This window comes from Lathyrus oleraceus, chromosome 2 (assembly GCF_024323335.1).
Source record: "Lathyrus oleraceus cultivar Zhongwan6 chromosome 2, CAAS_Psat_ZW6_1.0, whole genome shotgun sequence".
NCBI lineage: Eukaryota > Viridiplantae > Streptophyta > Magnoliopsida > Fabales > Fabaceae > Lathyrus > Lathyrus oleraceus.
This window is the reverse complement of record NC_066580.1, coordinates 35,334,201-35,406,289: the sequence shown is the minus strand read 5'-3', so window position 1 is coordinate 35,406,289 and position 72,089 is coordinate 35,334,201. Positions and strand designations below refer to the sequence as shown.

The window sequence follows — 72,089 nt, the reverse complement described above, 5'->3', positions numbered from 1 at the left end:
TGACAGTGGAACGGGTTCGATATAGTTTTAAACCCAAATAAAATCCTTAAATAATATATGTTTTACATCTTAGACTCCAACAAAAATAGATAATTAAAATTCAAACTCATCGCAAATAATTCAGATTGAGTTTGATATTCCCAATCATTCATTATCTATTTAATGAAATTAATTAATTTTAATAAAAATATTTATTTTTTCTAAAATTAAATTATATAGTAAATTTAAACAATTTTAAAATTATATATTTCAAATATTTTAAATAATAAATATAAATATTAAAATATTAATCACATATAATCTAAATTATCAAAACTAAATAATAAAATATATGATAAAATAAATTGACGAACTCATAAATGAATTCGGGGTAAGTACTAGTGTTTTTATTACTCGATTTAGAGGTGTTTAAAACCGAACTAACCAAATAAAATCGCAAATCAAAAATTGTAAAAAATCGCATTAGTTCAAATGTGTGAGTCATTTTTTAATAAAATCGCATGGTTCAGTTTGATTTGTTGTATTTTGCAAACCGAATTAAACAAAAGCAAACTGCATTATGTTACAACCTCAATTTTACTTATCCCACAAACAACCTAAAACGCAAGTCTATTATACCTTTAAAATTACAATTACGAACAATTTTATCTTACTCACATTTAAATTTCATTTTCAACCTAAAACGCAAGTGGTCATGCCTATTAAAAAGGGCCAAATCCCAAAGAAAACTATTTTTTTTTTTTTTTTGTGAAATTTATAATTATATATTGTTGTATGCATGATATTTCAAATTTTGACACTGTAAAATTTCATTCTATATTAAATTAATAGCATATAACTAAAAGAGAACAACATCATTCTATATCATAATAGAATACATTCTATGATAATTGTATAATTATTTACTATTTAAACAAAATGCACATAATATTATGAGATTCTACTTGTTTTGTTTTTATTGTGTTTTGGTCCATTTTAAATTAAATGCATATTTTGTACCATCATTCATATTTAGTGATTCATGAGAAACCCCAGAAACAATCATGTAGTGAACATGTAAAAGCACAAATTGCAAACAATTGTTCCATGTTCATGAATAATAATCCAAAAAAAAAGATAAAAATAGAAGTACAGATGCATGGTAAAACACAACTAATTCAAACTACTTAAACAAAGGGACAAACCAAACAAGTAGAATACTAATAATGACAAGTGGCAATAATTAAAGCAAACAAACCAACCAACAAAAAACTAATAACCCAAACAAAACATGTCCTAATGAAAAATAGAATAGTAATAATAATCCTCATCAAAACTCATTAGCTTTGTCCCTTTTCTGTTCATATGCTTTTTCAAATTTTGGTTATCGTTTTGTTTGATCCTTTCACTTAGCCATCATGACTTTGACAAACTCCTCGTAGTTGATCTGACCATCACCATCAACATCAGCTTCGCGGATCATCTCGTCGACCTCTTCATCAGTCAGCTTCTCACCGAGATTTGTCATAACATGACGAAGCTCAGCTGCAGAGATGAAACCATTCTGATCCTTGTCGAACACACGGAAAGCTTCCTTAAGCTCTTCCTCGGAATCAGTATCCTTCATCTTACGGGCCATCAGGTTGAGGAATTCAGGGAAATCAATGGTACCGTTTCCATCAGCATCAACCTCGTTTATCATGTCCTGCAACTCGGCCTCAGTTGGGTTCTGGCCAAGTGATCGCATAACAGTCCCGAGCTCCTTGGTAGTGATGCAACCTGTAGCATTTTAAACAAATAGTTAAAACACAAACAAGTGATCCAACTCCACGAATAAATAGCATGAACCAGTTTAGAAATCATGGAAGAATCTCTATCTAATATAAACAAATTATAACCAAATAGGTAATCAATAAGATCAGTTTAACACAGCCATTAATGGAATACTAAAAAGGTAAAAGCAAAAACGCCATTACAAACATGTAGTTGTTGAGTCATTTTCAAATCAGATCATTCACAAAAAAGCACAACACAAAGACAAAGGAAGTAAATCCAATATTAAGCTATTCAAAAATTCACAAATTCACAAATCTAATCATGCAATAGTAAATTCCATTTCTGCACAAACAATTCTAATCGCTAAATCAAATCAAATCTCATCTCACAATTGAAACAAACATACTCATCCCCAATACATCAAACAATCAATCCACACACAAACACATGAAGGATCAAATCAAACCTAGTTTAACAGAAGGGCAAAACGGTAAATAAAACAAAGCTTTACAAAAAATGTGAATCAAAACAAAAAATCCAAGTCAAACCAGAAAGAACCTTGAAACAGACCTAAAAACGTTCCAATTCGTATGAAAATTGAATCGATAAGTATCATAAAAATTGAAAACCCTAACAACGCTAAAAGTAAAATTCAGATCTAAGAAAAAAAAGTTAAAAAAAGAATGGATCTGAGAAACGGTACCATCGCCATCCTTGTCGAATAGACTGAAAGCTTCCTTGAACTCGGAGATCTGTTCGTCGGTGAGCTGATCGGCCATTGGAAGAAGATTTGGTTCCTGCAAAGGGGAAAGAGGAGAAGAAGATGTGGAAAATGTAAGAAGAAGAGAAAAAGAAGGAATTGGGTATTTATATATATACTCTTATTATAGTTATTGTTTTTCTATGGCTATCTCTTCCTCTCCCTTTTTCTTTTTCTACCAATTTATACCTTAATTAAATTATATAGTAATCATCTTTTTCATAATATTTTATATAAATTTAAAGATAAGAATTTTTTATAAAAATAACCCACTTTTTTAAGGAAATTCCCAAATTACCTCTGGTTTCAAAAAAAAATCTAAACTACCCCACTTTGAGGAGGAGACGTCAATTCAATTGGCGACTCCTCTTAAAAATTGAATGCAGACGCCAATTGGATTGGCTATAGCAGATGCCCTAATCAATTAGATTGGCGCCCCTGTATATAAGTTGATAGGAATTGGCGCCTCAGTGTAAAATGCAATTTTTTTGTTATAAATAGATGTGTTGTGTGAATCATTGTTCCACATCTCATTTAATCATTTGGCAATCATGTTTGGTGTTCGTCGCCGATACGGAAATGTGATTTATGCGAGAGGCAAGCCTCAGATGCTGATGCTGTTCTGGAACATCACTACGTTCGATCAACTGAAGAGGGAGCTGGTTCGTTGGTTAAATGGGAAAATACCAGAAGGGGAAAAATTAGAAGTATTGAGAGACTTGACAGTATCTTTGGTTGGGTGCGAATGAAGACCGATAAGGATGCTAGGGAAATGATGTTCGGTCGAGATGACATCAATTTGATTGTTGTAATCAGTTAGAAATATTTTTGTTTTCAGATAGCTTATTTTGTACTGATGTTTGTTGTGAACCTCGTTGTAACAAAAAGTTAATGATATATAATGATTGAAGGTTACATAAATACAATGTTACAAAAAGCTTAAGACCCAGATGATGCTCCTCGATTGGGACAGTTGTTCTTGTTGTGTCCTGGTTGACGACAGATACTACATAATCTTATCATTTTATCTGTGGAATCCATTTTTGTCCTGATACGTGCGCTGTTTGGCCTTCCTTTTTTCTTTCTACGCATCTCGTCGTTGTGCCAAACTATATCACCTTCATATGGAGGTCAGTATTCCTCCATTGGTAGTACCGAGAAGCTTTGATTATATACATTCATGACGGTGACGGCCTTGTACACATCAAATAAGTGGTTGTAAGCGTCTTGGCGAGTATAAGCGCATGCTGCAATGACATGGGAGCAAGGAATGCGGAAGGCCTAGAACTTTCCACAATTGCAGCAACTTATGTTTAGTCTAACAGCATAGGCTAAATTTGGTCTCCCCTCGTTGTGGTCCATTGTTTCCTGGACGCTGAAATTTTGCCTATGACGGTCAAAGACTGTTACAGCGTGTGTGCTAGCTTTGATGCTCTCCTCTTTCATGACCTTCATGCAACACTCACTGAATACTTGCCCGGACATTAACATCGCACTCCATCTTTCACCTCTAGTTGCGAACGTAGAAGCCAACCTATAATAGGTCGATCTTACCAAGGCGGTTATCGGCAGATTTCGAATTCCTTTGAATACCCTGTTCATGCACTCCACAAGGTTTGTTGTCATGTGGCCCCATCGACAACCTCTGTCAAATGCCATTGTCCACTGCTCTATTGGTATGTTATTTAGCCATCTCCCTGCGTATTTATTAGACAGTCTAATTTCATCAAGATAATATTGAAATGACAGTTGAGTTAGAGCATACCCAGCATTCACTACCTTCTTGCGAAGATTCTTATCTTTTATAGCACGCATGAAGTTTTGTGCAATGTGTCTGATGCAATAGACATGGGTAGAAGGAGGATCATGTCATCTGTTGTCATGGTTGTTGTAGGCACTCTCAATGGCAGCATGTCTATCAGAAATTAAACAGAGATTGGCTTATGGAGCCACATGCGTTCTGAGATGTCGAAGAAAGAAACCTCATCCACCAGCCATTTCACCTTCAACCAGAGCAAAGACAATGGGAAAGACATTGTTGTTGCCATTTTGTGCAACCGCCATAAGCAAAGTACCCTTGTATTTGTCGTATAACCAAGTGCCATCAATTTGAATAATAGGTTTGCAGAATGCGAAACCTTTGATGCATTGGTCAAACGCCCAAAAGAGACGGTGAAAGATTCTATTACCTGTAACACAGGTTCCGTCTGGCATCATCAATGGCAATGTCTCCATAATTGCCACAGTTCCTGGGACATATGTTTTTAGTGCCCATAAAAACCATGGCAATTCTTTGTATGAATCCTCCCAGTTGCCGAATACCTGTTCAACAGCCTTTGTCCTCGCAATCCAGGCTTTCTTGTAAGATGGAGTATAATTATATGTTGTTCTGATATGGGATATAATTATACTCACCTTCACAGATGGGTTTTTATTAACCAACGGAAGAATGTCTTGACATATCAATGCAGCGCTTAGTTTACAGTGATCTTGTTCAACGTTAGTTGCAATGCAACGGTGAGGTGGGTCTATTGAAGCGATCTCCCAAGAGTCATTTTTCTTTTTGTAAGACGCAACCAACCAAAACTTACAAAGGATGTTACGACATTCGATAACATACCTTCTTGAACTAGTGCGTTTCACTGTAAAATCAACAGAGTTTTTCATGTGGAATTTTTTGATAGCTCGCACACATTCTTCTTTGGTACGAAACATGTCTCTCACCTTTAATTCTCCTTCTGATCGTGGATACAGGTTATAGAAAACACTGTTGGATATATCATTGTCGTGCATATCCAAATTTGTCATATGTTGAGGTGGATTGTAGACATGACTATGAGGTATTGGTGGTGGTTGATCATCATCTTCAATGTCATTGTTCAGCATCTGATCAACCTGTATCTCGGGTCCACGAATATGTCCATATGGACCCGATGATTCAACCTTATGTTGAACTCGCCGGTTTTAACATAACCTTTTTTTTCTTTCATCTGCAATAACTTCTTGTAATTTCATCTTCACCAACCCCCTTTTATTTTAACATACCAACTTAGTTAAGTTTTTTGTTCTTTCTTTTATAGGATGTATCAAGGTTCCGGACTCAGATCCACGAATATGTCCATATGGACCCGATGATTCAACCTTATGTTGAACTCGCCGATTTTGGTCATATAAGCAAGATTTTATCTTGGTCCGTAGATAACAAATTCATTCTAGCTTTATGCGAAAGATGGCAACCAGAGACACACACATTTTGGTTCCCAACCGGTGAGTGTATCGTGACGTTAGAAGACGTCTACATGCTTTTGGGACTTCCCATTGAAGGTAAGGCTATTAATGGTAAAACCAACTATGCAAATTCAATTTGCATGGATCTCTTGGAGACTGATTTGTTAGATGATAACGCAAGAGGTCAAGGTATACTAATTTCACGCCTTAAGTCGTACTATAATAGTTTATACTTCTTCTACCTAGATTATAATCATATCTTCTTTCACATTTCAGTTCATTTGGCGTCCATACCTTAATTTGGATCATGACCATGAGGTCAACGCCGAAGACACGGCCGTATGGACTGCATGCACACCGATAATACGGTTCACAACTGTGGAGATGCACAACAGTGATCGTGTGAAGTTGCAGTTCGGTATACCCCAAAACATCCCAGATCCCCCAGCTAGCTTAGAAGAATGACATCTGCGCAAAGTTAACGACCAATGGAACTTCAATCCATGGCAAAGCTTCGCAAGATCGGAGTGTCACAAATGGAAGCACCGCCATGACCATGTGTTAACTGACGCAGTCATGCCAACTGAAGAAAAACCAAGTCGTACTTATATGGCTTGGCACAGATCGGTTGGTTTCCAGTTCATCGTTGAGGATATGTACCTGTACGACTCACACCAGATGACTTACACACCTGACACCTCAACATCAAACCCCTAACAATAGTGTCAGACCGGATACACACAACCCTCTGTCCGTCAAACGTTCTGTTCAACCAACACACAAACATACAACCAAACATGTCATACACCTAACCCAATACCAAGAGCATACCCCATACCATCACCAACAAATTTACCATCAACCTGATACCCAACATCTCTTCGCACCCACCCTATCACCATACTAAAGTTGCCTTAGCTAGAACATCCGACGATCATTCAACACCAACCGCCCCTCCTCCTACCATAGCCAAGAAATCCAAACCTCACAAAATCAAAACATCCAACAACCATATATCTACCAAACACCCCAACAACCATTCCAACCTTTCCTCGACGCATCATTCACACCCATGTTTCCCTTCAACCGTCTCGGTCGCCCATCAATGAGTCAACCACAACCCAACTTCTCTGGCATGAGTCGTGAACTCATCTACGGCGGTACACCATCGATGCATACTGAAGACTATGCCGACTTGTCTGACGACCTCAACGGGACTTCTCCTGTAGTTGGTAGTGACGCTCCTGGCCCCTCAGATGCTCAAACACCGGTACTGAATCATCAACGTGGGTTAGGGCCACGGGTTAGGGTAGCTAGAGGATGTGGGACCGGAGGTCGGTTAGGTGATCCCGGTCATCACCATTAGGCTTTTTTGTGTAAACGGAAAATTTTATTAATATCAATTGGTCCTATTTCATATTTATCTATCACGAATACCATTTACCAAAAAAAATGCATTTTACACTAAGATGCTAATCCAATTGGCGTCTCCTTTCAACTTATACACAGGGGCGCCAATCCAATTGGATAGGGCACCTGCCCTAGCCATTCCAATTGACGCATGCATTCAAGCATTTAAGAGGAGTCGCCAATTGAATTGGCGGCTCCTCCTAAAAATGGGATAGTTTGGGAATTTTTTTAGAAATCAGGGGTATTTTGAGAATTTCCATGAAAAAATAGATTATTTTTGTAAAAAAATTCTAAAGATAAGATAGTAATTATGTTTTTCCTCCCATACCCTTGGATCACTATTGAGATAAAAATATATGCATTTTCATTTGATTTTGGATAATAATTTAAACACACAATTTTTATTTTTATTTATCTGATTTAATGTAATTTATTTTGGTTCGTTTTTAATATATAAATAACAGATTAATGTAATACATCAAAGTAATTAAATATATTGAAATATATTTATGCTATTTTTTTATTTAGTTTGCTTATGAAAAATCAATTTAAATTTTGATATAGATTGGTTTTCATAAAATCATATTTAAGCCCATTTAATAATATTCAATTTTGTGTGATTTTTGTTTTTATTTTTTAATTTAGATGTATTTGAATTTGAACACCTTTAAAAGTGATACTCCTTATCACTTGAATGAGATGAGAGACATTTTTTATTTATTTAATTGAAAGTGTTGGATTTGAAATTAGCTTTTAGAATGCATAATTAAATTTTTGTTGTAAAAGAAAAAATATTCTATTTGAATTCTAAAATAGACTACCATTTGCAAAGTAATATTTTGTTAGGAGACTCGTTTGAATTTTAGTGCAATATAGAATAAATTTTGGGTCTCACTTTTGTATGATAAATATTCCTTTGAAGGTAATAGGTTATTCAATAAAAATAGTGGTTATCCATTATGAAAAGTAATTCTTAGCTATTTATATGTTTGAAAGATGATTTTATTTTTTATATAAAAGATTTAGATATTAATGTTTAGTTTCAATCATGGCTCTCAAATATCTTCTTGTTGAGAATATCCAAAATATCACTCCTCAATTTATGGGATTAAAGATCAATCACCTATGGATTGATACTAAAAATATCAATATTGACTTAAATTTTTTGATATCTTAAAAAAATTACTACTTTAATCTATAGATTGCAATCAACTTTCATTATTTTTGGTGAATGGTGTTGATTGTGGAGTGAAAATCTTAGAGGTGAATATACTACTAGAAACGGGTTTCATTGGCTATTATATATGCATCGTAAATATGTTTTTGAAAATTATTGGAATTGGATATGGAAGTTATCTCTTGTAGGAAACGTTTAATTTTTTATTTGACATATTTGTCATTACTCACTTCCAACCATGGTTGTCCTGTAACATCGATATATATCATTCATGTCCTTAATGTGTTAGAAATGTGGAAACTATTACTAATTGCTTGTTGATTTGCCCGCAAGCCGTGTTTTTTTTATGGGTGTCGCTCTCTAAATATTCATACAAGGTTTCTTGAAGTTGATAGTGTGAACTTCATAAATTCTATACAAAATATAATTATTGAGGTAGGTAACGTAATCCCTTTGATTATGTGGAACATGTGGTGCACAATAAAAAAAGAACTTGTCTTTACAAAACACAATTGTCCAATACGTCTATGATTGATTAAGTTTTTTCATAGCTTCACATATCCCACGAGCATTTAATAACTTCGATTTATCTTCTTCTCTATGACTTCCATTAGAAATATGTTTCCAACATGCTAAAAATTCTACTTGGGTTTTAAATGTTGATGGTTATGCATTTACAAACATGAGACAAGCATGTTTTAAATGTTGATGGTTGTGCATTTACAAACATGAGACAAGCATATCGTGTACTTATCTAACTCCTTCCACATTGTTCAGTTAGTGGCACAAAAAAAAACATTGAGATTTCATTAATATGTTAGTCTCTTGGAACTAAGTTGAATTTATCTACTTAAGGATTGAGATAAATCTATCCATCATATTCTTATTTAAGTAAACTCTTGTGCATATATCAGCTAATCACATGGAAACTCTTGTAATGGTGCAAGAGCTATGATGATTTGTCTCTCTTTTACATTATTAGTAGATGTTGTAAGAATATATTTTATTAGGACGTAGGCCTTTGTTCTTTTTTTCATTTTCTTTTTCTTCTTTCTCTCGTGTAATAAAAAAACTCATTAGAAGAAAGTACGAATGATGCATAATCAATGAGAAATTATGACATCGCACATGATCATGCAAGGATAATTGAGGGAAAATATTTGTTCCATATGGCACCATTTCTTCTAACCAAAAAAAGTTTCTTCTCGTGACACTAGTTATTTCAACAGAAGGACACACCCGTCTTCGTTTGGCACCTCTAGTTATATCACTTAGGTTTCTAATTAAGATTATCTCATTTCTCTAATAGAATAAAGTAACACTAGTTATATCACTTTTGTTTCTAATAAAGAATATTTTGTTCCTTTGATCATCGTTATAAAAGACAAGTGATAAAATTATTTGGTTCAAGATGCAAAGTTGACATAGTAATAATTGCTTTAAAGAACAAGTTGGTATCATATAGTGTTTTATCTCTCAAAGAGTGATTTTTGAATTGGATACTTGAAAATATTACAATGGTACAATATTACATGTTATGCACAATAAGACCAACCACATAATACAAGTTATGCACAAAATTCCTGACCTCCATTACAAGTCTTATAGTAACTCAAATCCTAAAAAATATACCCTACAACAATATAATCAGGACCCTCTATATATTCCATCCAAGACACGTTCATGTGGTTTAATTCAACGAAATTATTTTTACAATACTCAAAAGAAAGAAATTCAAACAAACAAAGTCACAAGTAAATCTTAAACCAAAACATTTTTTATTGAAATTTAATCACCTCTGTTGTTCTAATTTTACATCATCTAAAATGAGAGTTATTTTGTAAGCTCTTTGTTCCTACCCGATCTCGACTGGATCCAATTGTTTATTGGTGTTTTTAGTAAACAATAGTTCACTTAAAAGATTAACTCGAAAAATCTCAAGGGTAATTTGTGCAAAAGAAGAATGCAAAGAAAAACGTGTGTGTCATACCCCAAAATTTGCCCATTAATATTTTAAGATATTTTTCAGGGCATTCCGACTCATTTTTATGACACTGATCTTAAAGGAACAAAGGCCCAGCTCACGAATGGCCCAATCCAGAAAATGGCCCAAACTGGCCTGTTCGCTACACGTTCGCTACACGCTCGCCTAGCGAACGTTCGCTACACGCTCGCCTAGCGAAGCTGACAGACAACAGAAAATTTCGGGCTTCATTCTGAGCCCATTAGGTCATCAAAGGAGTATTATAAATACCCCAACTCCAGAACGAAAAGGGGAGAACGAAAACAGAAGAAGACGGACGGAAACCCTAGCATAGAAACCCTGGAGAGTAGCCCAGAGAAGTCGGAATGAAGAAACCCTGACGGCCGCTCATCCGCACCGAAGTTACCGCCGCCCAACTCAACCCGATACCAAAAGTGACTTGCCAATTCAGCATTACCACTCCATTGCAAACAGGTTTGTGTATCATTATTGTTTTATGCTTCCAATTTGTAAATCTCTAAATACATAATGCATCATGATTGGATTTTTGGATATGTAATTAGACTTTGCATGTGAATTCCAGTACGCCTGAATATCCTGAGTGTTTGACCATATTATTTCTGTAATTGAATGCAATAAGGCATGCAGCATGCTGAGATCATACTGTTCTGAAATTCAAAACCCGCAGCCGCTCGCTAGCACATCGCTAAGCGAGCATGTAGCGAGCATTCGCTAGGACCTCGCTAGGCAAGGCAGAGGCGAACGGGACAGCAGTTGATATTTGTTATGTCCTATGCGTAACCTGATCTATTATATGTTAATTATGCACTGTTTTGCCTGACATTCATGCTGCTGTGTTTTCTTTTGCGGTGTAATCCTCGATTGCACCCTGATTGGTATTCTAACCCGTTTGCTGAATTTTGTAAAGGTTCACATATCCCAGGAAAAGAGTGTTGTTTAGGCCTTCCACTTTATTTGTGGGATACCCTTATGAAGATCCACCCTAAATTGCTTAATTAATTTTAATGTATTAAGTTTAATGTATTAATTTTAATGTATTGATTTTAATGTGGAGATTCATCCTAATCACCTAATTGACTTTAAAATATGACCTTTAAACATGTGATTTTGGACCTCTCTTTGCTGCCCTACGGTATTACGGTATAACGGTCATGTCCCGCGAATGTAGGGATACACTTAGCAAAGACCCTTCGGTTAAATCATCATAAAATAAATCATGGTCCCTCGGATGTTGCTTCGAATATATGATTTCATCCCTCGATGACCCTTCGGTGTAGCCTACGGTTAAATGATGATCGTCCCTTCGAATGCTAAGGTATCCTTACAACTGTTGCCTTCAATGACCTATCGATGACCCTACGATGACCCTTAAACATCCAAAGGGTAAAATTACTTACTTCTCAATAGTAAGGACAGTTTTACCCTCATAAGGATAGGAAACGTTCATAACGACCTTAGGAAGGTATAACTCTCAATTGCTGGATCATAACCTAAAACATTTCCCACCCCTCACACTTTGCAAATCCTAGAAAATCACCACTTGGTATACATTCATACTAGAATCATTACCAAGTTACATTTTTCTAAACCGTTTTCAAAATCAAACGAGATAAATACTTTGTATACATTCATACGAGAATCATTACAAAGTTAAACTCTCTTTTCGAAACATTTTTTAAACAATTCACGAACACTTTTCAGACAAAAATATAAGTGATCCAGCAATTAAGAGCCCATGGATAACCATGGATACAAAGGGTGCTAACACCTTCCCTTTGTATAATGTACCTCCCGAACCCAAAATCTATTGAGGTCTTTCCTGTTCTTTTCCACCTTTCCTTATTGGATAAAAGAAAAGTCGGTGGCGACTCTTGCTATCCGCGACATTGCGATAAAAAGCAAAATACCCCAAGTCAGTTCACCGTATGACAGAACTGGCGACTCTGCTGGGGACGATTACAAGAGAGGTTACCTTAAAAAAACAAGATCACTTATTCCAAATTGTCTGATTTACTTTTAAGGGATTGCTTGGGTATTTTTGAGTGAAAGATCCTACACCCGGATCTAGTGTACCTTAGGTAAGTAGCAATAGATCATCGCGACTATTCGGCGTATACTGGAATGGTCAAAATGATGGCTACGGTTAATGTGACACTTTGGATGTCCTGATGTTCCTCATGTTTACTTGAGGAAAAATTTGGCGTCTGCGTGGTGTCATCAAAGCATTAACCAGACCTTTAGAACCCTAATTGACTCATCCTGGCCATTAGAAAGTAGTGAGATAACTGACTTCGGTTCCGACTGGGGTTGGTTGAGACTCGATACTACACTCTTTGAGATTGGACTTTAGGGAAGCTTCGGTCAACCACTTGGTGTTGCACTGAAGTGGACTTAAAGAAAGGTCGATGATCTGAGATCCTTCTAGAACTCGGTTACTATTCTAGGACAGGTTGAACCAACCAAACTTCAGTGGGGAGGGTACTTACCTATGGAACTCATGCAAGCCTCAAAACTTAGGAATGATTGTTGTGTGACTTGCTTGTGCGTGTTATTTACTTAACATCATAACATCATAACATCATAACATCATAACATCATAACATCATTTCAAGGACTTAGGGATTTAACTTTGCTCTGTGTTGTAAAGCTATGGCTCCCAGGAAGACCATCCGGATTAATCTTGTAGCAATCTCTCCTCAACTCAAGAACTTAGTGTCAGAACTTTCCGATCATGCGCAGTTCATCAAGAGACATGGTTCTCTTCTCAATTTAGTTACCACTGGGTTCAAAGAAGATATGATGAGAGTTTTATTCCAGTTCTTCGACCCTAAACATCATTGCTTCACATTCCCGGATTATCAGTTGGTACCTACACTGGAAGAATTCTCCAGACTGCTTGGGATACCTATCCTTGATCAAATACCTTTCAGTGGTTTAGAAAAGGTTCCGAAGTCTGAAGAAGTTGCCGCAGCTTTACACATGACGAAGTCCGACATTGAAGCTAATTGGGTAACAAGGAGTGGAGTTAAGGGTTTACTTGCCAAATTCCTGACAAATAAGGCCCGAGAATTCTTAAAAGTTATGAATGTCCGTGCTTTCGAAGACATCCTGGCATTGCTAATCTATGGCTTGGTGTTATTCCCTAATCCAGACCAATTCATAGACATGAATGCTATTAAGATATTTCTCACTCATAACCCTGTACCTACCTTGCTGGGAGACATTTTGCATTCCCTCCACACTCGTACCATGAAGAAGCAAGGGACTCTCATGTGCTGCATACCTTTGTTGGCTAGGTGGTTTATTTCGCACCTTCCTCAATCAGTCTTGAAGAACGAGCAGAATTTGAAATGGTCTCAAAGGATAATGTCGCTCTCCCACCCAGACATCTGTTGGTGTCCTCAGTTCAAGGAAAATGTTACCATCATTGACCGTTGTGGCGAGTTCCCTAACGTACCACTCCTAGGAATAAGAGGAGGTATTACTTATAATCCTGCTTTAGCTCTGCGACAGTTTGGTTGTGCTCGAAGAGATGGTCCACATGAAATGATCATCGAAGGCACTGTGTTTGACTATGACAACGACTCTCAAGGTCTCCGTCAAAGGTTTGTACGAGCCTGGGGCATGGTGAAGAGAGGTACGTTAGGACAGAAAAATTCTATTCCTATGGAACCTTATCTCAGATGGGTACGCGCCAGAGCTCGTGAACTTGTCATGCCATATCTTACAATCGGACCTCAGATTGTCGAACCTAAAGCTGAAGGAGGTGCTCCTCAGATCATTCCTTATCCAGATATGCCTATCAACGTTGAGGAACTAAAGAGATCCTGGATCCAGTTGAGAGAAGAAAGGGATACTTTCGAGACTCAGTTCGTCGCAGAAAGGAAGAAAGTATTAGAACTTACCAGTCAGCTTAATGAGGAACGAAGACTCAATGCGTATCTTCGCCCAAAAAGAAGCCGCCCCTGGGAGACTTGAGCTTTCATTGTATTTTTATTATTATTCCTTTTGTAATGAACATTGGTCAAAGAAATTAGCAATAAACATTTCTCTCTTGTTGGTGATTTACGCAAAGTTAAATTCCAAAAGTCCTTGAAAACATTTCATGCATTGCATAACATAACATAACACTGCATAACAGGTATTCTACAAGTTCAATGTTCTCACGGTCTTCATTACAAACAGAAAAATGGATCTCGAACAAACTGTCAAAGATCTCCAGACTCAGAATGCTCAATTCAAGGAGATGATGCTAAGCTTATCCAAGGGGCAGGAGGAACTGAAGGCTTTTTTGCTCGAAAAGAAGAAAGACAAGAAAGCTGTGAGTTTCATTAACCCGGGAAGAAGGCGTAAAGGACAGGCCGCAGGAGTCAAGTTTGGAATCCCGAATGGTCCAGAAGAGGGGGCGGAGAATGATTCAGAGGAAGAGAATGCTGATTTCTCCAACCCTGAGGATGACGATGAAGATTATGAAAATGAACAGTACTCTCCAAGAGATGATAAGTACAAGTTGCTGGAAGAACGTATGCTAGCTATGGAGGGTCAGAAGGCGCCCGGTCTGGATTTCGAAAGTTTGCGTCTGGTCTCCGATGTGACCATTCCTCGCAAATTCAAAATCCCCACTTTCACTAAGTACGATGGTGCGTCTTGTCCTCAGATGCATCTGAGAGCTTATGTGAGAAAGATTCAGCCGCATACCACTGACAGGAAGCTATGGATCCATTTCTTCCAAGAGAGCCTGTCTGGCACACAGTTGGAATGGTATTATCAGCTCGAGAGCTCTGACATCCGCACCTGGACTGATTTAGCAACAGCTTTCTATAAACAGTACCAGTATAACTCTGAACTAGCACCTACCCGGCTACAGTTGCAGAATATGACTATGGGATCTAAAGAAAGCTTTAAAGAATATGCTCAAAAGTGGAGAGATTTGGCTGGCAAAGTCAAACCCCCTATGACTGACAGAGAATTGGTGGACATGTTCATGGGCACACTGACCGGCCCATTCTACAGCCATCTACTGGGAAGTTCTTCATCAGGTTTCACTGAACTTATATTAACAGGTGAACGTGTTGAAAGCGGCATCCGAAGTGGAAAGATACAGGCGGCTGCCTCTGCCAGCACCAAAAGGTCCTATCAGGGGAGGAATGAATCAAATGTTGTGTACGGTCAAAAGGGTCGTAACAAGAAAAACCGTGACCATGACATCGGAGCAGTTACGATTGCAGCACCACCATCTCAAAACTTCCAGCCCAAACAAGACAGGCCAAGAAGGCAGTTTACCAGGATCAATATGACCTTGGCACAGGCACTGCAGGGAATGCTAAAGGCAAATTTGACCACCCTCAGAGATCCTCCTACGAATCCCAACACTACTTCTTCTCGTTATAACCCTAATGCCAGGTGTGCATATCACTCCGATAGCCCCAGGCATGATACAAACGATTGCTGGTCATTGAAGAATAAGATTCAGGATATGATCGAAGCTGGAGAAATTGAGTTTGAGCCTCCGGAGACCCCTAATGTCATCACTGCTCCTATGCCTAATCATGACAAGACGGTTAATGCCGTGGATGACGACGATCACGTTTCCAATGTGGCGGACTTAACATCTCCTCTCCCGATCATAAAGAGGAATGTATTGCAAGCTGGTTTATTTCCAGGTTGTGCTGAAGATTGCAATCTCTGTATATCCCAACCAGATGATTGTTGGGAATTGAAGAATGGTATTCAACGGCTGATGGATGATCGTACAGTTCTCTTCGAAAAGATTCCTAAGGCGGAAAACCCTATTGAAGAAATATCTGTGATTGCTAGGTCCAAAGTTCCAATGAAGATTACCGCTACTAGGGCGCCTGTGAAGATTACTGTTGAGCCCAGGGTAGCTCCCCTAATCATTACTGCACCTGGCCCGATCCCGTATTCCTCAAGCAAAGCTATTCCGTGGAATTATGGCGGTGATGTTTACATCCATGGCGTAAAGCAAATTGACAATTCTACTAATCCTAATGGCATCGTTGGGACTAGTAAAATTACCCGAAGTGGAAGGATCTTCTCTCCAGAAATCTCACCTCCTGTCCTTGAAACTCGAGGAAAGGAACCAGTCAATCCTTCTCAGTCAGAGACACCGGTCGAAGTTACTCCCGAAGATGTTGCCAAACAGGAAATGGAAGAAGTGCTGAAAATCATCCGCAAGAGTGATTTCGATGTGGTAGAACAGTTGGGGCATACCCCGTCTAAGATCTCGATGTTATCCTTGCTGTTATCTTCTGAATCTCATGCCAATGCATTGATAAAATTCTTGAAGACTGCTCATGTGCCTCAGGAAACATCTGTCGACCAGTTCGAAAATTATGTTGCTCACTTGGCTGTTGACAATGGCCTAGGCTTTTCCGATGCTGACCTGACACCAGCGGGAAAGAATCACAATAAAGCCCTGCATATCTCCATTGAGTGTAGGGGAATCACTTTGTCTCATGTGTTGATCGATAATGGCTCTTCCTTGAATGTGCTGCCAACAGCTGTGCTGGATAAGCTGGACTGTAAAAGCATCGAACTGAAACCTAGTGACATTGTGGTACGTGCTTACGATGGTGCGAAGAGTGTTGTCCATGGCGAAGTAGTCCTCCCTATCAAGATAGGACCTCAAGTCTTCAATACTACCTTCCATGTAATGAACATTCGTCCTGCCTATTCCTGCTTACTGGGACGCCCTTGGATTCATGGGTCAGGTGTTGTAGCTTCGTCTCTCCATCAAAAGCTGAGGTATCCCACAGAGGGCAAAATTGTCACCGTGTGTGGAGAAGAAGAGTACATTGTTAGTAGTGTGCATGCCTTCAGATACGTCGAGATGGATGGTGAATTCATTGAGACTCCTTGTCAGTCATTTGAAGTAGTTCCTCCGACCAATCCTGTCCTTAAGCCAACTTCCGGTGTGCCCAAGGTTATTCGGATTCCTCCTGCTATGATTTCCCTGAAGGACGCTCAAGTTGTGGTTGAAGATGGTGGCTGTACTGGCTGGGGTCAACTGATCGACGTACCGTACAAGTCTGACAAATTTGGCCTGGGGTTTAGCTCTGAGAAGGTAGCCAAGAGTCAAATTAATGCTGTAGAAGACGCTGACAGCGATTGCGACCTGGATAGCTGGATTTTCCCAACGATTGGCGACGGACTCAATAATTGGAAGGCTGAAGACACTATCCCGATTTCCTTTAGTCAGGAGTAATTGTTATTGTCTATTTTGGTGTTGCAAATTTTTGTTTTTTTTACAATTGAACTTCTCCAAGCGTTGTGTCTATGCCCGGGGCACAATAGCTAATTTGTTAAGGGTTTTGTCATTTTCATAAGCATATTCATATTCAATAAATCAATGGACTTTTTGCATTCAAATATTGCGCTCTTTATCTTTTCTGTCATCTTCCAAACGAGCTATGTTTTCTTACACACACTCACGTAACGAATTGCAGATCCATACCCACTCTGGATCCTGTTGATAATAGTTCTACTACTGTTTATTATGACTTTGAAAATCCGATCTACCAAGCCGAGGATGGAAGTGTGGAAGATTGTGAAGTACCTGGAGAACTTGCCAGACTGTTACTGCAGGAAGAGAGGACTATACAGCCGCACGAGGAGTCAGTTGAGATATTAAATCTGGGTACCGAAGTAGACAAGAAAGAAGTCAAAATAGGAGCAGGCTTGGAAAACAGTGTCAAGAGAAGGTTGATTCAGATGTTGCATGACTATGTAGAGATTTTTGCTTGGTCTTATGAAGACATGCCAGGACTGGATACCGATATAGTAGTGCATCGGCTGCCAACGAGGGAAGATTGTCGTCCTGTTAAGCAAAAGGTTCGTCGCATGCGTCCTGAAATGTCTGAGAAAATCAAAGCTGAGGTGATGAAACAATTTGATGCAGGTTTTCTGGCTGTTACTTCTTATCCTCAATGGGTTGCTAATGTGGTACCAGTGCCAAAGAAGGATGGTAAGGTGCGAATGTGTGTAGATTACCGAGACCTGAATAAAGCGAGTCCCAAGGATGACTTTCCACTCCCGCACATTGATGTTCTGGTAGATAACACCACTCAACACAAGGTGTTCTCATTCATGGATGGATTCTCAGGTTACAACCAGATTAAGATGGCGCCTGAGGACATGGAGAAAACTACGTTTGTGACGCAATGGGGCACGTTCTGTTATAAAGTAATGCCATTTGGTTTAAAGAATGCAGGGGCAACGTACCAGCGTGCTATGGTGGTTTTGTTCCATGATATGATCCATCATGAAATAGAAGTATATGTGGATGACATGATAGCCAGATCTCATACTGAGGAGGAACATCTCGATCATTTATACAAACTGTTCGAGAGGTTGAAGAAATATAAGTTGAGATTGAACCCGAACAAATGCACCTTTGGAGTAAGATCCGGTAAACTCTTGGGATTTATTGTCAGTGGCAGAGGAATCGAGGTTGACCCAGCCAAGGTGAGAGCTATTCAAGAAATGCCAGTTCCCAGTACAGATAAAGAAATCAGAGGTTTCTTGGGACGCTTGAATTACATTGCCCGATTTATCTCCCATTTGACCGCCACCTGCAAACCCCTCTTCAAGCTACTGAGGAAAAATCAAGAGATGATATGGAATGAGGAATGTCAAGAAGCTTTTGACAAAATCAAGAAGTATCTCCAGGAACCTCCGATCCTGATGCCACCGGTTGAAGGAAGACCTCTAATCATGTATTTGACCGTGTTAGAAAATTCAATGGGGTGTGTGTTGGGGCAACATGACGAGTCTGGTCGAAAAGAGCATGCCATATACTACCTTAGCAAAAAGTTTACCGACTGTGAAACAAGATACTCACTGCTCGAGAGAACTTGCGGTGCTTTGGCCTGGGCTGCTCGCCGACTAAGACAATACATGTTGAATCATACCACTTTATTGATTTCTAAGATGGATCCTATCAAATACATATTTGAGAAACCCGCTCTCTCCGGAAGAATAGCAAGATGGCAGATGATTCTAACAGAGTATGACATCCAGTATACTACCCAGAAAGCAATCAAAGGAAGCGTGCTAGCCGATCATTTGGCTCATCAAGCAGCGGATGATTACCAATCTATGAATTTTGAGTTCCCAGATGAGGATGTCATGCTTGTTACTGATTATGAAGAACATGGACCGGATGAAGGACCCGAACTAGGATCCCGATGGACTATGGTTTTCGATGGGTCTTCTAATGCATTGGGCAATGGTGTTGGTGTGGTAATCATTTCTCCCGAGGGTTACCATACGCCTTTCACTGCTAGACTATGTTTTCATTGTACCAATAATATGGCTGAGTATGAAGCATGTATTTTGGGACTCAAGGCTGCTATAGACCGGCGGGTCAAGTTTTTGAGTGTGTACGGAGACTCAGCATTAGTAATCAGTCAGATCAAAGGAGAATGGGACACTAAACATCCGAATCTCATCCCTTATCGAGAACGGGTGTTGACATTAATCCCATACTTTGAAAAGATTACATTCGAACACATTCCACGAGAAGAGAATCAGTTGGCAGACGCATTGGCTACCATGTCATCTATGTTCAGAGTCAGATGGGGCAGCGAAGCTCCCATGATCACCATTGAACGGTTAGATGAACCAGCATATTGTTATGAGCTTAATACTGAGGGAGTAGAGGAGAAACCTTGGTTCTACGAAGTAAAAAGATATTTAGAAGCTCAGGAATACCCTGAAGGGGCATCCATCAATGACAGAAAATTCCTGAGGAAGTTCTCCGCTAAATTCTTTCTGAGTAATGGAGTGTTATACAAACGTAATCATGATTCGACTCTGCTTCGCTGTGTGGATAGAAAGGAAGCAGAAAAGATCATGGAAGACATGCATGACGGTATTTTTGGGACTCATTCTAGTGGACATACAATGGCCAAGAAGATTCTGAGATCAGGGTATTATTGGTCTACCATGGAAGCTGATTGCCATCATCACTCCAGAACCTGTCACAAGTGCCAGATATATGCGGATAAAGTACATGTGCCTCCTGCTCCATTGAACGTGTTGACAGCACCTTGGCCCTTTGCAATGTGGGGCATTGATATGATTGGAGAGATTAAACCTACTGCTTCTAATGGACATCGCTTCATCCTTGTCGCTATTGATTACTTTACAAAGTGGGTAGAGGCCGCCTCATTTGCTTCTGTCACCAAGAATGTGGTAGCACGGTTCATCAAGAATAGTCTTATTTGTCGGTATGGTATCCCTGAAAGAATTATCACTGACAATGGTACGAATTTGAACAACAAGATGATCGCTGAACTCTGCACGCAGTTCAACGTAAAGCACCATAACTCTTCTCTGTACCGACCAAAGATGAATGGCGCTGTAGAAGCTGCTAATAAGAATATCAAGAAGATCATACAAAAGATGACGGTGACGTACAAAGACTAGCATGAGATGTTACCGTTTGCTCTTCATGGCTATCGCACTTCAGTACGCACTTCGACAGGAGCAACTCCTTTCTCTTTAGTCTACGGAATGGAAGCCGTTTTACCAGTGGAAGTTCAGATTCCCTCTCTAAGAATCATGAAAGAGGCGGGCTTAGATGAAGATGAATGGATTCAGACTCGACTCGATCAGATAAACTTGATTGATGAGAAGAGACTTGCGGCTGTTTGTCATGGACAGATATATCAGAAACGCATGACCCAGGCATTTAACAAAAGAGTCAGGAGACAGGTGTACCATATTGGTGATTTGGTGGTAAAGCGCATCACTCTACCACAAGGTGATCCCAGAGGCAAATGGACTCCCACATACGAAGGGTCATTTGTAGTTAAGAAGGCATTCTCTGGTGGAGCCATGATGCTTACTACAATGGACGGCGAAGACTTCCCACATCCCGTGAACGCAGACATAGTTAAAAAATACTACGCATAAAAGAGACCCGCTAGGTCGACGTACCTAGGCAAAAGTTAGGGCATCCCGGCGAACCAAAAGGGTTCGGGCAAAAATTAGGGATAAACATATAAAAATGTACACCCGGCAAGTCGAAAACCTGAAAAGGCGGCTTGGGCAAAAAAGGGTATCCTGGTGGACTGAAAACCTGAAAAGGCGGTCCAGGCAAAAATTAGGGATCAAAGCGTATGACTATGTCCCGTTCTCTGTCAGCTTCAACCAGGTCAAAGGGACTGAACAAGCCAATCACTTCTATCCGACAGCAGGAGATGAGAGGCTTGAAGACATAATGACAGTAGTGGAATTAGAATCGATAGGACTTTTTATGCATAGCTTTCTCTCTGTTTTCCTGACAATTTCCTCTTACTAGGATTTCTGTCTCCTTGTACTCAAATTGCCTATTTATAGGTCCTCTTTCAAAATCAATACAATTTTATTTCGAAAAAATGTTGTTGTCTTACTTCCTCTGCTTTGCTTGCATAAACGTCCATTGATTTAATTTGAATTGATTTATGCATTTGAATATGATCAATGTTTACAAAAATGCGTGCATAAAATAGAAATAGCGATTACTACTAGGCTTCATGATCGAGGAGAAGGTCTAATCATGCTTTCCAATGAATCCGTTGCTAATCCTATTCCCCAGCAAAGTCAGTCATTCCCAGAAGAGAGTGGCATTACTAGACAAATGGGTCATCTCTTCCACCCCCAGCCAGGCTTCTATTGAACATTTCTACCATCAGACAGAAATCAAGCATCCCCGGCTAAGAAAGGGTCATCGATACCAGTATCTCCCAACCAGAAGATTGAGATTTGTTTTCCCCAGTAGAGTCCTCAGGAAGAACTTTTCAGATGCATAATTCATTCATTACATCATTTCACAGCATACGCATGCATACATCGGTTGCAGTTATTTTCGAAAGCATAAAACATCTCATGCATCATGACATGGCATGAAGCTAACTTTATTTTTCAGGTTAATTATCTTCCTGATACAGTCAAAATAGAGAGCCATTCAGACGGACATCTTCATCGATTACGTTCAGGTTCAAATACATCTTTCAGATACACTCCATGTCAACATTCATTCTGACATCCTCCTAACAATGGCATCTATAAGCTCATCCCAGACATTTATTGCAAATACAACATATACAAATACTATCAGATATAGCCTAGCGTACGGTTCATTCTGATTCAGCTCAACATATGACTCCTTCAACTCAGATACGATCTAACGTACGATCCATTCCGACCTTCAACAACTCCAATACGGTCTAGCATACGACCCATTTGGACCTCCAAGGCCTCAAATGCTACCTAGCGTACGGTACATTCTGAAGTGTAGTCTGGCGTATGACTACCCCCTTCATCATCAGGTACAGCCTAACGGACGGCTCAGTCTACAACTCAGATACGATCTAGCATACGATCCATTCTGATCCTTCACCCCCAGTAACGATACAGCCTAACGGACGGCTCGTTCCGCAACTCAGATACGATCTAGCGTACGATCCATTCTGATCCTTTATCCCCAGCAGTGTATGACTCATTCGGATTCTTATCTCATTTTGATTCGGCACAACATATTACTCCTCCAACAATACGGTCTAGCGTACGACCCATTCGGATCTTCATTCCTCAGATACTACCTAGCGTACGGTACATCCCGAGGTGTAGTCTATCGTACGACTACTTTTCGTCAGATACAGCCTAACAGACGGCCCATTCTGCAACTCAGATACGATCTAGCGTATAATCCATTCTGATCGGTTATCCCCAGCGGCGTATGACCCATTCTAACTCCCCAGTGAAGTCGACGGCCTAATGAATGACTCACTATACGGTCTAGCGTATGACCCAGTGACACCCATGACTTCAGATATCTTCTAACATACGACGTACTCTGAAGCTCTCATCATCAAACTTCCTAGATGGCATCTTTAAACCCATCTCCATCAAGACTAACTAATTGACAAGTGCAAATTTTTGGGGCATCCTAAGTGTTCAATAATCTTCCACCTCCAGACCACGAATGGCGTACATACCATTCTGACTCTCTCGGTTCAAGAATATTGAACAGGGGCAGCTGTCATACCCCAAAATTTGCCCATTAATATTTTAAGACATTTTTCAGGGCATTCCGACTCATTTTTATGACACTGATCTTAAAGGAACAAAGACCCAGCTCACGAATGGCCCAATCCAGAAAATGGCCCAAACTGACCTGTTCGCTACACGCTCGCCTAGCGAAGCTGACAGACAACAGAAAATTTCGGGCTTCATTCTGAGCCCATTAGGTCATCAAAGGAGTATTATAAATACCCCAACTCCAGAACGAAAAGGGGAGAACGAAAACAGAAGAAGACGGACGGAAACCCTAGCATAGAAACCCTGGAGAGTAGCCCAGAGAAGTCGGAGTGAAGAAACCCTGACGGCCGCTCATCCGCACCGAAGTTACCGCCGCCCAACTCAACCCGATACCAAAAGTGACTTGCCAATTCAGCATTACCACTCCATTGCAAACAGGTTTGTGTATCATTATTGTTTTATGCTTCCAATTTGTAAATCTCTAAATACATAATGCATCATGATTGGATTTTTGGATATGTAATTAGACTTTGCATGTGAATTCCAGTACGCCTGAATATCCTGAGTGTTTGACCATATTATTTCTGTAATTGAATGCAATAAGGCATGCAGCATGCTGAGATCATATTGTTCTGAAATTCAAAACCCGCAGCCGCTCGCTAGCACATCGCTAAGCGAGCATGTAGCGAGCATTCGCTAGGACCTCGCTAGGCGAGGCAGAGGCGAACGGGACAGCCGTTGATATTTGTTATGTCCTATGCGTAACCTGATCTATTATATGTTAATTATGCACTGTTTTGCCTGACATTCATGCTGTTGTGTTTTCTTTTGCGGTGTAATCCTCGATTGCACCCTGATTGGTATTCTAACCCGTTTGCTGAATTTTGTAAAGGTTCACATATCCCAGGAAAAGAGTGATGTTTAGGCCTTCCACTTTATTTGTGGGATACCCTTATGAAGATCCACCCTAAATTGCTTAATTAATTTTAATGTATTAAGTTTAATGTATTAATTTTAATGTATTGATTTTAATGTGGAGATTCATCCTAATCACCTAATTGACTTTAAAATATGACCTTTAAACATGTGATTTTGGACCTCTCTTTGCTGCCCTACGGTATTACGGTATAACGGTCATGTCCCGCGAATGTAGGGATACACTTAGCAAAGACCCTTCGGTTAAATCATCATAAAATAAATCATGGTCCCTCGGATGTTGCTTCGAATATATGATTTCATCCCTCGATGACCCTTCAGTGTAGCCTACGGTTAAATGATGATCGTCCCTTCGAATGCTAAGGTATCCTTACAACTGTTGCCTTCAATGACCTATCGATGACCCTACGATGACCCTTAAACATCCAAAGGGTAAAATTACTTACTTCTCAATAGTAAGGACAGTTTTACCCTCATAAGGATAGGAAACGTTCATAACGACCTTAGGAAGGTATAACTCTCAATTGCTGGATCATAACCTAAAACATTTCCCACCCCTCACACTTTGCAAATCCTAGAAAATCACCACTTGGTATACATTCATACTAGAATCATTACCAAGTTACATTTTTCTAAACCGTTTTCAAAATCAAACGAGATAAATACTTTGTATACATTCATACGAGAATCATTACAAAGTTAAACTCTCTTTTCGAAACATTTTTTAAACAATTCACGAACACTTTTCAGACAAAAATATAAGTGATCCAGCAATTAAGAGCCCATGGATAACCATGGATACAAAGGGTGCTAACACCTTCCCTTTGTATAATGTACCTCCCGAACCCAAAATCTATTGAGGTCTTTCCTGTTCTTTTCCACCTTTCCTTATTGGATAAAAGAAAAGTCGGTGGCGACTCTTGCTATCCGCGACATTGCGATAAAAAGCAAAATACCCCAAGTCAGTTCACCGTATGACAGTGTGTGACTTGGATTTAAATGCTTGAATAACGATAAATTGGATGCAATCAATACGCTTTGGATAAAAGAAATAAACATTAAAGAGGATAAATTACATTAAAGTAAATGCTGCAAATACAAAATATTTACAAAAAGTTTAAAGAATGGACGCAAACTCACATTTCTTACAAATTGTTTCTCTTCGTGACTTGGATACTTTAGTTCTATAGAGAATTTGTGAAAATTTGTGACCTTTAACTGATACACTGAGACTAACTTATATATTACTATGAAAGTAACCGTTGACAACGGATAGATCTTACAGATCTGGCACGTGTCCCACTACTTAGACAACTTTGCTTTAACTTGTTTCCACGCGTCTTCGAAGATAAAACTATTGAAAACCCAACATCATGGTGATGACTACTTTTAAACACTTTAACTGCCTGTGTAGGGAGACATTAACCAATATCATAATATGGACATCTTCATATCACATAGTTTTTTGGACTCGGAAATATCATAAGTCCTTAACACATGGTAGACGTGTCGACTTCGAAACGAGTCGAAGGTCTGATTTGTAAAACCGTTTTCAAGATTCTAAACATGTTTGGAAGATAGAATGATATTAATCTTATGGATTTGTTCCTGAGACTCCTCCAAACTATCCTTCGCTTCGACTCAAATAACAGGTTAGTCGAACCATTTAATCGATATGGTTAATATGTCGAAGCCTTAGGTTGAATCTCTAGACACTTAGAATTTTAAACATAGTTATTGTCATTCTTTATTGACTTTCCTTCAGTTAAAATTTCCAGGCTAACAGATGTCTCCCAAAAATTCCACTTTCGATCATAAGTGGAAGAAAGTTGGTATTTTTATGACTGTTCGACATTGTTCCTTATAGCCTGCACACATCACATTAATTAGACCTTTTTTAGTCGTCATGACTACTTTTCACTAAACCGACATGTCACAGACGTGCGTACACACTTCCATCATAAACTTAGATTTCCTAGGAGAACCATGGACCATGAAATTAAATGACAATTCAAAAGAAACACTTTAATATTTTTTTACTCAAAAAATAAATACCACATGTCTATCTTACGATTCAAACTTGTAAAAAAATTATTTAGAGGGAAACTGAAAATTTTTCCTCTTCGTGGCAATTTATACGTCCATCCAACAATTTCTTTTCTTTTCCACCATTTTCCCTTCCTAGACCCTATAAATTTTTTTTTACAACTTCTTCTTTCAACTTTCAAACTTCTTTTCTACAAGTTATCAAAAGGTCAACAATGGCTTTTGGTCATATTATCAAGCATGCTCCAAGCTTTCCTTCTGCTGCTGACATCCCAGGCCCTATCTTCAAAGACAATCACACTTATGTCCCAGAGCCTCCTAAGGAAGACGGGAAGAGGAAAATATGGTATTCTTAGTGGAGCTAGCTGAAATATTCTCATCGAATGCATCACACACTCGAAGGTACAACAGAGTCGCCATCAAACTTTATTTATTCCAAAAGAGGGAAGGGAAAACATCAAGAAAATCTAAGGGGGGAAAGAAATACAAAGAAACGGGTAAGGGAATCAGTTATGCAAGGGGAAGGTATTAACACCCCTTCACTTCCATTGTACCGTATTGAATGCTCTTGCTTGGATGGGTGTTGCTATCTTCATGTACCTGTAAAATAGAAAAAAGGTTTTTAAAAAGAGTGCTCGAGGAGGATTGGGGCCCTCATGCCTACGTATTCTCATGGTGCAATGAGAAAGTCAGAGCCTCGTAGTTCGGATAACCAGAGAGAGGAAGGGAAAAAGAAAGAAAAGTGCTCGCGAAGGATTTGCATCCTTGTGCCTACGTATTCTCATAGTGCAATGAAAATGTCAGAGCTTCGTAGTTCAGAGGACAAAGACTGAGAAAAAGATAAGCTTATGGTGATATTTAAACCAAAAGAAAAGAATAGGGGGTACCCATAAAAGTGTGTCCCAAAAGAAAAGGAATTGCAACAGTGTTTAAACCAATATAAAGGAAACTTATCAAAGTTGAAGACTCATATGACAAGGGTCTTACCAAAGCACAGGGACTGATATGGCAAGAAAGGACAGCAGGAACTTTCCAAAGTCGTAGACTCATATGACAGGGGTCTTATCAAAGCACTGAGTCTGACATGGTAAGAAAGGAAAGCAGGAACTTGTCAAAGCTGGAGACTATGTCTTACCAAAGCACTGGGTCTGACATGGTAAGAAAGGAAAACATGAACTTGTCAAAGTCGGAGACTCACATGACAAGGGTCTTACCAAGGCATGGGGACTGATATAGTAAGGGAAAAATGTTTAAACCAAGAGAGGGGAAGAACCATAGAGGTGCCAACCCAGGGAATAACCATAAAGGTGTCAACCCTAAAAAGGAAATTGCAGTGGTGTTTAAATAAAAATGAGGGAATAACCATGAAGGTGTCAATCCAGGGAATAACCATGAAGGTGTCAACCCTAAAAATAAAATTGTAGTAGTGTTTAAACCAAAAGGAATCTGAAGAGAGGAGACACATAGGCTAGAGGAAGACTTGATAGTGAACTAACTATAATTGCAACAAAGTCTATAATAGAGGCAAATACTATGAGCAACCGGGTCATTCGTCCCGTACCCAAAGATAGTCTAGACAATTGTAGGGAAGATCCCTTATCATCATTCTCTATTGCTTAAGGCTCATGGCATGCAAACCTAGTCAATGACTGATAAGTTGTTGGAGCCGGATCCCAAAGATGCTTGTAGGGACAAGTCAGATGAATGACTACTGATGAAAGTTATAGTCCACTGAGGGCCTGAACTTGTTAAGAGGTTGATGCTTCAAAGTAGGAGAGGAAAGTCATATCAAGTGACCAAGGGACTTATGGTCACTTGACAAAGACAAAATGGAAGTGGTAACAGATGAAAGGACTTAATAGGTCCAATGGGAATTGGAACAGAACAAATCAAAGGAGTAGGATTGATGAATAAACAAGGATGCATGATTGTCATACCCCGATTTTGGTCCTGAAGTTTTTTTCCATCGATCACTCATTTTCTCTTCTCCTCATGACCATTTCACCTGGTCACGAATCTATCCACCTACACGGATTGTTTAGACATTGCCACTACTTGCCGTTCCATGATCATTAGATTTTTATCTCTCCATTTGACTTTAGATGTTTTGATACATTTTGATAGAATCAATTGGAATGTCATTCTCATGTCTAAATTCAATCCATGTTTTGTCTCTCATGGAACATCATTTTCCCTTTCAAGGAGATTTCCATCTATATACCATCTTTTATTATTATATATCATGTTCAAATTTGCATTCACAATTTTATTTTTATATTATCATGTTCAAATTGGCATTCACATTATTTCATTCACATTGGAGAGCTTCCATTCATCCATACACATATTCATTCATATTTCAATTACGACATTCATCCATTTACATGACATGTGGATAAAGTATCCCATCACATGAATACTTGGAAGTTCTAAGGAAAAGGACGACTATGTCTCGCTACAAGGACACCAATTTTCATTCATATCCAGTGTTATATTCATTACAAATCATGGGATTTTTCTAAGCTTACAAATTTACATAATGGACATTGGCTAGTGTTGCCCAATGCATTGAACAGCTGCGCCAGAGCTCGTCTTCTGTGCATGAAAAAAAAGCATTCCTTAAGGCAGTTATTGGATCTTATAGATATGAGTGAGAATGCATTTGGTGTTGTTGGATCTCATTCTCAGACAGTTCCAGTGCTTGTTTCCCTTCTCCAGTCAGGTTCGTTGAATGTGAAGATCCAGGCAGCAACTCTTTTGGGCTCACTTTGTAAAGAAAATGAATTAAATGTGAAAGTTTTGCTTGAAGGATACATTCCTCCTTTGCTCAATCTACTAAAGTCCAGTTCTGAAGAAGGTCAAGTAGCTACTGCAAAGACAATTTTTGCTGTCTCCCAAGGAGGTACTTCCATAACAAGTTGAAGCCATCCAAGCTTATCTGGACTGCCATGTACCGGAAGCAACATAAGAGAGACATTGCCCAAGCTGCTGCAAACCAAAAAAAAAAACATGCTGTTACGCGAACAATAGCAGTGAATGACAATGTAAAATTGAAAGGTAAAAATGCAGCACAGGAAACACAGTAGCTACAACAACGACAATACACCAACAACAAGCCGCACGCAGCTGCCGAAACCGCTACCGAAACAGTAGAACAAAATGCAGCAAGCCAAACTAGAAGCAAGCTGAATCAAACTTTCAAAATCGCATTCCGTTCATTTCATTCAATTCTTCGCACCATTGCTGCTGGTTTTTCTCACATTCATTCACTCCCCTAATAGCGCTTTCATTGCTTTGAGAACAATTCTCAAACAACGCAATTCAAAACCTTTTGGTTAGACTCACTCATGGACAGTAAAGATGAACCACTTGCATCACTTCCATGGCACTGGATAATTGAATCCTTTGCAGGTTTCAAAGAAATTCCCTTATCCACTCTGCAAGGTTTGGTTGATGCTGCACCTGTTAGGCATGATGATTTTGTGAAAATACAAAGGAATTGTTTGCTTTGAGGTGTTTGGAGGAACTTTATGCTCCATTTTCTTCTTCAACATTGGATTCTTCCGTTGAACTTGATTCTTCACGACCATGTAGAGATGTTCTTCGAGAAATATTGCACGAGGTGCCTTTATCAAATCTGAGGATTGCTGGAGGAAAGCTATTGAAATGGGATGTTAACCTATTAATCATACACAAAAGAGCTGGCAATGTGAAATGTCACTTAGAGACTCAAAGTGAGTTTTGACAGAAGACTTCAAAGCGAATTAAGGGTGTCGTTGTCGTGTGCGGTAAGCTAACTGTGCAGCCAATTGCCTCTCAGCAAGGTCTCGTGGTAACCTCAAGAACTTATGATGTGCAGTTTCCTCCAAGCTAGTTTGAAGGACACGGACTTTAACTCGTCTGTACTGTAATAGAACTGGAAGGTTTCCATCTCTATTTTTGCTTGCCGGAACAATATCACCGATGTCCGCAAACCTGGAGGTTTTGGAATGCCTAGCCTTTGACAAAATTCATCACATGAGTGGTAGCAGCATTTAGAGAGGAGGTCATCATACTTCCCAGACCACTAAGTTCTATTGAGAGATTTTCCTGTGGAGATTGAAGGTTTCAACTTGGAGGTTTATTGTGGATTGCAAAAAAAACTCTCCTCTGCATAGTCCCGGGTGCTTTTCTATTGATACAGTGCAGCAGGTAATGGCATTATTGAGAACCAATATTCCTTGCTCCTTGACACACCTGCCAATGTTTCAGTTGCCGTCACCCAAAATTCAGGATGAAGTACTTGTAGTTACGGTATCACCTGAAACCAATAAAGAAGGACAAGTTTAAATTTCAAAACTCACAAAAAAAGCAAGTTTGCAGCATATAACATAACCATTGTTCGCATACCATTGTCGACTTAAAAATGCCGTCTTGCAACAGTACCTTGTAAAACTCTTCACAAGTTTATGACCGACATTAAGTGTCAAACAAAATCCAAAACTTGTTCTTGGAGTTGGTGCTGCAGAGATGACCGTGTCAGCTCTTTTCTACATTGGGACAACTAGATCTCATCCACCAATACCTGAACAACTGTCTACTGAGGCAAAGGACTTTTTTGCTGAAATACCTTCACAAGGAACCGGATTTAACACCTTCTGCATCAGACTTGTTACTGCATCCATTCATCACATGCGAGTATCAGGAATCTCATTCAATATCACGCAGTTCAGTCAGGGACTCTTGCAATCGGATGACAAGGCATTCGAACTGAACAAGCTCCAAACACCTTTTTATGAAGAATTCTTTGGCAAATCAATTGCAGCCATTCCTCCTGTACCTGTTGAAGTTGCACATAGTAAAGTTAATTCAGATGTCTCAAATGTAAAATCAAAAAGCGGGTCTCCTAGTCGAGATAGACGGAGATTCCCGATGGCTGGCATTGCCAATGTAACAAGCCCAGAGAGTCATAGAAAATATCTTACAAAACCTGTGACTGCCCATTGTAGACCTTTGCAGGAAATTCAACCTTCTGAGCTCTATGGTTCAAAGGAGACTCTTCGTGATGCTGAGCAAGGATCAAGTGTCAGCCCAAGCTTCTCCGAGAGACAAAGGAAAAGGAAGGAAGAACATAGCATCTTGGTTTTTGGCGGGCTCAAATAGAACTTCCTTCACAAGAATAAGTGCCTGATTAAACAAGAGCTGAGTGTTGACAGGATACTTCCCTTGCTAAGAGCTTGCAGAACTGCTACAATAACAACACAAAATCACAGCATTAACGCAAAAGACCTGCACTCGTCGTAAAGCAACACCGAACCTCAATGCATTGCAAAGACACCTCTCCATTCATTTACTCGCGTTTCACTGCAGTAAAAAGACAAGTTAACTCAGCAAGGCGGTAAAAATTCCACCAGTAATCCAAAAAAGGAATTGAGACAAATTCAAAGCAAGAAAGCATAGGATCGTATTACCTCTTCAGATTGAGTACCAAATTGAGGCAAACAAACTGAGCACCTTAAAGCACTCCCAAGAGCATACCCTTTTGATTACCGTAAGCCAATCTGAAACCCTAGTAAGATGGGTATAAAAGAGGGGATACTGTTCAGAAAATAAAAAAGGGGAGGAGCGGCTAGAATTCAAAATAAACCCTAGAGGAATCGAATACGATGAAAAAACCCTAAACGAATTCTAATCGAAACCCTATTGATTTCCAGCCGCCACTACTGAACACGAAGGGAATTCGACCGCTACTGTTCAATAACGAAGAAGGAAAGATTTACAGTTGGACTCGAAGAAATTAGAAGCGTAGGAGATCATATACTTGTTCATTTGTCTCCAAAGTATCCCGATCCGGTAGCTTTCTCGCCCCTTCTTCGTTTTCATTTTTCAATTCTGAATGTATGTGTAATGTTTTTCCATGCTTGATTCACTTCTCTGTAAGTGATTGTTCCTTCTTGTTCTTCGGTATTCAAGGTCGACCCCTGTTTGTTTAGTTTTCTTTTATTTTGGTGATGTTTGTTTGCCTTTGCGTGCCTGTCGTGCTGAGTTTGGTTTGTGTTAGGAGTAATGGTTTAGGTTTTTCCCTGTGAGTTTGCTATTTGTTTTGAGTGAGGGAGGAGACGAATGTCTCAAGCAGAGAGAGAGTGAGTTTAAGGTGGAGGTGAGTGCTTTCGCTGTCTGTTGGTTTTATGTGGATCTCATCAAGGCTTTAAGGTCATTGATGATGACTCTTATCCCACTGCCCAAGGAGGACTACCGTTTTGTTTCTCCTTCTGCATTAATGGCCATTTTCTCGGTCACCCCATGTGACCGTTGGAATTGGAGGGGTTTATTCCCCACGTGTCCTCATCATCAAACTCTATTATTTCTTTTATTTCTTTTCCTTTTCTTTCAAAAATAAAAAAAAAACAAATTCTATTTAATTTAAATAAAGTTTTATTTAACAATTAAATCTTTACTATTATTATTATTAATAACTCATATTTAATTATACAGTCTTCTTATTTAATCAATTAACATGTTTCTCTTATCATTTATTTTATTTATTCTTTTTTTTTAATATTATTTAGGCAATTATTTATTTATTTTGGGATTTACGAGAATTATTATATTTGTTCTTGTCCATTCATTTGTACGAATTATTGATTTTATGTGTGAGGTATGTTACAATCATGGTAAATCATCTCATTTTCCTTGATGAAAAGAAAAACCATTCAAAAAAATAATAAAAGTAAATCACCTAATTCTTGATTCAACGTCGAGCCCATTTCCATACCCTTGTAAGTCGATTGCTTTTAAGCATCGCCATCAACCTCACATGGCTTACTCTTGGGCCTTCTTACAATAAGCTCTTAAGCAACATCAACTTAACTTTCAATAATTTCAAACCTCTATACTTTGATTATTTTAATTTATTATTCAAGACATTTTCTAAATAAAACGTGAAGAAAAAGATTATCCTGGAGGGAATATCCAGTCATAATCCCGAATATTAGGCTCAAGTTGTAAGAGCTTGCAAGCCATAAATATTCGTCTTCTCTCCAAAATAGCCGTAAATATCTCAAATCACCTTCTTAATAAAACGTGAAGAAAAAGATTACCTGGATGGAATGTCCAGTCGTAATCCCGAATATTAGGCGCCAAGCTGTAAGAGCTTGTAAGTCATAAATATTCGTCTTCTCTCCAAAATAGTTATGAATATCTAAACCATTTTCTTAATAAAGTTGGAAGAAAAAGATTACCTGGATGGAATGTCCAGTCGTAATCCCGAATATTAGGCTCAAGCTGTAAGAGCTTGCAAGCCGTTAATATTTGTCTTCTCTTTAAACACTCAAATATTCAAATCATTTTCCAAATAAAACGTGAAGAAAAAGATTATCCTGGAGGGAATATCCAGTCATAATCCCGAATATTAGGCTCAAGCTGTAAGGGTTTGCAAGCCGTTAATATTCGTCTTCTCTTTAACACTCCAATATTCAAAACCTCTTCTTAATAAAGTTGGAAGAAAAAGATTACCTGGAGGGAATATCCAATCGTAATCCCGAATATTAGGCTCAAGCTGTAAGAGCTTGCAAGCCATAAATATTCGTCTTCCCTCCAAAACTTTCGTAAATATTCGAATCATTGTCTTAGCAATATTGGAAAGAAACAGACTGCCTAGGTGGAATGTCCAGACGTAGTCCCGAGTACTAGACCCAAGCTGTAAGAGCTTGCAAGTCACAAGTACTCGTCTTTCAAACTTCAAAATACCTAATTCCTACCTTAATACTTTTTCAATAAAGATGGAAATGGAACATGGTGTATACCGTGCACTCCTGAGACTAGGATTCGAGATGTATATCTCGCTCATCCAAGTCCTCGCCATCATTCAAAATACATCCAACCAATCAAACTCTTTTCTCGCCGCCGTGCGACTAATCAGAAAACCTTTTTCATAAACAAAAGATATATTGTCTTAAGTGATACAAAACAATGTTTCGGCCATGATTGTTGAGTAGAGATAGATGACGCTTTGCCGAATGTAGATTTATAAATTCGTTCGATGTGTGGTAGGCGTCCACTCCTCATCTGTTTTGGGTAAAACAATGTTTTCGTCGATTAATACATTATAGCTTTCGCTAAAATCGACCATCAAACAAACATTTTCTACTCAGAACTACGTAAGCCTTGATTTCTCTTTTGAGATACGTAGGAGCAGGATTTATAAATCTTGTCAGGCCCACTAATAAAAAACTTAGGTTTAGTCCTTCGTCAAAAATCCAAAAAACATTTCTTCTCTCTTCTATTCTTTCTTTCCCACCTAATAAATCGAAAAGCCTAATATTTCAACTAACACTAATGCACACAACTAACCTAATGGTTCCCGTTGAGTACAACGGACGTGAGGGGTGCTAATACCTTCCCCTTGCGTAATCGACTCCCGAACCCTGATATTGGTTGTGATGACCATATCTTATCCTTTCTTTTAGGGGTTTTATCGATATTTTCCCTTTCCCCATTTTTGGGAATAAATAAAGTTCGGTGGCGACTCTGTTCAGTCCATCATTGCGAGCGTGCGATCGCGCTTCGCATAGGTCGTGTCTCCCATCATTTTTCGAGGTGCGACAGATGGCGACTCTGCTGGGGACACCCCATCCCTAAGTGAGTCAAGCCTAGTTAGGTCGTTTGTGTGCCTTTGTTTGTTTACCTATGTGGCTTTTCTTTATTGTTTTTACTATCTCTATTGTCATATTGATATGAATCTGTTGTATTGGTTCGATTATGGTTTGGTACTTGGACACTCTGATTGCAAACCTTGTGGGAAAGACTTTTTATCCGAGTCTCGAGTAAAAACATAAGATAGGACGAGGTTGAGTAGTACGGGTCCGCGAGATGTATTTCTCGTTGGGTCGGTACGAGAACCTTACTTAGAGTAGATTCTTGAGAGGATGTTGTCGCTCGGCAAGTAAGTTGTCGTAAGCTTCGATGTTTTCTTTAGGATCCATGACTCTAAGAACCATTTGTAGAACCTTAGTTCTTTACCCAACTAGGAAAGATGGTTGCGTAGTGTGGGTCGGCGAGATGTATTTCTCGTTGGTCGATGCGAGAACCTCACTTAGAGTAGATTCTTTAGATGGAGTTGATGCCCGGCAAGTAAGTTGCCGCAGGTAGCAAACAGTCTAATGGATTCATGACTCTAGGAACCTTTTTTAAAAAAAAAAAAACTTAGACCATACCTGGTGAGAACCATGTTCTATACAAAGCAATCAGACTTATCCATGCCTTAAGCCTATTGAACCTATACAAAAATGCATTACATTCATACATTGCATCAACATCATAAAAAGCAAGCTCTTAGTTGTCTCTTATTTGTTTCAGGAATTGAGAACTTGAAAATGACAACTTCAATAAGACACACTTTCACGCTTAAGTACAAGGAACCTAAGTTGGACAGTCTGAAGAGTTTGATCTCTGATTTGTCTCTCAGCAGACGTGATGAGTTCGGAAAAAACTATGGGAAAATTTTGAGCCTTCTAAATAAGAAAGTTGACTATGGAATTATCGGCTCTCTGGCACAATATTATGATCCCCCTCTGCGTTGTTTCACATTCGCTGATTTCCAGCTAGCTCCTACTTTGGAAGAAGTTGAGAGGATCGTGGGACTCAAGTTGAAAGATTTTAATCCGTTTCCAAAGCTCGAAGAAGATATGGGCCCAAAGAAGATAGCTTCGGCCCTAAGCATCAATGTCCCGACGGTTCGAGACAATTGGGCTGAAAAAGGGGGTTGCAAAGGTTTTGCCGCGATGTTTTTGGAGGATTTAGCTCTAAAGTTCAAGAAAAGTGGAAATTGGAATGCATTCTATGCTGTGGTGGCTTTATTGATCCATGGGATTGTGTTATTCCCAAATGTTGAAAAATTTGTGGATCAAGTGGCCATAGAAGTCTTTCTCTCTGGCAATCCAGTACCATTTCTCTTAGCTGAGATTTACTACGCCCTTCACGCTCGACATGAAAAGAGGGGTGGAATGTTGTTGTGTTGTGCTCCTTTGCTTTACACTTGGTTACTGCAACACATGCCTGAAGAAGGTCCTTTTGTGGCAAAAGAACTTAAGTCTCCTCAGAAATTAGCTTCTCTCACCGCAAGTTCCATCAGATGGTATATCCGAGAGTGGGAAACCCCAGACATTATAGTCAGTTGTGGGGAATTTCCTAATGTACCGTTGTTGGGCACCAAGGGTTGCATCAACTATAACCCTATGTTATCTCAATTACAACACGGTTACTCCATGGATGGTCCTCCCGACGCAAAAGACTTACAGCCATTTGTGCTCTCTGACATCCGAGCAAGCAATCCTGATGTAAGAGCAGTACGAAAGACTTGGTTAAAGGTTGTAAGAAAGGGTAAAGAGTTTGGAAAAAGAAACATTCTTGCCAAAGAACCTTACACGCAATGGGTGAAAGAAAGAGTTGAGAAAATCCAGTTGCCATATATCTTAAAGGCTCCAGCTTTTCCTAAAACTCCTGAGCCCGAGCCCATACTCCCTGAGGACATGGAGAAACTCGTTACTAAGGTTAAGGAGCTCGAAGTGGAGAATACTGAATTACGAATTCAGATGAACCAAGTTATCTTGGAAAATCAGAATTTGAAAGAGGAACGTAAGGGAAAAGCCCAAGTACTTGAGGATAGCAACAAGAGAGCCAGGTTATTAGAAGACCAGAAGGATGATCTGGATCATATCCTATTAGGTTCCACATCAGTGATCCGAACCAGGAAGGAAGAGCTCAAGAAAGTTGAGTATAGGATCTGTGAGTTAGGGAAACTGTTGGATAAATCTCTTATGGATAAAAAAGAAATTAAGCTCGACTTTGAGGCACAAATCCGTGACTTGAGGGACGCTCTGAAGAAGTGCGAGGAAAAGTTGTCTCGCGAGATCCTCCAAAAGGAAGAAGCTGAAAGAAACTGTCACCATCTCAGGTACCAGTTGGAAGAAGCTACTAGGAGGTTTGCAGTTTTGGAGAGCCAAGAAGGTGATGCAGCCTACTTACTTCTAAAGAATGATTGTGTGTATTGGAAAAGGTTGTATATAGAGGCTAGAGCAACCTTAGATGAAGATCAAAAGGTCATCCAGAAACTCCAAGAGCTCTATGTTGAATGGAATGGCAAGTTCCGCAACTTAGCTAGGTTTGTTAACCTCAATATGTTGGAACTCCCAGAAAAACTCCAGGAAGCGGATTGGTGTATGTGTCCAGAAAACACGCCTCCTCAAGTTTTCAACTTCGTCAAGTTTATCAAGAAAATGATGAATGAGCTCACCACAGATCTGGCTACAATCATAAGAGCTGAGACAGAACTTAAGTTTACTTGTACTTGAATTTGAATTATTGGTGTTTAAATCTTTTTGTATTCGAATCGTGTGTACTTGAAGTTAAATCCCTTTGTATTCGAAACTGATTTTAATTAATGGAAGTTGTCATTTTGGGTCTCAATTATTACATGTTGTTCTTATATTCTAACATTGCTTGAATAAATAATAAAGATAACTAAGAGTTTTACAAACAAATGCATCCATACATGCATTCATACATTTTCAAAAAAAAAGAGTCTCACTCCGCCCTTTCTTCCACCAGTTTCACGCTGAATTTTCAACACCAGTATAATACTCGCGCCAGAGCAAGACAGAGAATGGTTGAACAAGAACAAGAGAGCGCCCGAGTTAGAGCTGAACTAGACGAAATCAAAGGAGGCATGTCCCAGATGCGAGAGATGCTGCAAGCTTTAACCTTCAGGTTTGAGATTCCACAAGCGACCGTGATTTCAGAGACCACGGGCCCAGCAGTGGAAGTCCCACCTCAGAGAACGTTACCCTCAACCCTTCCTCTATATGGGCTACCCTATGACTTCGTCCCCCGAGCGGAGATGGTGCACGAAATGGGGCAATCTGTCCAACAAGCTGTGCCATTACCAGTTTACACCGACGCACGTCCAGTCATCCATACTGTGGTTCCACCAGCCGCCTATGCTAGGCATGTTCCTCATTATGAAGATCAAAACCACATGTATCAGACTGTCGACTCAATTGTTGCTGGTGACGAAGTGAGATTCGAGGATTTCAGGGAGGTAAAGGAGAACATGCAGCTCCTTGAGAAAAAGTTCCGAGATCTAGAAGGAGACCACGTCTTTGGATCTGCTGCCAAAGAAATATGCCTTGTATCCGAGTTGGTGATTCCAGCAAAATTCAAAACTCCGGACTTCGACAAATACAAGGGGCACACTTGTCCAAAAAGCCACCTCATCATGTATTACTGCAAAATGGCTGCACACGTGGATGACGACAAGCTAATGATCCACTGTTTTCAGGACAACTTAAGTGGGGCTCCTTCCAAGTGGTATTTGAGTTTGGATCAGAATAGGATCAGGTGTTTCCAAGACCCGTCAGACGCGTTCATAAAACATTACAAGTATAATATGGACATGGCGCCTGACAGAAGACAGCTGCAGAGCATGTTTCAGCATGATAAGGAGTCCTTCAAAGAGTACGCTCAGAGATGGAGGGAGTTGGCTTCTCAAGTTGAGCCACCTCTAGCTGAGAAGGAATTGGCTGAACTGTTCATCGACACTGTCCAGCCTCAATTCTACGAGAAGATGGTTGGAAGTGCTTCCTTGGGATTCTCCGAGCTTGTTGCTATAGGAGCTCGTGTTGAATATGGTGTAAGGAATGGCAAATTGGCGGCTGTAGCTGGAATTTCAAATGCTAATCCAAAGAAGTTCTCTGGAGGGTTTCCTAGAAAGAAGGAAGGGGAAACAAATGCCGTGACTGCTGGTCAAGGAAGAGCTCCTCCAAGAAGGAGACCACAACAATATCCACCTCAGTAATATATTCAACAACCAATTCCCTATCAACCACCCATGTATCCCGTCCAGTATGCTCCGCAACCATACGTAGCTGCTGTGACGCCTGCGTTCAATCAACAGCCTGCTCAGGCTTATCAAGCGCCTCCAATTTATCGACCAGCTCCAGTTCAACAACGTGCTACGGCTCCTCCAGCTTATCAACAAGCACCAGCAGCTCCTGTTTATCAACAACCGAGAGCGCAAGCGCCGAGGCAGAATGCTCAGAACCAAAATAGGAGACAAGGGGAGAGGGTGACCTTCAATCCAATCCCAATGTCCTACACTGAGTTGTATCCTTCCCTATTGCAAAAGGGTTTGGTGGTTCCCAGACCTATGGGACCTCCACCTGATCGTCTTCCTCCATGGTACAACCCTAATGCACACTGTCCTTTTCATGAAGGTGCCCCCGGGCATGACCTAGAGGGTTGCTACGCTCTGAAACATAGGGTCCGTGAATTGATTGAGAGCAAGGTCTTGTCTTTTAAGGACATGGGACCGAATGTGAAGAACAATCCTCTTCCTCCCCATGGAAATCCTGAAGTCAACGCCATTGAAGACGCTTCTGTTGGTGTTACGGTTGAGAAGGTGGAGGATGTAAAGACTCCTTTGGCAGCATTCCATGCCCGATTGGTGGAAGCTGGCCTGGTTAATGTTGATCATGACAACTGTGAAGAGTGTGCCACACACCCAAGAGGATGTCAGGTGGTACGAGACAATATTCAAGATTTGATGGATAAAGGAGTGCTTCAAATATCCAGTGCTGTGAAGAATGAAGATGTGTTGGCAATTGAACCTTGCTTCAATTTACCTGAACCAGTGGAAATCCCTTACTATAGCAGAAGGGTGGCGCCTGAGGATAGTCATCCGTCGCCTGTGGAAATATGTATGCCCGCACCCTTTCCGTATGAGAGCACCAAGGTCGTGCCTTGGAAATATGAGATTACTGTTGTGGATAAGGTTGTTGAAGGAAGTTCAGACGCTGAGGTGACAGAAACTATAAGTGAAGACGTCACCAATATTGTAGGGATGAGCAGAATGACCCGTAGTGGTCGAGTCTATGCGCCCGAATTCAATGTGACTCCTCAAGAGCCAAACAAGGAATCAACAGTTGTAGCTCCCACTAAAGAACCCGAAGTGGTCCAATCCGAAGATGCTGTTGAATTCTTGAAGTTGATCAAGAAAAGTGACTACAAGGTTGTGGACCAGTTGCATCAAACGCCATCTAAGATCTCTATTTTGTCTCTGTTATTGAGTTCCCAAGCCCATAGGGAGGCTTTGTTGAAGGTGCTTGCACAAGCTCATGTAACACAAAGTATAACAGTAGACCAATTTGATGGAGTGGTTGCAAACATCACAGCTTGCAACACTTTGAGCTTCAGTGGAGAGGAATTACCTGAGGATGGACAAAATCATAATCGTGCCCTCCATATCTCGGTAAAATGCAAAGATGATGCTTTGGCAAGAGTGTTGGTTGATACCGGATCTTCTCTGAATGTTATGCCAAAGAGAACACTCGCCAAGTTATCTTATCAAGGACCAACTATGAAGCCTAGTGCCTTGGTAGTGAAAGCTTTTGATGGTTCCAGAAGAACCGTGATTGGAGAGGTTGAATTGCCCATATTGATTGGCCCTCACGTATTCCCGATTAATTTCCAAGTCATGGATATTAATCCAGCGTATAGCTGCTTACTGGGACGTCCTTGGATTCATGCTACAGGGGCAGTCACCTCCACCTTACATCAAAAAATGAAGTTTGTGGTGGACAATCAATTAATCATCATTTCTGGAGAGGAGGACTTTGTGGTCAGTCACCTTTCATCCTTCAGATATATTGAGGCTGATGAGGACGCTTTGGAAACTTCTTTCCAAGCTCTTGAAATAGCCAATGCCACTTTTGTGGAGATGAAGGACCCTGTTGGGAAAGCTTGTTCATCTTTCGCGTCTCTGAAAAGCGTAAAGTCTAGCATTGAAGGAGGAAACCCTGAAGGTTGGGGTCAACTTATTAATATTCGTGAGAAGCATGATCGCTTTGGTCTGGGATATGTGCCTTCCGCTGTGAAAGGAGCCCGAGTCCCTACAAAGGACAACACCCGAAGCATCCAGGAAGTGTTCCTTAGCACAGGATTCATCCATGGAGATCAAGTCAATGCAATTGGAGATAGCACCGAAAATGAAGATGAGCCATGTTTGGTTTACCGGTGTGAGACAGCTTTGAACAACTGGAAGGCGGTTGAGATCCCCGAGATTTTTCCCTTGTCAAAGTAATAATTGTTGTATTTTTCCTTTCAAATCCTTAGCTCTGCCCAAGGCTAATGGATCATGTTGTATGGGCCCCTTTTTCATTTTCAAATAATCATTATCATTGAATGAAAGACATTTTGTTAAATTCTTATTCATTTATTTTGCTTTCTTTTAAGAAAATGGCAATCTTTTCAAAAACAAAAAAATATATATTTCATTTATGCATTTTTTATTTTTACTTTTCTAAAAGAAATCAATCATTCAAACATGCAGAATAAACGATAACCCCGTTGAATCCAATGACTTTACTACCTCTCATAACTTTGACTCCCCTATCTACCAAGCAGAAGAGGAGGGTGAAGAAGATTGTTACATCCCCGACGAACTGGCAAGGCTGCTCGAGCACGAGTCCAAAGCCCTTCAGCCACATGAAGAACCGGTGGAAACAATCAACCTTGGCACAGAGGAAGAGAAGAAAGAAGTCAAAATCGGTACCACGCTGGAAGCAAGCATCAAAGAGAGACTGGTTAAGCTACTACAAGAATATGTGGATGTATTTGCATGGTCATACCAGGATATGCCAGGTTTGGACACCGACATTATAGAGCACAAGCTCCCGCTTCAGCCAGAATGCCCGCCAGTAAAACAGAAACTCCGAAGAACGAGACCAGATATGGCTCTGAAGATTCGTGAAGAAGTCAAACGACAATTTGACGCTGGTTTTCTCGCAGTGGAAAAGTTCCCACAATGGGTAGCTAATATTGTACCTGTGCCCCAAAAGGATGGAAAGGTGAGGATGTGTGTTGACTATAGGGATCTGAACAGAGCTAGTCCAAAGGACGATTTCCCTCTACCACACATTGATACTTTGGTAGACAATACTGCAAGATTTGCTGTCTTCTCCTTTATGGATGGTTTTTCTGGATACAATCAAATCAAGATGGCTCCAGATGACATGGAGAAGACCACTTTTATTACCCCTTGGGGCACATTTTGCTACAAGGTAATGCCTTTCGGTCTCAAAAATGCTGGGGCAACTTACCAAAGAGCTATGGTCACTCTCTTCCATGATATGATGCACAAGGAGATAGAGGTCTATGTTGATGACATGATCGCTAAATCTCAGAATGAAGAAGATCATATGAACCATCTGAAGAAGCTGTTTGAACGCCTCAGAAAGTTTAGATTACGATTAAACCCTACAAAATGCACATTCGGGGTCCGTTCAGGGAAGTTGCTTGGTTTCATCGTTAGTCAACGAGGAATTGAGGTAGACCCTGACAAGGTCCGAGCTATACAAGAAATGCCTGCTCCACGCACCGAGCGAGAAGTCAGAGGTTTCCTTGGACGTTTGAATTACATCTCAAGGTTTATCTCACACATGACGACCACGTGTGAGCCTATCTTCAAATTGCTTCGAAAAGACCAAGTTGTTGAATGGAATTCTGATTGTCAAAATGCTTTTGAGAAGATTCGTCACTACTTGCAAGAGCCTCCTATTTTGATTCCACCTGTCCCCGGAAAGCCATTAATCATGTATATGACTGTGCTTGAAGGATCAATGGGATACGTGCTGGGGCAACATGACGAAACTGGTCGGAAAGAACATGCTATTTACTATCTGAGTAAAAAGTTTACCGATTGTGAAAGTCGATATTCGCTTTTGGAGAAAACTTGTTGCTCGCTAGCATGGGCCGCTCGTCGTTTGAGGCAGTACATGATTTGCCATACTACTTTGTTGATCTCGAAGATGGATCCAATAAAGTATATCTTTGAGAAACCTGCCTTGACTGGAAGACTTGCCCGTTGGCAGATGCTTTTGTCAGAGTACGACATCCAGTACGTAACCCAAAAAGCAATCAAGGGAAGTGTGTTAGTAGAGTATCTTGCTCATCAACCAGTTGAAGACTATCAGCCATTGAAGTTTGATTTCCCCGATGAGGATATAATGGTGATAAAGGATTGTGAGATCCCAGGCCCAGATGAAGGACCAGAACCAGGATCTCGATGGAAGCTCGCGTTTGATGGTTCTTCCAATTACAGTGGTCATGGTGTGGGAGCTGTTTTGATGAATCCCAATGGTCGCTTTACCCCTTTCACAGCGAGGTTGTGCTTTGATTGTACAAATAATGTCGCCGAATATGAAGCCTGTATCCTTGGTCTTGAAGCTGCAATTGATCTCCGAATCAAGATCCTTGAGGTGTATGGAGATTCAGCCTTGGTGATCTATCAGGTCAAAGGTGAATGGGAGACCCGCGATGCGAAGCTGATCTCATATCGCGCTCATGTTGTGAAGATGATAGTATACTTCGACGATATCACTTTCCATCACATCCCAAGAGTAGAAAATCAAGTGGCTGACGCTTTGGCAACATTAGCATCAATGTACCAAGTCAGATTCCATAATGAAGCTCCGCTTATTCGAATCGAACGAAGAGATGAGCCTGCTTACTGTCAGCTGATTGAAGAAGAAACTGATGGTAAACCATGGTTTCATAATATCAAGCGATATCTTCTAAGTCAAGAGTATCCAGAAGATGTTACATTGTTGGAGAAGAAAACTCTGAGGAGGTTATCGTCCAAATTCTTTTTGAGCAATGATGTGCTTTACAAGAGAAACCATGACATGGTTCTGCTCAGATGCGTGGATAGACACGAAACAGACATGTTAATCAAGGAGATTCATGAAGGATCCTTTGGAACCCATGCTAATGGACATGCCATGGCCAAGAAGATTTTGAGAGCTGGCTATTATTGGTTGACCATGGAGTCCGATTGTTTCAGCTATGCAAGAAAATGTCATAAATGCCAAATTTATGCTGATAAGGTGCATGTACCGCCAACACTGCTGAATATTTTGACATCACCTTGGCCTTTTTCAATGTGGGGCATCGACATGATTGGTGCTATAGAACCTAAGGCTTCCAATGCTCACCGCTTCATCCTGGTTGCCATTGATTACTTTACTAAATGGGTGGAGGCTGCTTCCTACACCAATGTGACGAGACATGTGGTTGCTGTCGCATTACGCGAAAAACCGGCGGGAAAACAAGAACAACAGAGCCGCCACCGTGCGTTATTTATCCCAAAAGAGGGAAAGGAAACACTCAGAGTAAACCTGGAAAAAGCATGGTCTCGCGACCAAAGAGAATGGGATCGAGAGTCGGTTATGCGAAGGGAAGGTATTAGCACCCCTACGCATCCGTCGTACTCGACGGGATCCACGCACAATAGGGAGGGAAATGGTTGCTAAAACACTGCTCACAAACATCTACACAGGCTGAAAGAGACACAAGAAAACAAACAAGACTGACTCGGCAGGATATCGCATCCTGGGCCTACTTAGTCTATCAGGCATAGACATCAGAGTCAAAGTAGTTCGAACTAGGGGAACGACACATGCTCGCTAGGATGTCGCATCCTATGCATACGTATCTCCTTTGGACGAAGGAGAATCAGAGCATTCGTAGCTCGGCTAACACGCACACAAACAAACACAGGCAAAGGCAAACGTGGAGCCTGAATGCCAATCACTGGACTTACATCAGCATCCGAACCCAAAACACACACAAAAAGGCAAACATGGAGCCCGAATGCCAATCACTGGACTTACATCAACATCCGAACCAACAAACCCACACTAGAACCCGAATGCCACTCGATGGACTTACATCAGCTTCCAAGCACACAACAAGACAAAACAAAGACACAGGCGCCCGGAGAGATCTGCTCATCCCCTGCCTACGTACCTCATCTGGTATGAGGATCAGGGCGACGTAGTTCCCCTACGAAGGGACACATGACTAGCCTAACCAGATGACAGAGGGAAATACAACTAGGGAGACTAACTCGAGCCTAGATGTTATCATGCAAAGTTGTCCCTAAGTCAAGGTTTCTAGCTAACTTGCACAGGAAGCAAGCCTATCCTATTCAACACAAACGGTAAATCAAGCATTCACAAGTAGCACACACTATATGCACACAAAAGGGGCTCAATCAAGGGGTAAGACTGCAAGAGCAAGTCATCTGTACATGGGTAGTGTTAGCTCTTAACCTTGCCATTGAGGGGCTAAGGTGAAGCTGATGAAAGGAGAGTGAAGATAAGACTTCACAGCTCTTATCCCTGGTCAAGGAGAGCTTCAGACAAAGGAGCGTGGGTTCAGAATGTGGGAACCCTTCTACACTCAAGACTCTGACACAACTGTACATTGTACAAGATCTTGGGTTTGTGTCCCAATGCATCAACACAGTGGTGTGAGCAGAGGGACGACTCAACAGAATAGCGGGAGATAGATTGCATATCTCTTATATCCGTCAATTGCCTCATAGAGGTCTTTACCTGCTTGGGGACAAAAGTAAACAATCACAAACATTGCCTCTTAAGGAGGACTTCAGACAGGTGCCTGGCCAAGTAACAGGCCAGGTCTTCCAGACTACATGGAGACAAGAATGTTATACCTCAGTGCAAATTGCTTATCAAGCAAAGCAAAGCAATATTAGCAACTTAATGTACCTGAAATCAATCAAATATCATCAGTATACCAATCACAACATTAAACAGCAAATGGTTCACAATTAGCTATATACAGACAAACACAATCCAATGCACCAAAGTGCAAGTCAACTCAAAGGAGCCAATCATCCTACAACATAAAACAAGTTAGTTTACAATGTCAAATGATATCTCAATCAAATGTGAATCCACCTCCTTAAGGTATTTTGCTTCTTAACCTGAAAATCACATTCAAACATGAGATACAAGACCACTAGGACAAGCCTAGGGTCAAAAAGAAGGAAAAAAGTCAAAACAGCAAGTGAGACATGATCAACATCAACATTAACCAAATACAAAGAGAATCCAATTGGTCTCCCCCCTAAACTATGCACCAAATTAATTTTATGCACAATTGAAGTCAAACTAGGCAAATGTGAATCATATAGGAGCAAACAGAAAGGTCACACTCACACAAATACCTAAACAGCTCAATAAATTCTACAAAAATTCCAGCCTAAACAGGACACATTCAATGAACTACATATCAAATTTCATGCCATTTGGACAACAGGAAGTAGGTCAATGAAAATCATAAAGTCAGGACAAATGCAAACAAGTCAACACATGGTAGCAAAATGAGCATCAACTTCAATCACATGCCAAACAGTGAAGACAATTAAGAAATTAATGGGACCAAAGCCAAACCAACAATTAACATGTTATGAATCACTCCATCAAATTTCACATTCATATGATATAGTATGAGCATTTCATGAGACATGGAATTCAACTAGTCAAGCAAGGCCCTAAAAATGCTAAACAGCAATCAAAAATCTCAATTAAATGGAAAATGAATCCACAATTCATGCAAAAATTCATGGTAAAACTAGACATATACAAGACACAGCATGCAAAATTTGAAATCAATTGGAGAAGCCTAGGCATGTCAAATAAATTCATGAAATTGACCTAACCTAGTGTGACACAAATTGTCACACCCAACTTGCACACATCATATCTACCAAACCAGAGATCCAAAATTCACAAACTATACATCAAAATAATCAGCAATGAGTCAAGAATTAGCATGTGAAATTTCATTCAATTTGGATAAGTTATGAGTATTTCATGTTAGAAATGGTGAAACATACAAAAATATACACATGAACAAGATCAATAGGCAAAAGTCAAAAATCTCCATGCACAACTTGGGTTATCATACCTATAAAAAACTAGAGAAAATTATGAATCTAACAAAAAAACTTCCACTAAATTTGGATGAAAAATGGATTTTATATGAATTTTGTAAGTTTTGTAATATTTATTGGAATAATTATCTAATGGAATTATGAATTAATTAATTAATTTAACAGCGAGTGGCAGTATGGTAATTATCGCTAGCCAGGCCAAAAACGCACAGTATTCATTAATTCGGTGGCAGCGTTTCATTGGGCGGTACTGGAGGGAAACAGATTTTGAATGCGCGGCCAAGGCTACAGAATCTAGCGCGGAGATTTTCCAGAATTTTTACGTGTTCGTCGCGTTCATATGTTCATCATCACCAGATGCGGTTACGGACATTTCTCAACGAAAATACGCAAGCAATATACCGTTCTCTTCGTCTTTCAGTGTAGATCACAGTTATGGCAACGAAAATGTATAAAGATCAATGTACACGAAGATCCAATCGAAAGAAGTTTTGACGCATAAACTTTGATCTCAAATATCTTGATAATTAGTGGATGAAATTAAACGATTCAAGCACCAATACGTTCTACGTTCAAAGATCTACTGAATCCATATGGCAATTGCAAGAATTGGAAGATTCGAAAAACTCACCTTCTTGAAGCACAGTGTGAAATCCTTGCGTATTTTGCTCCGATTCGATGAAACAGATGATGTAGTAAGCTCAAGAAGGTGTATGGTGATGAACTCTTAGCTCAAAGGTGCACGAACCAAGGATTTTCGCAGCTGCCATGGAAGATGAAGCTTGTAGCAGCCGGAGTTTTTGCTCGATTTACACCTCCAAATGCGTCAACAGAAATTCAATATCACCTGCACATGAAGAATCAATGGAAAACAAGGCAAAAGCAATGATGAAATCTTGGAAAATTGATGAAAAAGTGAAGATGTGAAAATGGAGAAAGTGAGAGAATTTGTGATTTTTTGGTGATGAATCTGAAAATATGATTAGTGCTTAGTGAAAACAGTTATAATTAGCAATATATACCACTTCCTAATCCAAAATTAATTAAGATTAAGCAAATGGCAAAGATTAGTGTTAATGTGCAATTTTTCAAGCTTTGGCCAAAATGCCCTTTCATGATGCAGCCACTTTTTCTGCCCAAACTTGGTTCAAACAAGTCAAAAATGACATTTGGAAGGTATTGCAAAAAGTCCCATGCCAAAATTCCATGTATTTTGAGTTTTGGACCATTTTGCCCTTGGTTTTTAATTAGTGCACTTGAAAATTGACCTTTTTATGTGAAGGCTTTTGGCAAAATGTGATGATGGATTATGAAAGTACATATCAAATGTGGTTTGCTCAAAGAAAAACCATCCAATTTGGCCATTCCATGTGAAAGTTATGGCACTTTGATTTCGGGCATTTTTGGAAAATGACTGGACCATATCTTGCCAACCACACATGGGAATTTCAAGTTCTTGGACTTTTTGGAATGGTGAGATCAAGATCTTCAACTTTCATTTTGGACAAAATTCCATTTGAAGCTTGTATGATGAAGTAATTTTGAGGAGAAAAACTTTCCATTTTGGGCAACTGAAATTACAGGTCACCTGCCATTTTAGGAAACTTCTTGTCTGACCTCCAATTCTTCAACCTTGGTCTTTGATATGTCAAATGAGACTTATATGGACATGAATGAGGCCTTTCAAACCATCTCACACCTTCCAATCCATAAAATCAGGCACACTTGACCACAGTTGACTTTCTAGGGTTTCTGGTTGACTGAACAATGACTGATGACTTCTGAGCATCCAATCTTTGGCCAAACCACTTCACAATGATCCTTAGACCATATGCACTTGATAAATCAACCATAGGGCTTTGTCCCAATGAAAATGGCACATGCTTGCTTGTTTGACTGATTCTCCTGACCAGTTTGACCTAATTCTTCTGAATGGCTTGCACTTGAGCAAATGGACAATGCAATGTTATGCAGTGGACCAGGTTATGTTAATGACCTAATATGAAATGTATGTACAAAAGGTGGGGTGCAAATTTGAGGTGCTACAGTTGCTCGCTTTATCAAGAAGGAGATTATCTGCCGCTATGGAATCCCAAGCAAGATCATCACCGACAACGGTTCAAACTTGAACAATAAGACAATGACAGAATTATGTGAGAGTTTCAAGATTGACCACCATAATTCCTCTCCATACCGTCCAAAGATGAACGGTGCTGTTGAGGCCGCCAATAAAAATATCAAGAAGATCCTGCAAAAGATGGTGAAAACTTATAAGGATTGGCACGAGATGCTCCCCTTTGCTTTACATGGATACCGGACCTCAGTCCGCACTTCAACAGGGGCAACCCCATTCTCCTTAGTGTATGGGATGGACGCAGTTCTCCCAGTCGAAGTAGAGATACCGTCCACGAGAATATTGATGGAGGCCAAGCTGGATGAAGCTGAATGGATCCAGAACAACTATGATCAACTTAACCTCATTGATGAGAAGCGTATGACCGCTCTGTGCCATGGACAATTGTACCAGCAACGAATCAAGAAGGCATTTGACAAAAAGGTCCGTCCTCGAGAGTTAAAGGAAGGAGATCTCGTGCTCAAGAAGATCTTGCCAGTACACAAATATTCACGTGGGAAGTGGACTCCCAACTATGAAGGCCCATACGTTGTAAAGAGAGCATACTCTGGAGGTGCTCTATTTCTCACAACTATGGATGGCGAAGAGCTCAGTCACCCTATGAACTCTGATGCAGTCAAAAGATACTATGCCTGACAAATCCTGGGGGACTGAAAACCCGAAAGGGTGGTCCAGGCAAAAGTTAGGGATAAAAAAAAATGGTAGCTCGCTAAGTCGAAAACCTGAAAGGGCGACTTAGGCAAAAAGGAGCGTCCCGGTGGATTGAAAACCCGAAAGGGCGATCCAGGCAAAAATTAGGGACAAAAGGCATAGACTGCATCGGTTCGTCACTGATCAACACAGAAGAGCAAAAAAATGAAAGATCAATCTAGTTACTCCCTTCAGAAGCGAGGTCTCATGGAGTCATTGTTATTAGGGATAGTAGTAGTCATTGTGATTCAATGTAAACCTTTCCCTATTGCCATTTTCAAATTTGTAACATTCCATGGAGCTACGCCATTTGCGTGTTACCATTCTTGAATAAATACAAGTTTGCCCATCAAATTCTATCATTTGCTGTTTTTCTCTGATTTTCTTTGTTATGCAAAATGTCATTCATTTGTTAATAATGAAATTTTGAACTCAAAAAAGATTTTTTCAACATATTGAGAAACACAATTTTGCTTTGACATGTGGAAATATTAAAAGGAAATCTTCCGTCTTTCCCCGCAAGTCTCAAGTTGCAAGACTCCCTTTGGATGATCAATATCTATCTCCAGAGAGCACAAATTTATCATTCTCTGGAAGGATTATTGGGCCAGTTGTAACTATTCAGCTTGATAGATCCTCCTTTGATGCATTTACTCACTCCTTTGGTTGAGTTATTGGTGTTGAAGATTCAGTACCTCCATAAAGCTTTCCCTAATGTTCAGTCTGTATATTGTCAGCATTTGCATTTCATGATCATTCATACATCATGCATATAAGCAAAATCCAAATCATGCATAGCCGAAATGTACTTCGTGCTCATTTTGCATTGACCTAGGTCTTGTTGTTGATCCTATATCCTTTGACCTCTAATTCTGGTTTGTCTTTGGTGCCCTTAAACCAACACCCGGTTTTCGCAGTCATTTTCAAAGTCCAATTGTTGTTGGCACGTACAGAAAGTTTAATTACCCTGTCTTTCCTGATGGTTCCGTGAAAGTCATGTATGACTTATCATCTTGAGGAATTTCCAGAAGCTTGGAGGTTCTTCGTGTTAGAAAGCTCCAATGATGTTCCTTTGTATGTTTTCCAATATTCTCAGGTCATGTATGAACCTATTGGTAAAACTCCATTTGATTTTTTTTCCAAGTGACGTCAGGTCATGTATGAACCTATTGTTGAAACTTGTTTTGTATGTTTTCCAATATTCTCAGGTCATGTATGAACCTATTGGTAAAACTCCTTTTTATTTTTTCCAAGTGATCTCAGGTCATGTATGAACCTATTGATAAAACTCCCTTTGATTTTTTCCAGTTTTGTCAGGTCATGTTTGAACCTGTTAATTGAATACTCTCTGAATAGTCAAGTGTTGTCAGGTCATGTATGAACTTGTTGTTGAAAATTCTTTGAATGTTCTTGTTTTATCAGGTCATGTTTGAACCTGCTGTTGAAAATTCTTTGGATGTTCTAGCATTGTTAGGTCATGTATGAACCTGTCGCTGTTAAGCTTTTATTCCATTATTCTCAGGTCATGTCTGAACCTGTTTTTGAAGAATCTTTCCAATGTTGTCAAGTCATGTATGAACTTGTTCTGGAAATTTTCTCAAAATATTCAAGTTTGTCATCAGGTCATGTATGAACCTGTTGATATACTCTTTTTGAATTTTTCTGAGTTTGTTAGGTCATGTCTGAACCTACAGTCAGAAATTCTTGATATTCTCCAGCATTGTCAGGTCATGTATGAACCCGTTGCTGTTGAGCCTTTGTTCCAATGTCATCAAGTCATGTATGAACTTGTTCTGGAAATTTTCTCAAAGTATTCAGTTTGTCATCAGGTCATGTATGAACCTGTTGATATACTCTTTTCGAATTTTTCTGAGTTTGTTAGGTCATGTCTGAACCTGCTGTCAGAACTTCTTGATACTCTCCAGCATTGTCAGGTCATGTATGAACCCGTTGCTGTTAAGCCTTTATTCCAGTTTTACCAGGGCATGTATGAACCTGTGGCTGAACCTTTTATTCCAGTGTCGGCAAGTCATGTATGAACTTGTTGTGGAAATTTTCTCAAAGTATTCAAGTTTGTCATCAGGTCGTGTATGAACCTGTTGATATACTCTTTTTGAACTTTTCTGAGTTTGTTAGGTCATGTCTGAACCTACTGTCAGAAATTCTTGATATTCCCCAACATTGTTAGGTCATGTATGAACCTGTTGTTGAGCTTTTATTCCAGTATTGTCAGGTCATGTATGAACCTGTTGTTGAGCTTTTATTCCAGTATTGTCAGGTCATGTATGAACCTGTTGTTGAGCTTTTATTCCAGTATTGTCAGGTCATGTATGAACCTGTTGCTGAACCTTTTGTTCCAATGTTGCCAGGTCATGTATGAACCTGTTGTAGAAATTTTTCTTATTCGGGTTTAGTAAGTCATGTGTGAACTTACTGCCAAAATATCTTGTATTCTAAGTGTCGTTCATCGAGTTTCACTTTGAGTACTCTCCAGTGTGTGTCTGACTCCCCAACAGGATTGTTATCCCCAGCGAGCTGTTTTTACTATTTGTCTGTCTCCCTGTGGACCATCAGTATTCCCCACAGATTGGTCTGTCAAGTAGCATCTCCTGTTAAGGATTCACCGTGTCCCTAACAGATAAAATCAAAGAAATAAAGAATCTGGCATCCATGCATATCATATCATATCACATCATGTCAAAAGGATTCAGGATCAAAATTCGGGTCTTCTTAGTATTTAACCATCTCCTACTATGATCATATGAAGAGTGTCCTGCTTCATACTCTCTAGTTGAACACGCTTAAATAGGGGCAACTGTCATACCCCGATTTTGGTCCTGAAGTTTTTTTCCATCGATCACTCATTTTCTCTTCTCCTCATGACCATTTCACCTGGTCACGAATCTATCCACCTACACGGATTGTTTAGACATTGCCACTACTTGCCGTTCCATGATCATTAGATTTTTATCTCTCCATTTGACTTTAGATGTTTTGATACATTTTGATAGAATCAATTGGAATGTCATTCTCATGTCTAAATTCAATCCATGTTTTGTCTCTCATGGAACATCATTTTCCCTTTCAAGGAGATTTCCATCTATATACCATCTTTTATTATTATATATCATGTTCAAATTTGCATTCACAATTTTATTTTTATATTATCATGTTCAAATTGGCATTCACATTATTTCATTCACATTGGAAAGCTTCCATTCATCCATACACATATTCATTCATATTTCAATTACGACATTCATCCATTTACATGACATGTGGATAAAGTATCCCATCACATGAATACTTGGAAGTTCTAAGGAAAAGGACGACTATGTCTCGCTACAAGGACACCAATTTTCATTCATATCCAGTGTTATATTCATTACAAATCATGGGATTTTTCTAAGCTTACAAATTTACATAATGGACATTGGCTAGTGTTGCCCAATGCATTGAACAGCTGCGCCAGAGCTCGTCTTCTGTGCATGAAAAAAAAGCATTCCTTAAGGCAGTTATTGGATCTTATAGATATGAGTGAGAATGCATTTGGTGTTGTTGGATCTCATTCTCAGACAGTTCCAGTGCTTGTTTCCCTTCTCCAGTCAGGTTCGTTGAATGTGAAGATCCAGGCAGCAACTCTTTTGGGCTCACTTTGTAAAGAAAATGAATTAAATGTGAAAGTTTTGCTTGAAGGATACATTCCTCCTTTGCTCAATCTACTAAAGTCCAGTTCTGAAGAAGGTCAAGTAGCTGCTGCAAAGACAATTTTTGCTGTCTCCCAAGGAGGTACTTCCATAACAAGTTGAATCCATCCAAGCTTATCTGGACTGCCATGTACCGGAAGCAACATAAGAGAGACATTGCCCAAGCTGCTGCAAAACAAAAAAAAAACATGCTGTTACGCGAACAATAGCAGTGAATGACAATGTAAAATTGAAAGGTAAAAATGCAGCACAGGAAACACAGTAGCTACAACAACGACAATACACCAACAACAAGCCGCACGCAGCTGCCGAAACCGCTACCGAAACAGTAGAACAAAATGCAGCAAGCCAAACTAGAAGCAAGCTGAATCAAACTTTCAAAATCGCATTCCGTTCATTTCATTCAATTCTTCGCACCATTGCTGCTGGTTTTTCTCACATTCATTCACTCCCCTAATAGCGCTTTCATTGCTTTGAGAACAATTCTCAAACAACGCAATTCAAAACCTTTTGGTTAGACTCACTCATGGACAGTAAAGATGAACCACTTGCATCACTTCCATGGCACTGGATAATTGAATCCTTTACAGGTTTCAAAGAAATTCCCTTATCCACTCTGCAAGGTTTGGTTGATGCTGCACCTGTTAGGCATGATGATTTTGTGAAAATACAAAGGAATTGTTTGCTTTGAGGTGTTTGGAGGAACTTTATGCTCCATTTTCTTCTTCAACATTGGATTCTTCCGTTGAACTTGATTCTTCACGACCATGTAGAGATGTTCTTCGAGAAATATTGCACGAGGTGCCTTTATCAAATCTGAGGATTGCTGGAGGAAAGCTATTGAAATGGGATGTTAACCTATTAATCATACACAAAAGAGCTGGCAATGTGAAATGTCACTTAGAGACTCAAAGTGAGTTTTGACAGAAGACTTCAAAGCGAATTGAGGGTGTCGTTGTCGTGTGCGGTAAGCTAACTGTGCAGCCAATTGCCTCTCAGCAAGGTCTCGTGGTAACCTCAAGAACTTATGATGTGCATTTTCCTCCAAGCTAGTTTGAAGGACACAGACTTTAACTCGTCTGTACTGTAATAGAACTGGAAGGTTTCCATCTCTGTTTTTGCTTGCCGGAACAATATCACCGATGTCCGCAAACCTGGAGGTTTTGGAATGCCTAGCCTTTGACAAAATTCATCACATGAGTGGTAGCAGCATTTAGAGAGGAGGTCATCATACTTCCCAGACCACTAAGTTCTATTGAGAGATTTTCCTGTGGAGATTGAAGGTTTCAACTTGGAGGTTTATTGTGGATTGCAAAAAAAACTCTCCTCTGCATAGTCCCGGGTGCTTTTCTATTGATACAGTGCAGCAGGTAATGGCATTATTGAGAACCAATATTCCTTGCTCCTTGACACACCTGCCAATGTTTCAACCGCCGTCACCCAAAATTCAGGATGAAGTACTTGCAGTTACGGTATCACCTGAAACCAATAAAGAAGGACAAGTTTAAATTTCAAAACTCACAAAAAAAGCAAGTTTGCAGCATATAACATAACCATTGTTCGCATACCATTGTCGACTTAAAAATGCCGTCTTGCAACAGTACCTTGTAAAACTCTTCACAAGTTTATGACTGGCATTAAGTGTCAAACAAAATCCAAAACTTGTTCTTGGAGTTGGTGCTGCAGAGATGACCGTGTCAACTCTTTTCTACATTGGGACAACTAGATCTCATCCACCAATACCTGAACAACTGTCTACTGAGGCAAAGGACTTTTTTGCTGAAATACCTTCACAAGGAACCGGATTTAACACCTTCTGCATCAGACTTGTTACTGCATCCATTCATCACATGCGAGTATCAGGAATCTCATTCAATATCACGCAGTTCAGTCAGGGACTCTTGCAATCGGATGACAAGGCATTCGAACTGAACAAGCTCCAAACACCTCTTTATGAAGAATTCTTTGGCAAATCAATTGCAGCCATTCCTCCTGTACCTGTTGAAGTTGCACATAGTAAAGTTGATTCAGATGTCTCAAATGTAAAATCAAAAAGCGGGTCTCCTAGTCGAGATAGACGGAGATTCCCGATGGCTGGCATTGCCAATGTAACAAGCCCAGAGAGTCATAGAAAATATCTTACAAAACCTGTGACTGCCCATTGTAGACCTTTGCAGGAAATTCAACCTTCTGAGCTCTATGATTCAAAGGAGACTCTTCGTGATGCTGAGCAAGGATCAAGTGTCAGCCCAAGCTTCTCCGAGAGACAAAGGAAAAGGAAGGAAGAACATAGCATCTTGGTTTTTGGCGGGCTCAAATAGAACTTCCTTCACAAGAATAAGTGCCTGATTAAACAAGAGCTGAGTGTTGACAGGATACTTCCCTTGCTAAGAGCTTGCAGAACTGCTACAATAACAACACAAAATCACAGCATTAACGCGAAAGACCTGCACTCGTCGTAAAGCAACACCGAACCTCAATGCATTGCAAAGACACCTCTCCATTCATTTGCTCGCGTTTCACTGCAGTAATAAGACAAGTTAACTCAGCAAGGCGGTAAAAATTCCACCAGTAATCCAAAAAAGGAATTGAGACAAATTCAAAGCAAGAAAGCATAGGATCGTATTACCTCTTCAGATTGAGTACAAAATTGAGGCAAACAAACTGAGCACCTTAAAGCACTCCCAAGAGCATACCCTTTTAATTACCGTAAGCCAATCTGAAACCCTAGTAAGATGGGTATAAAAGAGGGGATACTGTTCAGAAAAGAAAAAAGGGGAGGAGCGGCTACAATTTAAAATAAACCCTAGAGGAATCGAATACGACGAAAAAACCCTAAACGAATTCTAATCGAAACCCTATTGATTTCCAGCCGCCACTACTGAACACGAAGGGAATTCGACCGCTACTGTTCAATAACGAAGAAGGAAAGATTTACAGTTGGACTCGAAGAAATTAGAAGCGTAGGAGATCATATACTTGTTCATTTGTCTCCAAAGTATCCCGATCCGGTAGCTTTCTCGCCCCTTCTTCGTTTTCATTTTTCAATTCTGAATGTATGTGTAATGTTTTTCCATGCTTGATTCACTTCTCTGTAAGTGATTGTTCCTTCTTGTTCTTCGGTATTCAAGGTCGACCCCTGTTTGTTTAGTTTTCTTTGATTTTGGTGATGTTTGTTTGCCTTTGCGTGCTTGTCGTGCTGAGTTTGGTTTGTGTTAGGAGTAATGGTTTAGGTTTTTCCCTGTGAGTTTGCTATTTGTTTTGAGTGAGGGAGGAGACGAATGTCTCAAGCAGAGAGAGAGTGAGTTTAAGGTGGAGGTGAGTGCTTTCGCTGTCTGTTGGTTTTATGTGGATCTCATCAAGGCTTTAAGGTCATTGATGATGACTCTTATCCCACTGCCCAAGGAGGACTACCGTTTTGTTTCTCCTTCTGCATTAATGGCCATTTTCTCGGTCACCCCATGTGACCGTTGGAATTGGAGGGGTTTATTCCCCACGTGTCCTCATCATCAAACTCTATTATTTCTTTTATTTCTTTTCCTTTTCTTTCAAAAATAAAAAAAAACAAATTCTATTTAATTTAAATAAAGTTTTATTTAACAATTAAATCTTTACTATTATTATTATTAATAACTCATATTTAATTATATAGTCTTCTTATTTAATCAATTAACATGTTTCTCTTATCATTTATTTTATTTATTCTTTTTTTTTTTAAATATTATTTAGGCAATTATTTATTTATTTTGGGATTTACGAGAATTATTATATTTGTGCTTGTCCATTCATTTGTACGAATTATTGATTTTATGTGTGAGGTATGTTACAATCATGGTAAATCATCTCATTTTCCTTGGTGAAAAGAAAAACCATTCAAAAAAATAATAAAAGTAAATCACCTAATTCTCGATTCAACGTCGAGCCCATTTCCATACCCTTGTAAGTCGATTGCTTTTAAGCATCGCCATCAACCTCACATGGCTTACTCTTGGGCCTTCTTACAATAAGCTCTTAAGCAACATCAACTTAACTTTCAATAATTTCAAACCTCTATACTTTGATTATTTTAATTTATTATTCAAGACATTTTCTAAATAAAACGTGAAGAAAAAGATTATCCTGGAGGGAATATCCAGTCATAATCCCGAATATTAGGCTCAAGCTGTAAGAGCTTGCAAGTCATAAATATTCGTCTTCTCTCCAAAATAGCCGTAAATATCTCAAATCACCTTCTTAATAAAACGTGAAGAAAAAGATTACCTGGATGGAATGTCCAGTCGTAATCCCGAATATTAGGCGCCAAGCTGTAAGAGCTTGTAAGTCATAAATATTCGTCTTCTCTCCAAAATAGTTATGAATATCTAAACCATTTTCTTAATTAAGTTGGAAGAAAAAGATTACCTGGATGGAATGTCCAGTCGTAATCCCGAATATTAGGCTCAAGCTGTAAGAGCTTGCAAGCCGTTAATATTTGTCTTCTCTTTAAACACTCAAATATTCAAATCATTTTCCAAATAAAACGTGAAGAAAAAGATTATCCTGGAGGGAATATCCAGTCATAATCCCGAATATTAGGCTCAAGCTGTAAGGGTTTGCAAGCCGTTAATATTCGTCTTCTCTTTAACACTCCAATATTCAAAACCTCTTCTTAATAAAGTTGGAAGAAAAAGATTACCTGGAGGGAATATCCAATCGTAATCCCGAATATTAGGCTCAAGCTGTAAGAGCTTGCAAGCCATAAATATTCGTCTTCCCTCCAAAACTTTCGTAAATATTCGAATCATTTTCTTAGCAATATTGGAAAGAAACAGACTGCCTGGGTGGAATGTCCAGACGTAGTCCCGAGTACTAGACCCAAGCTGTAAGAGCTTGCAAGTCACAAGTACTCGTCTTTCAAACTTCAAAATACCTAATTCCTACCTTAATACTTTTTCAATAAAGATGGAAATGGAACATGGTGTATACCGTGCACTCCTGAGACTAGGATTCGAGATGTATATCTCGCTCATCCAAGTCCTCGCCATCATTCAAAATACATCCAACCAATCAAACTCTTTTCTCGCCGCCGTACGACTAATCAGAAAACCTTTTTCATAAACAAAAGATATATTGTCTTAAGTGATACAAAACAATGTTTCGGCCACGATTGTTGAGTAGAGATAGATGACGCTTTGCCGAATGTAGATTTATAAATTCGTTCGATGTGTGGTAGGCGTCCACTCCTCATCTGTTTTGGGTAAAACAATGTTTTCGTCGATTAATACATTATAGCTTTCGCTAAAATCGACCATCAAACAAACATTTTCTACTCAGAACTACGTAAGCCTTGATTTCTCTTTTGAGATACGTAGGAGCAGGATTTATAAATCTTGTCAGGCCCACTAATAAAAAACTTAGGTTTAGTCCTTCGTCAAAAATCCAAAAAACATTTCTTCTCTCTTCTATTCTTTCTTTCCCACCTAATAAATCGAAAAGCCTAATATTTCAACTAACACTAATGCACACAACTAACCTAATGGTTCCCGTTGAGTACAACGGACGTGAGGGGTGCTAATACCTTCCCCTTGCGTAATCGACTCCCGAACCCTGATATTGGTTGTGATGACCATATCTTATCCTTTCTTTTAGGGGTTTTATCGATATTTTCCCTTTCCCCATTTTTGGGAATAAATAAAGTTCGGTGGCGACTCTGTTCAGTCCATCATTGCGAGCGTGCGATCGCGCTTCGCATAGGTCGTGTCTCCCATCATTTTTCGAGGTGCGACAGATGGCGACTCTGCTGGGGACACCCCATCCCTAAGTGAGTCAAGCCTAGTTAGGTCGTTTGTGTGCCTTTGTTTGTTTACCTATGTGGCTTTTCTTTATTGTTTTTACTATCTCTATTGTCATATTGATATGAATCTGTTGTATTGGTTCGATTATGGTTTGGTACTTGGACACTCTGATTGCAAACCTTGTGGGAAAGACTTTTTATCCGAGTCTCGAGTAAAAACATAAGATAGGACGAGGTTGAGTAGTACGGGTCCGCGAGATGTATTTCTCGTTGGGTCGGTACGAGAACCTTACTTAGAGTAGATTCTTGAGAGGATGTTGTCGCTCGGCAAGTAAGTTGTCGTAAGCTTCGATGTTTTCTTTAGGATCCATGACTCTAAGAACCATTTGTAGAACCTTAGTTCTTTACCCAACTAGGAAAGATGGTTGCGTAGTGTGGGTCGGCGAGATGTATTTCTCGTTGGATCGATGCGAGAACCTCACTTAGAGTAGATTCTTTAGATGGAGTTGATGCCCGGCAAGTAAGTTGCCGCAGGTAGCAAACAGTCTAATGGATTCATGACTCTAGGAACCTTTTTTTAAAAAAAAAAAACTTAGACCATACCTGGTGAGAACCATGTTCTATACAAAGCAATCAGACTTATCCATGCCTTAAGCCTATTGAACCTATACAAAAATGCATTACATTCATACATTGCATCAACATCATAAAAAGCAAGCTCTTAGTTGTCTCTTATTTGTTTCAGGAATTGAGAACTTGAAAATGACAACTTCAATAAGACACACTTTCACGCTTAAGTACAAGGAACCTAAGTTGGACAGTCTGAAGAGTTTGATCTCTGATTTGTCTCTCAGCAGACGTGATGAGTTCGGAAAAAACTATGGGAAAATTTTGAGCCTTCTAAATAAGAAAGTTGACTATGGAATTATCGGCTCTCTGGCACAATATTATGATCCCCCTCTGCGTTGTTTCACATTCGCTGATTTCCAGCTAGCTCCTACTTTGGAAGAAGTTGAGAGGATCGTGGGACTCAAGTTGAAAGATTTTAATCCGTTTCCAAAGCTCGAAGAAGATATGGGCCCAAAGAAGATAGCTTCGGCCCTAAGCATCAATGTCCCGACGGTTCGAGACAATTGGGCTGAAAAAGGGGGTTGCAAAGGTTTTGCCGCGATGTTTTTGGAGGATTTAGCTCTAAAGTTCAAGAAAAGTGGAAATTGGAATGCATTCTATGCTGTGGTGGCTTTATTGATCCATGGGATTGTGTTATTCCCAAATGTTGAAAAATTTGTGGATCAAGTGGCCATAGAAGTCTTTCTCTCTGGCAATCCAGTACCATTTCTCTTAGCTGATATTTACTACGCCCTTCACGCTCGACATGAAAAGAGGGGTGGAATGTTGTTGTGTTGTGCTCATTTGCTTTACACTTGGTTCATGCAACACATGCCTGAAGAAGGTCCTTTTGTGGCAAAAGAACTTAAGTCTCCTCAAAAATTAGCTTCTCTCACCGCAAGTTCCATCAGATGGTATATCCGAGAGTGGGAAACCCCAAACATTATAGTCAGTTGTGGGGAATTTCCTAATGTACCGTTGTTGGGCACCAAGGGTTGCATCAACTATAACCCTATGTTATCTCAATTACAACACGGTTACTCCATGGATGGTCCTCCCGACGCAAAAGACTTACAGCCATTTGTGCTCTCTGACATCCGAGCAAGCAATCCTGATGTAAGAGCAGTACGAAAGGCTTGGTTAAAGGTTGTAAGAAAGGGTAAAGAGTTTGGAAAAAGAAACATTCTTGCCAAAGAACCTTACACGCAATGGGTGAAAGAAAGAGTTGAGAAAATCCAGTTGCCATATATCTTAAAGGCTCCAGCTTTTCCTAAAACTCCTGAGCCCGAGCCCATACTCCCTGAGGACATGGAGAAACTCGTTACTAAGGTTAAGGAGCTCGAAGTGGAGAATACTGAATTACGAATTCAGATGAACCGAGTTATCTTGGAAAATCAGAATTTGAAAGAGGAACGTAAGGGAAAAGCCCAAGAACTTGAGGATAGCAACAAGAGAGCCAGGTTATTAGAAGACCAGGAGGATGATCTGGATCATATCCTATTAGGTTCCACATCAGTGATCCGAACCAGGAAGGAAGAGCTCAAGAAAGCTGAGTATAGGATCTGTGAGTTAGGGAGACTGTTGGATAAATCTCTTATGGATAAAAAAGAAATTAAGCTCGACTTTGAGGCACAAATCCGTGACTTGAGGGACGCTCTGAAGAAGTGCGAGGAAAAGTTGTCTCGCGAGATCCTCCAAAAGGAAGAAGCTGAAAGAAACTGTCACCATCTCAGGTACCAGTTGGAAGAAGCTACTAGGAGGTTTGCAGTTTTGGAGAGCCAAGAAGGTGATGCAGCCTACTTACTCCTAAAGAATGATTGTGTGTACTGGAAAAGGTTGTATATAGAGGCTAGAGCAACCTTAGATGAAGATCAAAAGGTCATCCAGAAACTCCAAGAGCTCTATGTTGAATGGAATGGCAAGTTCCGCAACTTAGCTAGGTTTGTTAACCTCAATATGTTGGAACTCCCAGAAAAACTCCAGGAAGCGGATTGGTGTATGTGTCCAGAAAACACGCCTCCTCAAGTTTTCAACTTCGTCAAGTTTATCAAGAAAATGATGAATGAGCTCACCACAGATCTGGCTACAATCATAAGAGCTGAGACAGAACTTAAGTTTACTTGTACTTGAATTTGAATTATTGGTGTTTAAATCTTTTTGTATTCGAATCGTGTGTACTTGAAGTTAAATCCCTTTGTATTCGAAACTGATTTTAATTAATGGAAGTTGTCATTTTGGGTCTCAATTATTACATGTTGTTCTTATATTCTAACATTGCTTGAATAAATAATAAAGATAACTAAGAGTTTTGCAAACAAATGCATCCATACATGCATTCATACATTTTCAAAAAAAAAGAGTCTCACTCCGCCCTTTCTTCCACCAGTTTCACGCTGAATTTTCAACACCAGTATAATACTCGCGCCAGAGCAAGACAGAGAATGGTTGAACAAGAACAAGAGAGCGCCCGAGTTAGAGCTGAACTAGACGAAATCAAAGGAGGCATGTCCCAGATGCGAGAGATGCTGCAAGCTTTAACCTTCAGGTTTGAGATTCCACAAGCGACCGTGATTTCAGAGACCACGGGCCCAGCAGTGGAAGTCCCACCTCAGAGAACGTTACCCTTAACCCTTCCTCTATATGGGCTACCCTATGACTTCGTCCCCCGAGCGGAGGTGGTGCACGAAATGGGGCAATCTGTCCAACAAGCTGTGCCATTACCAGTTTACACTGACGCACGTCCAGTCATCCATACTGTGGTTCCACCAGCCGCCTATGCTAGGCATGTTCCTCATTATGAAGATCAAAACCACATGTATCAGACTGTCGGCTCAACTGTTGCTGGTGACGAAGTGAGATTCGAGGATTTCAGGGAGGTAAAGGAGAACATGCAGCTCCTTGAGAAAAAGTTCCGAGATCTAGAAGGAGACCACGTCTTTGGATCTGCTGCCAAAGAAATGTGCCTTGTATCCGGGTTGGTGATTCCAGCAAAATTCAAAACTCCGGACTTCGACAAATACAAGGGGCACACTTGTCCAAAAAGCCACCTCATCATGTATTACCGCAAAATGGCTGCACACGTGGATGACGACAAGCTAATGATCCACTGTTTTCAGGACAACTTAAGTGGGGCTCCTTCCAAGTGGTATTTGAGTTTGGATCAGAATAGGATCAGGTGTTTCCAAGACCCGTCAGACGCGTTCATAAAACATTACAAGTATAATATGGACATGGCGCCTGACAGAAGACAGCTGCAGAGCATGTTTCAGCATGATAAGGAGTCCTTCAAAGAGTACGCTCAGAGATGGAGGGAGTTGGCTTCTCAAGTTGAGCCACCTCTAGCTGAGAAGGAATTGGCTGAACTGTTCATCGACACTGTCCAGCCTCAATTCTACGAGAAGATGGTTGGAAGTGCTTCCTTGGGATTCTCCGAGCTTGTTGCTATAGGAGCTCGTGTTGAATATGGTGTAAGGAATGGCAAATTGGCGGCTGTAGCTGGAATTTCAAATGCTAATCCAAAGAAGATCTCTGGAGGGTTTCCTAGAAAGAAGGAAGGGGAAACAAATGTCGTGACTGCTGGTCAAGGAAGAGCTCCTCCAAGAAGGAGACCACAACAATATCCACCTCAGCAATATATTCAACAACCAATTCCCTATCAACCACCCATGTATCCCGTCCAGTATGCTCCGCAACCATACGTAGCTGCTGTGACGCCTGCGTTCAATCAACAGCCTGCTCAGGCTTATCAAGCGCCTCCAGTTTATCGACCAGCTCCAGTTCAACAACGTGCTACGGCTCCTCCAACTTATCAACAAGCACCAGCAGCTCCTGTTTATCAACAACCGAGAGCGCAAGCGCCGAGGCAGAATGCTCAGAACCAAAATAGGAGACAAGGGGAGAGGGTGACCTTCAATCCAATCCCAATGTCCTACACTGAGTTGTATCCTTCCCTATTGCAAAAGGGTTTGGTGGTTCCCAGACCTATGGGACCTCCACCTGATCGTCTTCCTCCATGGTACAACCCTAATGCACACTGTCCTTTTCATGAAGGTGCCCCCGGGCATGACCTAGAGGGTTGCTACGCTCTGAAACATAGGGTCCGTGAATTGATTGAGAGCAAGGTCTTGTCTTGTAAGGACATGGGACCGAATGTGAAGAACAATCCTCTTCCTCCCCATGGAAATCCTGAAGTCAACGCCATTGAAGACGCTTCTGTTGGTGTTACGGTTGAGAAGGTGGAGGATGTAAAGACTCCTTTGGCAGCATTCCATGCCCGATTGGTGGAAGCTGGCCTGGTTAATGTTGATCATGACAACTGTGAAGAGTGTGCCACACACCCAAGAGGTTGTCAGGTGGTACGAGACAATATTCAAGATTTAATGGATAAAGGAGTGCTTCAAATATCCAGTGCTGTGAAGAATGAAGATGTGTTGGCAATTGAACCTTGCTTCAATTTACCTGAACCAGTGGAAATCCCTTACTATAGCAGAAGGGTGGCGCCTGAGGATAGTCATCCGTCGCCTGTGGAAATATGTATGCCCGCACCCTTTCCGTATGAGAGCACCAAGGTCGTGCCTTGGAAATATGAGATTACTGTTGTGGATAAGGTTGTTGAAGGAAGTTCAGACGCTGAGGTGACAGAAACTATAAGTGAAGACGTCACCAATATTGTAGGGATGAGCAGAATGACCCGTAGTGGTCGAGTCTATGCGCCCGAATTCAATGTGACTCCTCAAGAGCCAAACAAGGAATCAACAGTTGTAGCTCCCACTAAAGAACCCGAAGTGGTCCAATCCGAAGATGCTGTTGAATTCTTGAAGTTGATCAAGAAAAGTGACTACAAGGTTGTGGACCAGTTGCATCAAACGCCATCTAAGATCTCTATTTTGTCTCTGTTATTGAGTTCCCAAGCCCATAGGGAGGCTTTGTTGAAGGTGCTTGCACAAGCTCATGTAACACAAAGTATAACAGTAGACCAATTTGATGGAGTGGTTGCAAACATCACAGCTTGCAACACTTTGAGCTTCAGTGGAGAGGAATTACCTGAGGATGGACAAAATCATAATCGTGCCCTCCATATCTCGGTAAAATGCAAAGATGATGCTTTGGCAAGAGTGTTGGTTGATACCGGATCTTCTCTGAATGTTATGCCAAAGAGAACACTCGCCAAGTTATCTTATCAAGGACCAACTATGAAGCCTAGTGCCTTGGTAGTGAAAGCTTTTGATGGTTCCAGAAGAACCGTGATTGGAGAGGTTGAATTGCCCATATTGATTGGCCCTCACGTATTCCCGATTAATTTCCAAGTCATGGATATTAATCCAGCGTATAGCTGCTTACTGGGACGTCCTTGGATTCATGCTACAGGGGCAGTCACCTCCACCTTACATCAAAAAATGAAGTTTGTGGTGGACAATCAATTAATCATCATTTCTGGAGAGGAGGACTTTGTGGTCAGTCACCTTTCATCCTTCAGATATATTGAGGCTGATGAGGACGCTTTGGAAACTTCTTTCCAAGCTCTTGAAATAGCCAATGCCACTTTTGTGGAGATGAAGGACCCTGTTGGGAAAGCTTGTTCATCTTTCGCGTCTCTGAAAAGCGTAAAGTCTAGCATTGAAGGAGGAAACCCTGAAGGTTGGGGTCAACTTATTAATATTCGTGAGAAGCATGATCGCTTTGGTCTGGGATATGTGCCTTCCGCTGTAAAAGGAGCCCGAGTCTCTACAAAGGACAACACCCGAAGCATCCAGGAAGTGTTCCTTAGCACAGGATTCATCCATGGAGATCAAGTCAATGCAATTGGAGATAGCACCGAAAATGAAGATGAGCCATGTTTGGTTTACCGGTGTGAGACAGCTTTGAACAACTGGAAGGCGGTTGAGATCCCCGAGATTTTTCCCTTGTCAAAGTAATAATTGTTGTATTTTTCCTTTCAAATCCTTAGCTCTGCCCAAGGCTAATGGATCATGTTGTATGGGCCCCTTTTTCATTTTCAAATAATCATTATCATTGAATGAAAGACATTTTGTTAAATTCTTATTCATTTATTTTGCTTTCTTTTAAGAAAATGGCAATCTTTTCAAAAACAAAAAAATATATATTTCATTTATGCATTTTTTATTTTTACTTTTCTAAAAGAAATCAATCATTCAAACATGCAGAATAAACGATAACCCCGTTGAATCCAATGACTTTACTACCTCTCATAACTTTGACTCCCCTATCTACCAAGCGGAAGAGGAGGGTGAAGAAGATTGTTACATCCCCGACGAACTGGCAAGGCTGCTCGAGCACGAGTCCAAAGCCCTTCAGCCACATGAAGAACCGGTGGAAACAATCAACCTTGGCACAGAGGAAGAGAAGAAAGAAGTCAAAATCGGTACCACGCTGGAAGCAAGCATCAAAGAGAGACTGGTTAAGCTACTACAAGAATATGTGGATGTATTTGCATGGTCATACCAGGATATGCCAGGTTTGGACACCGACATTGTAGAGCACAAGCTCCCGCTTCAGCCAGAATGCCCGCCAGTAAAACAGAAACTCCGAAGAACGAGACCAGATATGGCTCTGAAGATTCGTGAAGAAGTCAAACGACAATTTGACGCTGGTTTTCTCGCAGTGGAGAAGTTCCCACAATGGGTAGCTAATATTGTACCTGTGCCCAAAAAGGATGGAAAGGTGAGGATGTGTGTTGACTATAGGGATCTGAACAGAGCTAGTCCAAAGGACGATTTCCCTCTACCACACATTGATACTTTGGTAGACAATACTGCAAGATTTGCTGTCTTCTCCTTTATGGATGGTTTTTCTGGATACAATCAAATCAAGATGGCTCCAGATGACATGGAGAAGACCACTTTTATTACCCCTTGGGGCACATTTTGCTACAAGGTAATGCCTTTCGGTCTCAAAAATGCTGGGGCAACTTACCAAAGAGCTATGGTCACTCTCTTCCATGATATGATGCACAAGGAGATAGAGGTCTATGTTGATGACATGATCGCTAAATCTCAGAATGAAGAAGATCATATGAACCATCTGAAGAAGCTGTTTGAACGCCTCAGAAAGTTTAGATTACGATTAAACCCTACAAAATGCACATTCGGGGTCCGTTCAGGGAAGTTGCTTGGTTTCATCGTTAGTCAACGAGGAATTGAGGTAGACCCTGACAAGGTCCGAGCTATACAAGAAATGCCTGCTCCACGCACCGAGCGAGAAGTCAGAGGTTTCCTTGGACGTTTGAATTACATCTCAAGGTTTATCTCACACATGACGACCACGTGTGAGCCTATCTTCAAATTGCTTCGAAAAGACCAAGTTGTTGAATGGAATTCTGATTGTTAAAATGCTTTTGAGAAGATTCGTCACTACTTGCAAGAGCCTCCTATTTTGATTCCACCTGTCCCCGGAAAGCCATTAATCATGTATATGACTGTGCTTGAAGGATCAATGGGATGCGTGCTGGGGCAACATGACGAAACTGGTCGGAAAGAACATGCTATTTACTATCTGAGTAAAAAGTTTACCGATTGTGAAAGTCGATATTCGCTTTTGGAGAAAACTTGTTGCTCGCTAGCATGGGCCGCTCGTCGTTTGAGGCAGTACATGATTTGCCATACTACTTTGTTGATCTCGAAGATGGATCCAATAAAGTATATCTTTGAGAAACCTGCCTTGACTGGAAGACTTGCCCGTTGGCAGATGCTTTTGTCAGAGTACGACATCCAGTACGTAACCCAAAAAGCAATCAAGGGAAGTGTGTTAGTAGAGTATCTTGCTCATCAACCAGTTGAAGACTATCAGCCATTGAAGTTTGATTTCCCCGATGAGGATATAATGGTGATAAAGGATTGTGAGATCCCAGGCCCAGATGAAGGACCAGAACCAGGATCTCGATGGAAGCTCGCGTTTGATGGTTCTTCCAATTACAGTGGTCATGGTGTGGGAGCTGTTTTGATGAATCCCAATGGTCGCTTTACCCCTTTCACAGCGAGGTTGTGCTTTGATTGTACAAATAATGTCGCCGAATATGAAGCCTGTATCCTTGGTCTTGAAGCTGCAATTGATCTCCGAATCAAGATCCTTGAGGTGTATGGAGATTCAGCCTTGGTGATCTATCAGGTCAAAGGTGAATGGGAGACCCGCGATGCGAAGCTGATCTCGTATCGCGCTCATGTTGTGAAGATGATAAAATACTTCTACGATATCACTTTCCATCACATCCCAAGAGTAGAAAATCAAGTGGCTGACGCTTTGGCAACATTAGCATCAATGTACCAAGTCAGATTCCATAATGAAGCTCCGCTTATTCGAATCGAACGAAGAGATGAGCCTGCTTACTGTCAGCTGATTGAAGAAGAAACTGATGGTAAACCATGGTTTCATGACATCAAGCGATATCTTCTAAATCAAGAGTATCCAGAAGATGCTACATTGTTGGATAAGAAAACTCTGAGGAGGTTATCGTCCAAATTCTTTTTGAGCAATGATGTGCTTTACAAGAGAAACCATGACATGGTTCTGCTCAGATGCGTGGATAGACACGAAGCAGACATGTTAATCAAGGAGATTCATGAAGGATCCTTTGGAACCCATGCTAATGGACATGCCATGGCCAAGAAGTTTTTGAGAGCTGGCTATTATTGGTTGACCATGGAGTCCGATTGTTTCAGCTATGCAAGAAAATGTCATAAATGCCAAATTTATGCTGATAAGGTGCATGTACCGCCAACACTGCTGAATATTTTGACATCACCTTGGCCTTTTTCAATGTGGGGCATCGACATGATTGGTGCTATAGAACCTAAGGCTTCCAATGGTCACCGCTTCATCCTGGTTGCCATTGATTACTTTACTAAATGGGTGGAGGCTTCTTCCTACACCAATGTAACGAGACATGTGGTTGCTCGCTTTATCAAGAAGGAGATTATCTGCCGCTATGGAATCCCAAGCAAGATCATCACCGACAACGGTTCAAACTTGAACAATAAGACAATGACAGAATTATGTGAGAGTTTCAAGATTGACCACCATAATTCCTCTCCATACCGTCCAAAGATGAATGGTGCTGTTGAGGCCGCCAATAAAAATATCAAGAAGATCCTGCAAAAGATGGTGAAAACTTATAAGGATTGGCACGAGATGCTCCCCTTTGCTTTGCATGGATACCGGACCTCAGTCCGCACTTCAACAGGGGCAACCCCATTCTCCTTAGTGTATGGGATGGACGCAGTTCTCCCAGTCGAAGTAGAGATACCGTCCACGAGAATATTGATGGAGGCCAAGCTGGATGAAGCTGAATGGATCCAGAACAACTATGATCAACTTAACCTCATTGATGAGAAGCGTATGACCGCTCTGTGCCATGGACAATTGTACCATCAACGAATCAAGAAGGCATTTGACAAAAAGGTCCGTCCTCGAGAGTTAAAGGAAGGAGATCTCGTGCTCAAGAAGATCTTGCCAGTACACAAAGATTCACGTGGGAAGTGGACTCCCAACTATGAAGGCCCATACGTTGTAAAGAGAGCATACTCTGGAGGTGCTCTATTTCTCACAACTATGGATGGCGAAGAGCTCAGTCACCCTATGAACTCTGATGCAGTCAAAAGATATTATACCTGACAAATCCTGGTGGACTGAAAACCCGAAAGGGCGGTCCAGGCAAAAGTTAGGGATAAAAAAAAATGGTAGCTCGCTAAGTCGAAAACCTGAAAGGGCGACTTAGGCAAAAAGGAGCGTCCCGGTGGATTGAAAACCCGAAAGGGCGATCCAGGCAAAAATTAGGGACAAAAGGCATAGACTGCATCGGTTCGTCACTGATCAACACAGAAGAGCAAAAAAATGAAAGATCAATCTAGTTACTCCCTTCAGAAGCGAGGTCTCATGGAGTCATTGTTATTAGGGATAGTAGTAGTCATTGTGATTCAATGTAAACCTTTCCCTATTGCCATTTTCAAATTTGTAACATTCCATGGAGCTACGCCATTTGCGTGTTACCATTCTTGAATAAATACAAGTTTGCCCATCAAATTCTATCATTTGTTGTTTTTCTCTGATTTTCTTTGTTATGCAAAATGTCATTCATTTGTTAATAATGAAATTTTGAACTCAAAAAAGATTTTTTCAACATATTGAGAAACACAATTTTGCTTTGACATGTGGAAATATTAAAAGGAAATCTTCCGTCTTTCCCCGCAAGTCTCAAGTTGCAAGACTCCCTTTGGATGATCAATATCTATCTCCAGAGAGTACAAATTTATCATTCTCTGGAAGGATTATTGGGCCAGTTGTAACTATTCAGCTTGATAGATCCTCCTTTGATGCATTTACTCACTCCTTTAGTTGAGTTATTGGTGTTGAAGATTCAGTACCTCCATAAAGCTTTTCCTAATGTTCAGTCTGTATATTGTCAGCATTTGCATTTCATGATCATTCATACATCATGCATATAAGCAAAATCCAAATCATGCATAGCCGAAATGTACTTCGTGCTCATTTTGCATTGACCTAGGTCTTGTTGTTGATCCTATATCCTTTGACCTCTAATTCTGGTTTGTCTTTGGTGCCCTTAAACCAACACCCGTTTTTCGCAGTCATTTTCAAAGTCCAATTGTTGTTGGCACGTACAGAAAGTTTAATTACCCTGTCTTTCCTGATGGTTCCGTGAAAGTCATGTATGACTTATCATCTTGAGGAATTTCCAGAAGCTTGGAGGTTCTTCGTGTTAGAAAGCTCCAATGATGTTCCTTTGTATGTTTTCCAATATTCTCAGGTCATGTATGAACCTATTGGTAAAACTCCCTTTGATTTTTTTTCCAAGTGACGTCAGGTCATGTATGAACCTATTGTTGAAACTTGTTTTGTATGTTTTCCAAGTGACGTCAGGTCATGTATGAACCTATTGGTAAAACTCCTTTTTATTTTTTCCAAGTGATCTCAGGTCATGTATGAACCTATTGATAAAACTCCCTTTGATTTTTTCCAATTTTGTCAGGTCATGTATGAACCTGTTAATTGAATACTCTCTGAATAGTCAAGTGTTGTCAGGTCATGTATGAACTTGTTGTTGAAAATTCTTTGAATGTTCTTGTTTTATCAGGTCATGTATGAACCTGCTGTTGAAAATTCTTTGGATGTTCCAGCATTGTTAGGTCATGTATGAACCTGTCGCTGTTAAGCTTTTATTCCATTATTCTCAGGTCATGTCTGAACCTGTTTTTGAAGAATCTTTCCAATGTTGTTAAGTCATGTATGAACTTGTTCTGGAAATTTTCTCAAAATATTCAAGTTTGTCATCAGGTCATGTATGAACCTGTTGATATACTCTTTTTGAATTTTTCTGAGTTTGTTAGGTCATGTCTGAACCTACAGTCAGAAATTCTTGATATTCTCCAGCATTGTCAGGTCATGTATGAACCCGTTGTTGTTGAGCCTTTGTTCCAATGTCATCAAGTCATGTATGAACTTGTTCTGGAAATTTTCTCAAAGTATTCAGTTTGTCATCAGGTCATGTATGAACCTGTTGATATACTCTTTTCGAATTTTTCTGAGTTTGTTAGGTCATGTCTGAACCTGCTGTCAGAACTTCTTGATACTCTCCAGCATTGTCAGGTCATGTATGAACCCGTTGCTGTTAAGCCTTTATTCCAGTTTTACCAGGGCATGTATGAACCTGTGGCTGAACCTTTTATTCCAGTGTCGGCAAGTCATGTATGAACTTGTTGTGGAAATTTTCTCAAAGTATTCAAGTTTGTCATCAGGTCGTGTATGAACCTGTTGATATACTTTTTTTGAACTTTTCTGAGTTTGTTAGGTCATGTCTGAACCTATTGTCAGAAATTATTGATATTCCCCAACATTGTTAGGTCATGTATGAACCTGTTGTTGAGCTTTTATTCCAGTATTGTCAGGTCATGTATGAACCTGTTGTTGAGCTTTTATTCCAGTATTGTCAGGTCATGTATGAACCTGTTGTTGAGCTTTTATTCCAGTATTGTCAAGTCATGTATGAAC

General features: G+C 40.1%; 4 protein-coding genes and 1 long non-coding RNA gene across 5 annotated transcripts; 3 read left to right on the top strand and 2 right to left on the bottom strand.

Moving 5' to 3' along the window:
* Positions 1 to 1,142: 1,142 nt before the first annotated feature.
* Positions 1,143 to 2,684, bottom strand: LOC127117900 (calmodulin). The gene is made up of 2 exons (XM_051048027.1): positions 2,459 to 2,684; positions 1,143 to 1,758 (listed from the first exon to the last, which is right to left on the bottom strand). The coding sequence occupies exons 1-2, from the start codon at positions 2,532 to 2,534 to the stop codon at positions 1,385 to 1,387; spliced, it is 450 nt and encodes a 149-aa protein (XP_050903984.1). The 5' UTR covers positions 2,535 to 2,684; the 3' UTR covers positions 1,143 to 1,384.
* A 35,321-nt stretch (positions 2,685 to 38,005) lies between these two features.
* Positions 38,006 to 39,196, top strand: LOC127121813 (uncharacterized). The gene has a single exon (XM_051052248.1). The coding sequence runs from the start codon at positions 38,006 to 38,008 to the stop codon at positions 39,194 to 39,196; it is 1,191 nt and encodes a 396-aa protein (XP_050908205.1).
* A 33-nt stretch (positions 39,197 to 39,229) lies between these two features.
* LOC127121812 (uncharacterized) lies at positions 39,230 to 40,964 on the top strand. Its single transcript, XM_051052247.1, has 2 exons — positions 39,230 to 40,648; positions 40,932 to 40,964. The coding sequence occupies exons 1-2, from the start codon at positions 39,230 to 39,232 to the stop codon at positions 40,962 to 40,964; spliced, it is 1,452 nt and encodes a 483-aa protein (XP_050908204.1).
* A 14,530-nt stretch (positions 40,965 to 55,494) lies between these two features.
* LOC127117899 (uncharacterized) lies at positions 55,495 to 56,213 on the bottom strand. Its single transcript, XR_007802051.1, has 3 exons — positions 56,165 to 56,213; positions 55,833 to 56,092; positions 55,495 to 55,687 (listed from the first exon to the last, which is right to left on the bottom strand). It is a non-coding gene; the product is annotated as an uncharacterized LOC127117899 (long non-coding RNA).
* Positions 56,214 to 62,512: 6,299 nt separating this feature from the next.
* LOC127121811 (uncharacterized) lies at positions 62,513 to 65,471 on the top strand. Its single transcript, XM_051052246.1, has 2 exons — positions 62,513 to 65,155; positions 65,439 to 65,471. The coding sequence occupies exons 1-2, from the start codon at positions 62,513 to 62,515 to the stop codon at positions 65,469 to 65,471; spliced, it is 2,676 nt and encodes an 891-aa protein (XP_050908203.1).
* Positions 65,472 to 72,089: the final 6,618 nt, after the last annotated feature.

Coding starts and splice junctions, on each gene's coding strand:
- LOC127121812 (XM_051052247.1), top strand. CDS start 39,230: ATGTATCCCGTCCAGTATGCTCCGCAACCATACGTAGCTGCTGTGACG. Junction 40,649..40,931: donor ATCGTGCCCTCCATATCTCG/GTAAAATGCAAA, acceptor TTCATGCTACAG/GGGCAGTCACCTCCACCTTA.
- LOC127121811 (XM_051052246.1), top strand. CDS start 62,513: ATGGTTGAACAAGAACAAGAGAGCGCCCGAGTTAGAGCTGAACTAGAC. Junction 65,156..65,438: donor ATCGTGCCCTCCATATCTCG/GTAAAATGCAAA, acceptor TTCATGCTACAG/GGGCAGTCACCTCCACCTTA.
- LOC127117900 (XM_051048027.1), bottom strand. CDS start 2,534: ATGGCCGATCAGCTCACCGACGAACAGATCTCCGAGTTCAAGGAAGCT. Junction 1,759..2,458: donor ATTCGACAAGGATGGCGATG/GTACCGTTTCTC, acceptor AAAATGCTACAG/GTTGCATCACTACCAAGGAG.
- LOC127121813 (XM_051052248.1), top strand. CDS start 38,006: ATGGTTGAACAAGAACAAGAGAGCGCCCGAGTTAGAGCTGAACTAGAC.